Below are 71,752 nucleotides of genomic sequence, written 5' to 3'. Positions count from 1 at the left end.
GATTCCCATAAATGTGTGTGAGCGTCTTTAATGGCCACATGTTATTACATAACAGCGTTGTCCAACGCTTTACTCACCCACCCCCTTGCTGTTTATTGGGGCTGTTTCTGGTCTTTTCTGAGTTGAGGAACACTTACTACACATAGCTTCTTTCTCATTCAGATGATTACGTAATTCCCAGACATTGAATTGCTAGGTTGAAGGAATGAATATTCTAAAGATCCTTGATACATAAAAGCCTAGTGTTTTTAGAAATTATTTTTCTTGTGTGTTCTTTGCAGAAATGGGGTCGGCGCCACGACAAGTTGGGGTGTGAATTTGCCTCTACTGACGGCACCTGGCCTAGTGCTTTTGGTCTGGAAAACTCCACAAAGGTGAAGAGTTAACGTTAATGAAGTAAAAAGGCTAAAATCAAAGGTGGACTTCAAGTATAGGGCTGCATAAGATTAAAAGTCAACTAAAAACGCGCACTGGTTTTGACGTGTGTGAGTACATGTGTGGGGTCAGCGGTTTATCTGGGGTCAATCACAATAACCAGCAAATGTGATGAGTCCATTAACTGAGCACGAGGATAATTTAATTTTAGGCATTCAAATATAGTTACATTTTTATTACTCATTCAAACTAGTTTTTTTGTGATATGGGTGGGAAGCATCCTGAATTGTGAAATATTGTTAAACAAATGGTAGGCAATCAAGCAGCAATTGTTTGTGTTTAAATCAGCACTACTAAAATATTTTGAGCAGTTTGCATGTAATTTAAGCTTTCTTCCCAATTCTTGTTTGCACTATTAACTCAGCAAAAGATTTTTTTATTGCACAAAGGAAATCCTAGTCCTGCTCTCTGGATTTGCCGTAAATTCCGAGATAGTGTGATGTGGATGAATGATGTCTTTCCTGGGGCAGAAACTGACATTTGGAAAATTTTCATCCTAATTTCACTCTGAGTTGCCTTTCATTCTTTTATTGACTGGTGCAAAGTGGCAAACAATAACAAACAAAAACAAATAAACATAAATTAAACACCGGTGCATGTCATTAGAGCCCGGCCCTGGAGTTTCCCCATGAACGGCATGGGGCTCTTGCCCTGAAGGGGCTGTCTGTCAGTCTGGCAGTGCAGGAGACAGCTCAACATGGGGACAGAGGGGCCACAGGAGCGCGACACTGCCTGTGTCAGGTCTGCAGTGGCTTCTCATTTCTCAGGACAAAATCCAGATGCCTTACCTTGCCCTTCAAGGCCCTGGTTGGCCCATCTTTCTGGCCTCATCTCACTGCTTCCTGTGTTTCTGTGGCCAAACCAGCTTCTTTCTATTCCTCAAAACCCCAGACCCCTTGCGGCCTCAGGGGTAGGCACCGATTTGTGAGTCCGGGCAGATGCCGTTATGGACAGACATAACTCGGAGAGCCTCAGATGCTCACACACACGTTTGGAGCCATCCATGCATCACTCACCCGTGGTAGCCAGGTGGGTCCTAGGAGCCTGCACGTGCTACGCCCTGTGGCCTCTGTCCTCAAGAACTGGTGACTGTTCTACAGCCAAAGGGCACAAGCACAAAACACTGAACAACCCTCGAAGAGCCAGAGAACAAACCAGAGGTCACTGGGCTGAAACCAGTTAAGAGTCAACTAAACACTAGAAAAAAGAAGCTTTGGGAATAAGCCGTAGGGTGAAGATTGGGCCAGCTGGGTGATCAGGGGAGCAGGCCCTGCTGTTGGCTGTAACGGACTCTGAAGTGGCCCAGTGCTGGGCCCCTGCTGTGTTTAAGCAGGAGCCAGAGAAGGGACCACCTGGATTCAAAGCCCAGCACTGTCATTTAACCAGCTTTGTGTCGTTGACCAAATGACTCGGCCTCTCTGAGACTAGGTTTTTTCATCTGTAAATGGGGATAATAACATCTGCTTCACGGGATAGAGGTGAGATAACGGACATGTAGGTCCTGGCACATTTAGGAGATGATCAACATGAGTATGTACACCCCTCCCCTCCCCTCCCTCTCCTCCCCTCCTCTTTCTCACCATGTTCTGCTGCTGGAGAGAAGAATGCCTGGCAAGGAGGGAAGTGGGCCACCATCAGATCTATATTAGAGTCTGATGGGTTATAACTGAAGGAGAACTTAAAACATAACTAAAATAAGAAACCCAGGTGACTGGCACTGTGCACCTTGGGCCCAGTTCTGCTTTATAGATTAAAGGGGCTGTGTGGGTCAGGGGTCTTCAAATGTAGCACTGCTGGCTAAACACCGCTGACCCTGGCCTCAACCCAGACTAGCCACATCAGAGTGCCTGGCCCGGAATCCAAATATTTTTAAAACTCCCAGATGATTCCAGGGTGCAGCCAGGTTTCAGAACCCACACCCGATGGCCCCTGAAAAGCCTTTAGCCTGACAGTCTGTTTCTCTCTCCCCAACACATGCCCTGTGCCACTACGGGAGGTCTTACACGAGTGTGTCTGGTGCAGAGCTCACCTCCTACGTTCATCAGAGTTAGGTAGTTACTTTGCTGCTGACTCATGCGACGAAACCACAAGCCGGGACTAAGTCTAGAAGTAAATCTTGAATCTGTCTGGTGCCCTTCTCCGGAAGTCATCTGAGAGCAGGTGAGACGGCTGGTCTCAGAGACCTGGAACGCTTTCTCAACACGCATCAGCTGAATCTAAACTGAAACTCAACCTTTGAAGCTGTAGTTACATTATAGGATTAAAACTTAGACCTAGAAATCGCTTTCTTCTCTTGTAACAGCTTCCTGTTCAAGAAAGAAAATGAAATTCTGTGGGGTTCCTGCTGAGCTTAGATTTTTCTCTTGTAAGAACATAAAAATTATTTATCATTGCTGAGGTTCTTTCCTAATTGCCCCAAACAGCAATAAACTTCCCGTCCTTATCTTGGGAGCCTTTAGTTGGTGAAATACTGTTCACATAAAGAATTTCTATTGCTAATGCACCATTACCAGATTTCCCCATTAAGATGGGTAATTTCTTGAACTCCGAGTGCTTTTACAGAACAGGGGGGTTGAACAAGGAGATTTTACTTTATAGTTTCTAAATGGGTGATTTGAAAACTCTGTAAAAATGGTTTATGACCATTCGTACATAACAACAGATGTATCAGCAAAGGGGAATGCCATAAAATATATGGTGAGCATAGGGGATATCGGGGTGTGTAGGGAGTGGAGGTACAAAGAACACCTAGGAATTTTTTTTAATTAACAAAAAACCAGGGACACATTTAAAAGTAAGTAGAGGGCCCAGTTTTCCCCTTTTGGGCTTCGGAAGGGTGAGGCAAGAAAACAGTTTTTGGCATTCAATAGAGTAATGATGACAATGGCAGTGATACAGTAAGAAGAGCTACAGTTTATTTAGCATGGTGTATGGGGCAGGAGGTTGCCCTTATTACAGGGAGGAGACAGGCTCACAGAGCCCGGATTTGAGCCCAGGTCTCTGCACTGCACCGCCCTCGTCTTCACAATAGTGCACGGAATGAGATAGAATCACGTCCGTGCTAACGCCTGGCTTGGACACTCAGCAAGGAGAAAGCCTGGAGGATTTCTGCCAAACAGCTGGTTAGAAGTTGTTTTGAAAGAATTATTTCCTAAATAACCAATTTCCAACCATTACAGAAATGTGGGGATTGACCTTGTGTGAATAGAGAGGTGAGTGGATGAGAACCCCCTTTCAGATATATGAATGTAGGTGGTGCTGGGCCTAGGATTTTGGAAAGATGGCCGGAGGGGCCTTTGCCCCTCCCAGAGCATGAGGCTGCCCTGTGGCCCTGCTCACCCATCACAGCCACCAAGTAGCAAGTCGGGTGAGGCCAGTGGCCAGGCGGCAGGGCGGTGAGGGGGGTGACACACTCCTGAGCAGCTGGCTTTTCTCCTTGTCTTGAGACCTGGGTCGGAGAGTTTCTCTCATGGGTAGCGCAACCAGCAGAGTTTAGTACTTCCATGAGCACAGCTCTGCGGTAGCTGCTGTGTTGTCCGAATCTTTTAGTGTAGAAGTCTGGATGTAATCACCAGTACATTTCTTTCCTTGGTCCCCCCCACCTGAACATGGGGACCAAACGAGATGTGGTGCAGAGAACCGGGCCTGGTGCTCTTGGGGCTGGCGTCTCACTTCTGTTTAGGGTGCAGAGTTGTGAGCTGAAGCCTGGGTTTTCTGCGTGGCAGCCCTGCTCTGGATCCCACGTCTGCTGCTTACTTGCTGTGAGCTCTTAGGCAAACAGCTTAGTCACTGCACCTCCGTTTTCTTTTACTGTCAAATGGGTGATGCTAGAACTCCCCCTGAGGGCTGCGGGCTGGGCTGCGGGCCTGGCTGCGTGCAGGCCTGGGAAGTAAGGATCAGTGCTGGCGTATGGGAAGCCCTCCCATGACTGTTAGCTGCTCTCCTGATTAGAAAAATGGTTTGTATTATAGCCTCTTACTGTCTTTAATCTTTATCCACTGATTCCCTTGGACAGAGTCTGGGGAATTCTGGCTGCCAGCTGCAATACTCCCTCACCAATCTGATCCCTTTCTCAGATTAGAAAGAGGTCTTCCTGAAGCTGCCTTCTCACCCGTCAAGATCTGCGTTTTGTATTCGGCTTTGGAGCAGGGAGAGTGATTTTATTACCTCTTTGGTGGGAAGAGTTACTTATTGTTTGGGTCTATGCTAAAAACTGACCCCCACTGTGTGACAGTGGCACTTCTGCAGAGTTCCACAGGAGGTGGGGGTGGGGCTAACAGCTGGGATTGTCTGTTGTTTCTCAGATCCAGGAACCCTGTTTCTCAATGGCACATGAGAGGGTGGGGGCAGTGGTCAGGGTGGAGACCCAGGGGGCCTACCCCCTAAAATTAGATTCGAGGTTTTATTTTGTCCCAACCCCTCATTTGAACACAGCTGGATTCATCTCTGAAGAAAAATAATATTGAACACCCGTTTGGCATATACTGTGAGCCAGGCACTGTTACAGCCAGGCTGAGAAGTAGGTATTATCACTGTCCCCGTGTTTGCACATGAGAGCCCCGAGGCTCAGAGCGCTCAGTGACTGGCTCAGCTCAGAGCTAGAGAACAGCAGAGCCGGAGCGCAGGCAGTCTGCAGTCTGGCTTCAAATATCAGCACACACCTCCTATACCAACTGAGGAGAAAGGAGCATTTATTGGGAACCTACTGTGCTCCAAGCTTGATGTGGGAATATATAACTAAGATCCTTGATCAACTTCTTCCTTCCAAGGAAAATTGAAGAGGGAGATGGAGAAGGGAGGCCAGCAGGTGGCTTTGCCCTCCTCTGCTTGGCTAGAGCTGATGGGACAAGCAGCTGTCAGGGCCAGGCTGGCCTTGGCCATCACAGGGGGAGGGCAGAGGCTGCAGAGCCCCAGGAGGCCTCAGCTCTCGCAGCCCAGGCGCAGCTTCCCCTCTGGGCAGACAACCCGGAACACATCCGCTCATTAGCGGCCACCGGGCGGCTGGCTAAGAGCCCATCCTGCAGGGCCTCCCTGAGCTTGGAAGCCTGCCACCCTCGGCACCTCGGGCACAGCCTCAGAGCTTCCTTCCCAAGCTCCTCGTACAGGCAGGTGCAGCCCAGGTGTAGTACAGCTTCAGCTTTGGGGTGACGGCCTCCACAGCCAAACCCTTGTGGGACATCCAGGAGCTCCACCTCGGCAGTGTGGGGTATAGAATCCAAGACCCAATTAATGTGGGGCTTCAGGGGAAATCTGTCTGACCCATGGTTTGGCCAAATCTTCAATCACTTGTGAGACACAAGAGCCAGGTTGTGTGCTGTGTCTGCAGCTCAGTGCTGGCTGCTGCCAAGTAAGGTGGCCCCTGCAGGCTTTCTCTCTCTGAGTCCAGTCCTTCCCAAATGCAGTGAGGGTGCATCCAGGGTGAGGGGCCGTCCAGGCGGCTGCATCTCCTCCCTAAGTTCCCCCAGACTCACTTTTCTTGCACAGTGAGTAACAGTCCCCATTCAGCCCACGGGCAGTTCCAAGGGCCATATCACATGGTCAACGTGAGCGCTGAGGGGTCAACCAGGGCCAGAGCCAGGCCTGGAAGAGCCTTGGGCAGAGGCAGTGGTGAGCTTTCTGCCTGGCCTCTTTACAGACTCAGAGTCTGGGGCACAGAGCCCCGAGCTGACCTGGAACCGGGGAGGCGAGTGCAGGGCCACATCCCACCTCTGGTGAGTTGGAGGTACACCCCCCCCCCCCAAAATTGTAACCATCCCTCTGTCTATTGGGGCCGTTTCCTTCACGTGGGTTTGGCAGCCAGTGCAAGACAGGTGCCCTTTATCAGTCACTGGTCCTCGTTTCCCTGGTGACTTCTGTGTGGTTCTGCATACTCAGCAAGTCTTCTGCTCCCCACTGACTGGTGGGCTCTGGGGGCTTTTGCTGTAGCCCCCAGGGAGCCCAGCTTTGTGGGAGCCAGAGCTGTGTGCAGATCTCGAGTGGATCTCAGAGAAGGAGGCAAATGGGCACACACACACACACACACACACACACACACACTTTCCTAAGGAACACTGACAGTGGGACTGAGGGAGCGGAGCGAAGGCGTCCTCAGCATAGAGGGCTCCTGGGAGGAGGAGAGGGGAATCATAGAAGGGTGGTGACGGTGAGTTTTCTTCCCAGAGCCATTTCTGGAGGCTGAGATCTCAGGGTCTCTTACAGGCCCCTCCTCCTCCTGGGGTGGGCTTTCTACCTGGAGGCTGTCAGCAAAGATTTCCCCTTTCAAACACTGCCTATCCCTGCTCAGAAACTTCCCTGTTTCCATGGCAGGCCAGGGACTCTTCCCGTCATTCCGCTTTCTGCTCTGGATGGATTGTTGTAAAAATATCCCGGATTCTGTTAGAGTCTTACTTAGCTTTGGCACTCTCCTCTGGGGCTTCCTTACTCTGGGCTTTTGTTTCTCTCGTACCCCTGCCTTGAGTGCCCTCCTCCTTTCTCTCCCTCGTTTGTGTTTGCCAGAGACCTCTTCATTTTTCAAGCTCCACCTCTCAGGACGCATCTGGCCGCCTGTTTCACTGTACTGTGATGACTCTTTGCTCTGAAGTCCTTCCTCTCTTCCTCTGAGGCCTCTTTCTTAGCTGTCAAATAGGACAATACCATATTATGGATTTGTTGTGAACATTATTTGAGGACCTTTATGAAAGCACACCGTAGGTACTCAGTAAATGCTTCACTCCTTTTCCTGTTCTATACCAGGCATGGGGATACAGACATGAGATGCAGTCCCTGGTCCCTCAGGGGGAAGGAGGCTGGGAGGGGGTGCGTCTCGCCTCTCAGAGAGGGGCAGGGCCAGCAGGGAAGGCTTCTTGGAAACCCCACTACTGGACTGAGTGTAAAGGACAAGTGCAGACAGCCGAGAACACTAGGAGAGTAGGAGTGAGGGAAGGCAGGAGGCAGGGGGAGTGAAATGACCGGTGGAAGCCGGGGAGATCGCCAGGGAGGAGGCTGGCGGCCTTGGCCTTGCAGTGGCTGAGAACCTTGGACTCTATCCTGAGGCGGGGACATCACTGAAAGTGTTGAAGGGGAAACGCCCATCTTGATTACTGTGGAGTGGGTTGGGAGAGGCAGCCCCTAGAGGGTGGGGGGTGGAGGGAGGGTGCCAACCCCAGGGGTATCTGAGTGTAGGTGGCCCTGACTCAGGCTTAGTCAGAGACCCTGGTCCAGGCTTCCCTGCCCCCCGCAGAGTCACGTGGCCCTTCCTGGAATAAACAAACGGCGGGAATTTTGGCTTTGCTATTTGGAGTTGTCTTGAAGTTGGCCTGCATGAGGGAGATGGATGGGCCTTCCCTAGGACCCCTGGTTACACTTCCCTGTGCGTTCCCTCGTCCTTGCATTCATGGTTAGCAAATGTTACACTGAACACCTTGGTTGTCTTTGCTGGGTGGGTTGTCCTTCTCGGACTTGGCTCTTCTGTTTGGTTTCCCGCTGTTTCCACTGCTCCCTCAGCTGAGGCAGTTTCAAGTGAGCAGAGGGTCCAGAGCTTTGAAGACCAGCACAGAGAAGAGGGGAGAGGATGGGGAGGGGGGAGGGTAGGCAAAGACGGCCTCACCCTTCTCTGGGCTCCCATCCCTGCACCCCATGAGGGCCTGCTTTGCTCACTCTTGTGTCCTAATACCAAGCACAATGCCCGGTTTGTACTCAGTAATAATCGTTACGTGACTGCTTATGGAATGCCGGAATCTCTGCGTCTCCAAGTCCCAGGTATACAGTGAGTGCCCACTACTTGGCTCCCACCCCCAACCCCCGACAAGCAGTGAGGACATGGCCATCTCAGGTCGTCAGAGTTTATCTGGCCCGTGCCTCACTCCTTCTCGGTGCATTCCAGGTCACAGTGCTCATGGGAGTGTGGCCCAGGTGACTTGTGACAGTGTGTGTGTGTGGGGGGCACAGGAGAAGTGTGGCCTCTGTTCCACATCTGAAACGTGCTGATCTCTTTCTGGAAATTGCTCACTTTTCTTATCACTGAGATTGGCAACTGTTGGGGAATTTCTGGGTGGCTGGAGGGATCCTGGAAGGAAACCGCCATCAGACTGACGTTTCCCTAGACGCCCAAACACAAAGAAAGGATGGCATGGAGGTGGTGCTGTAGAGGAGGGTCCCCCCGCCCCCCCAGAGAACAAGCCAACTATCAGAAAAGGAAGGCTGTTATCCTTTAATCTCATGTTTTGTTCCTCCAACCAATGGTCTAAATTTGTGTGCGATTTCAGCAGCGGCAGGGTGGGGATAGGAGGAGAGTTTCTGTATTAAATAGTGGCAGTCGGGTGGGTGCAGTGAGTGGGACCCACATTGTCCTACAGAGCTGCATGGTGACCCTGGGATTCAGGTGTGATCATCCTCATGTGATAGAAGAAGCTCAGAGAGAGATGAAGGGGCTGCCCAAGGTCACACAGCATATACTGATGGAGTTGCCATTTGAACCCAGGTCTCTTGGCTCCAAAGCCATGCTAAAGCATCCCTCTCGATGGGAGAAACAGCAGATATGCACAGGCTGCCCTCCCCAGCCTTGTTCTGGACATTTCCAGGCCTTCTTTCCATCAGAACTTACCATTTCCTTGTCCTGGCCTCCTTGGTTGTGACTTCTATTGTGTGTGTGGCTGAGTCAGGGAGAGGTCAGCTTCCAGGCACAAGGCGACTATTGGGGACAGTGTCCTCACGGGGGGATTTCAGGCTGCCACCGTCTCTGCCTTTGGGTTGGGCAATGAGAGCCAGGCCCCAGGAGAAGAGGGAAGGCCTTTCAACTGGGCACAGAAATGGAGTCAGTGCTGGAAACTGGAAAGGAAGCAGCAGCCACAGGACCCCGACCCCTATCGGTCATAGGGCTGTTTGTCCTTGGCGCTGCTGGGGCCGACAGGGCGTGTCAGCTACGTGTACCGGCAGAGAAAACCACAAGGTGGTGAGAAGCCTGTGTCCTGTGCCTGCTCTCTAATAGGGTGGGCTGAGTTGGCCCAAGCTTTGAATAATCCCCAGGTCTGAGGTCCCCCACGGGGAGAGAAACCACCCGTTTACCTCCCCGGGAGCCTAAGGACCAGGGGAGAAAGCTCAAGATAGATTCCTGTTCACAGGTCAGACAGCCATGGATTGCCTGCTGAGAGCAGGGTCTAGAAATGGAGATGACCAGCTCATACCCTTAGGATGGCTAACACTGAAAAATAAGTGTGGATGAAGATGTGGAGAAATGGGAACACTTTGCACTGTTGGCGGGGATCAAAAATGGTACATCCACAGTGGAAAACAGTGTGGCGGTTCCTCAAAAAATGGAGCTGCCATTTGCCCCAGCAATCCCACTTGTGGGTATAGACCCAAAAGATTTGAAAGCAGCATCTCAGAGATACTTGTTCCCCCATGTCCGTAGCAGCATTACTCACAGTGGCCAAAAGGTAGAAGCAACCCAAGTGGCCGTCAATGACAGGATAAACAAAATGTGGTTTAGAAATGGTACATGATTCAGCCTTAGAAAGGAAGGAAATTCTGACACATGCTACAAGGATGAACCACGCTCAGTGAAGGAAACCAGTCATGAAAGGACAAGTGCTGTGTGGTTCCACTCCCGTGAGGCACCTCGAGTAATCACACTCTGAGATAGTAAGGAGAAGGGTGATTGTCCGGCTGGGGGTGGGGGAACCGGACAGGTAGTGTTTAATGGGGACAGAGTTTCAGTTGGGGAAGATGAAGAGTTCTGGGGATGGGTGGTGGTGATGGCTGCACACGGTGAATATATTTAGTGCCAGTGAACTGTCCACTGAAAAATTGTTGTGATACTGAATTTTATGTGTATTTTACCACAATTAAAATAATAGGAGAGCCATTCTAGTTGCTAAATAGATGCTGCCTGATTCATGAATCACTTAACAAAGCCAATTAGATCTTTAAAAAAGAATAATAACTAACTCAAAACAAAGGAAATGGATGTGGACCCAGAGCCTCCTACAGGCCAGAAGGGCACCAAGCCTATTGCACTGTATTGTTTAATCCCTCCATCAACCTCTGGGAACTAGCTCACTCCTTGCAGATGAGGAAACTGAGGCTCAGAGGCATGACCTGGCTCAGCTAGGATGTGGCAGCCAGGACTTAAATCACCTTTATGTTCTGGGTGACAGCTGGTTCCACTGTGACGAGCTGTGTGTAGTCCACTGGGGTCTTATTATTGCAGTGGGGCGTCCTCATACCCACAAGATGACAGAATACACGGAGCCATGTAATTGGTGGTGAAAATATACAGACGTATCAGAGGCCTGAGTCGAGAAGGCTTTGTAGAGGATGGGATTGGATAAGGCCGGAGACCATGGCTGACCCACCATGGGCACCCAGCCACTAAAAGGTGCTCAGTCATTATGCCCCGAGGGAATGAATGGGTCCAGGCTGGGTGGGATCCCTTAGAAGGGTCGCGGGGAGTGAGGGGGAAGGAGCAGGGCTGTGGGGTCATGAGCTGGGCCAGGAGGTGCACCTTCCTCCACCCTTTCCCCCGGGGGTAGTGTTTCCACACACCATCTTGCATGCCCTGGGGGAGAGTCCCTCTGTCGGGGAGCCAGTTCTCCGGCCTGCCACGCTGGCCTCCCTTCTGGGCACGCTGCAGCTGGCGCTGTGACAGTGTTGGTGGGTGCGGGCCACTGAGTTTGTCCACCTAGAGATCCCTGGACTTGGGTAGAATTGTCAGATGTTGCAAATAAAAATACACAGTGCCAGTTACATTTGAATTTCAAGACAGTGATTTGTAGTATAAGTATGTCCCCACTATTGCATCTATATTTGATGTGGCAAGCATACTAATCTTGGGGCTCTGTCCGCCGAGGGGCAGGTGGGTGGAAGCTCTGGGTGTCCCAGGTAGGGGTCTGCTGGCCTCAGGCAGAGCCAGGCCTGCCACATTGGTCATCACAGCCCGGGCCCAGCCTGTCACAACTCTGTTGAGACACACAAGGAGGCTGTGGGTCAAGCCACTCCCCAGGTGAGCTGAGCAGGTAGACAGCACAGGCCCTGATTCCAGGTGTACAGTGGGTGTGTGCCTGATACTGCCTCGGGAGACCAGCATTGTCTCCCAGATTTGGGGTGTGGTTCTCTGCACGCACCTTCCCCATCTCCTGCCCGTATTCCTGAGACCCCCAACACAGTCCTCTGGCTGCCAAGTACCCTGTCCTATGTCCACCACTTCACACCAACCTCATCAGGGCACCCGCCCCCCATTTGTGAATGGCACTCCATCTGTGAGCCTCCTAATCACACTTCCTCAAACATCCATGCGTCCATCCATCCATCCATCCATCCATCCATCCATGCATCCGTCCATCCATCCGTCCATCCGTCCATCCATCCATCCATCCATGCATCCGTCCATCCATGCATCCATCCATCCGTCCATCCATCCGTCCATCCATCCGTCCATCCATCCGTCCATGCATCCGTCCATCCATCCGTCCATCCATCCGTCCATGCATCCGTCCATGCATCCGTCCATGCATCCGTCCATCCGTCCATCCATCCATCCATCCATCCATCCATCCATCCATCCATCCATCCATCCATGCATCCGTCCGTCCATCCGTCCATCCGTCCATCCATCCATCCATCCATCCATCCATCCATCCATCCATCCATCCATGCATCCATGCATCCATCCCTCCCTCCCTCCCTATTGAGACTTACTATTGGCCAAACACTGTAGCAGGCAGGCACTTGGATGTATCACATCTCAGCAGTAGGAGGAATGACAGGAATTCATATTTAAATGTGAGCAGCTGACAAGAGCCATCAGATAAGACTTCCAGTTAACCAAAGGGCCCGATCTCCTGTGTTTCAGCATCAGGTGATCTGGGAGGAAATTTTCTAGCCTTGCCCTTTGGACACCAGCCACTCCTCCAAGGAAATTTCTGGAGATGGCTGCAGGCTGTGAAGAGATGGCATCAGGAACACTGGGGGCCAGGAGCCCTGAGGAACCTCGAGTCAGGGGGCTGAGCTGGCTCTGCCAAAGGTGTGGCCTCCGCCTTGGAGGGTTAGAGCACAGGACCTGGGAGGCACGCACTCTTCCCTGACAGCTGATGCTGGGCACAGCTCCTGCCCATAGCAGGTGCTCTGTGTCGATTTAAGACTATCACTGTACAGAGAAAATCGAGGTCCGGGGAGGGGACTAGTCCAAGGTCACACAGCCTTGCAGTTGTGGAAGTGAAGGCAGTAGAGACTGGGATGAAGTGGATTTTGTTTTCAGGCACACCTTGTTTGAGGCCTGATCTGCTTCTCAACCTGACTGACTTATCTATAAATAGGAAATCACACTTCTCTCTTAGGCTATGCGGCAATGAAGGAGGCCAAGCTGACATTGTAAAGTGCTTGGCATAGGACCTGGCATGGTGCCAGCCTGAACTGCTGAGGGCGGGGAGGACCCGGGTTTCAGTTGAGAGGTTCCCCATTGCCTGCCTCACCTGCCCCAAACACATCCCTGGGGACTTCTGAGCTCTGGGCCTCTCCTACATGTTAGGTGAGGGCAGGCACAGGGGCAGAGAGCAGGATCTGACCTCTGGCCAGTCGGCCCTTTCATTGTACCGCAGGGCTGACGAGGCCCTGCGTCTGGCTCTGCTCAACCACCTGAGGTCCTGCGTCTGGCTCTGCTCAACCACCTGAGGGCCTGCGTCTGGCTCTGCTCAACCACCTGAGGTCCTGCGTCTGGCTCTGCTCAACCACCTGAGGGCCTGCGTCTGGCTCTGCTCAACCACCTGAGGCCCTGCGTCTGGCTCTGCACAACCACCTGAGGCCCTGCGTCTGACTCTGCACAACCACCTGAGGCCCTGCGTCTGGCTCTGCACAACCACCTGAGGCCCTGCGTCTGACTCTGCACAACCACCTGAGGCCCTGCGTCTGGCTCTGCACAACCACCTGAGGCCCTGCGTCTGGCTCTGCACAACCACCTGAGGGCCTGCGTCTGGCTCTGCACAACCACCTGAGGCCCTGCGTCTGGCTCTGCACAACCACCTGAGGGCCTGCGTCTGGCTCTGCACAACCACCTGAGGCCCTGCGTCTGGCTCTGCACAACCACCTGAGGCCCTGCGTCTGGCTCTGCTCAACCACCTGAGGCCCTGCGTCTGGCTCTGCACAACCACCTGAGGCCCTGCGTCTGGCTCTGCTCAACCACCTGAGGGCCTGCGTCTGGCTCTGCTCAACCACCTGAGGGCCTGCGTCTGGCTCTGCACAACCACCTGAGGCCCTGCGTCTGGCTCTGCTCAACCACCTGAGGGCCTGCGTCTGGCTCTGCTCAACTACCTGGACAGGAAATTGCTTCCTGCGGTTTACGACCCTGGGTGTCACCTGCACAAGCTGTGGAAGGTGTCATGCGCACCCCCTCCCCCATGCAGGACTGTGACCCTAGCCATCCCATTCTTCTGGAACTTTCCCAGTGGGGGCCTGGCCTCCGTGGGGACCTGCAGAGAATGCAACTTTCCTATCCCTGGGGCTACACTAACCTCATTGCTGCTATTTTTGTTCCTGTTTGCCAAATTTCCTCTTGGCCATTGTAAAGAATTAAAACTCTACAGAAAAACATATTCCAGGAAGGGGAATTGTTCCTGACACCCACCCCAGAGAACTGCATCTTAAAATTTTGCTGGACTTGCTTCAGGAAGAGGAACTCCGGGCTGGGGTGTGACTGCAGATAGCAGTGTTGCCTTCTTTTCAAAGCAAGGGTGTCCCTGCTCAGGGGTTCCTTATTCCCCATGGGCCACCCCACATTCCTCAGACCCTCGACCCTTTGGCCTGGCCCTGCTCTTGGGAGTAGATGCAAGGGAAGAGATGAAGCTGTCCATTAAAAAAGAAAACATTTTTTAAAGTTTTGCTAAAAAAAAAAATCACTGGGGAAGGGTTCGACCTTTGTAGGTGGTGTGGACAGTGACAGAGGCTGCATGGGGGTTGGCTGGGGGCCAGCCTCAGGCCCAGGAGGGCACTGCCCCTCCCCAGCTGCTGGGGCAGCCATGGGGTAAGAGGGGCATGGGCTTGGGGAGGGGGAGAGAGGGGACAGAGAAGGGCTGAAATGCAGCCCCGACCCCACCCTGGAGAGCTGGAACCAGCCTTAAGCACTGGAGGTGGAGGTGAGTAAGGGGCTTGGAGAGCACTGGACCCCCACAGAGGTCACAGGAATGACCTAGCTGCACACGGTCAAGGTCCAGGGTGAGCCAGGCCTGAGTTTGACCTTGGGCTCTCCTTCTTAGTCCTCTGTGATCTGTGGGCCCCTGAGGCCCAGCGTCCTCAGCTGTCAAGTGAGGAATAGCAGCGAAAGGACTGAGTGAGGGGTCATGAGAGCAAATGGCAAATGTCTAACCGTGCCAGACATGGAGGGATTCAGCCAACAGTTTCCTCATCCCTCTTCCTAAGTTTTGTGTCCTCTTTGTCTGTCTGTCTGCCCAGAACTGGCCGACTCAGTGCGTCATACACATCTGCAGATCAGGGAACACCTAGATCTGGCGGGTGTCGTCAGAGTGCACTGGATGGGTGAGATGCAAACGCAGTGAGAATCACCCTTCCCTGGGTGGGTCCCCAGGGAGCCCAGGAGTCACCACGGAGGCCTAGGCAGCTCGCATGAAGACCTTAGGATGAGGCCGAGAAAACACAGTAGCTGGGACAGGGAGAGGCTCCCAGGGTCTTTTCATTCTGTCAGATGGGCCTGGCTTCCTGGGAGACTGGATAATATTTCACATTGGAGAGATCTCAGCACACAGAATCCAGATGCTCAAATCTTGTTTTATCTCACGATCAGTGCTTTGCAGCTGTCGCCCTGCGGGGGCTTTTATTTGGTTACCTGGAGGTCAGATCCTTGGCGGCTGTTGACGGTGCTCTTTGGAAGCAAGGCACACGTGTCTCAAGGCAGATGGAAGGAAGGGGCGAACATGTGCCCACAGGTAGCGGGGATTAGCGGTAATGATGAAGACTTTTTATTACTCAATGACAACACAGACTTGACTTCATTTCTGAGAGATAATTCTTTGTAAACTATGATGGCAGAAAGATAACTCCAGCAAATTCATAATTTAAAATAGAATCATTTTTTTCCTAATGTGTTTCCCAAGTAGATTAATTTCTTTTGGAAGATGAAAACTCATCCTCTAGCTAATTACTTGGGTCTCTGCCTCTCCAGCAGAGCAATTCCCAGGAACATCTGGTTAGTTCCTGCAGGCTGCCTGGGGCTGTAGAAACATAGAAAGATGGTAATGAGGGAATAGAAGAAGCTCTCAATACCTTTTCCGAAGGAGGGATAAAGCACTCCATCCCAGCAGTGCGAATGCAAGCTCTCAGTTCCTTCCTCTAAATACTTCCCTTGGTCTAGGACTTATGGTTTTGATCACCTGGATGATAAAAACAGCCAGGAAGGAGTGGGTACCCATTGAGCTGTCATTAGTCACTTATTCCTGTGTCTGAGCCTCACTACTGAGAATAGGAGAGATGGCAGGAAGTGGGGAGAGACCATTTGGATGCTGAGGGCTGGAGAAGCACAGAACAGACACAGGCATAGTACTGAAGATGAACTCCATCCAGTGTTGCTGTTTACAGTAGATCCTTTCCATACCGTCCAGGAGGCAAGAATGGCTTTCTTTTTCCCTCTACAGATTGGCAGCCCCCTTTGTTTTCTAACTGAGGTGGTCACCAAGTATTGAATGCCCGCAGGGGTGCTGGGGCTTGTCAGACTCTTTCTAACAATGCCACCTATTTATATAATACTGCCAGCTAATGGGAGCAAGTCTCTAATGCTTACTGCTGGCTGATGTTCTAGGAAATTGGTCAGCTGTCCTCTATGCACCCTTCCCCATTCCTGCCTGGCTTCTGAGTCCCTACGTCTCTGGGATCAAAGCTGGGGGGGGGGGGTGCAAATTCCAGCCTTGCCTCTGCTTCTTCTAGGCTTTGGCAGGAAACCCTGGTTTAGCCCTGAGGTCTCTTGCACCCCTCACTCTGCAACCTCTCTATGCCTGATTTCCCTTCTAGCCTCTGTGGACCCCACTTTGCTTGGACCCCTGGAATAGTCTCCTAATCTCCATTTCCACATCTATCCCTTATAGCCCATTCGCCACACCGGAGTGGTCTTTAAACAGCCAGAGTGGTCTTTTTAAAACCTAACTCAAAGCATGTCACTATCGTGGCTCAAATGCCCCTAGTCGCTTCACACTAGGAATAATGCCAGTCTCCTTATCATAACCTAGAAGTCCCCGCCCACATAATCTGGCTCTCACTTCTCTCCCCACCCTTGGGTGGCTTCACTTTCGTACTGACTGGGCACTTCATCCAGACCTCCTGTCTACTCTCAAGAGTACCTACCTTTCTTCTGTCTTAGGAGTTGGCACATGCTTGTTACTCCACTGGAAATATTCTCCTCTCCCTCCCCTCGCTGCCAGCTTTTTCCAGGATTATTTTCATCCTTCAAGTCCTAACTTAAATGTCACCTCCTAAGAGAGGCCTTTTTGGCCACCCAGTCTCAGGTAATTTGCAACGATACAATTTGTAATTTTTGAGTTGCTTGTCTGTATACTGGTTCCTTATCTGTGCTCACCTGAGCTGTTCACCACTGTGTCCCCAGCTTGGCACACTGCAGGGCCTCGTGTCAGTCAGAGAAGGCGAAGCTATGTGGCAGTAACAAACAACTTCCAAATCTTAGTACCTTCGAACCACAAAGGTTTCTCAATCATGCCAAATGTCCATCACAGGTTGGTGGGGGCAGGGAGGGGTTGCTTATTGTAGGGTCCCAGGCTGATGGAGCAGCCACACCCCCAAACATTCCCAGTGGCCATACCAGAGCTTTGGAGGGCCTTGCCATGGTAAATAAAGTCTCCAGTCCAAAACCGATTTATGTCACTTCCACTCACAAGTCACTGGTTAGAGCTAGTCACATAACCTCACAGGGAGCTAGGAAGTTCAATCCTACCCAGTGCCCGTGACCGTGATCCTGCTCCCTTAACTACTCATTTCCCTTGGGTGGGCTGCTGTAGGCAGCTCTCCTGTCTAAACTTGCATTTATAAAACGGTACCAGCAGAGCGGGTCCTTTCTGCCAGGCTGCACACAGCACTGGTTGCACTGATAGTGTCACACACTTGTAGATAAAATGGGCCTTGGAAAGAAATGCATCCTCTAGGTTGGATTACCACGCTTGAGCGTACATCTTGGTTTCTGGTGGCAATCACAATGTAAGCTAACATTTGTTGAGCACTCACAAAGTTCCTAGCACTGCACTGACAGCGTTACATGTAATCTCATGTAAATCTTCACACCTGGTGGTCAGTTGGCTCAGTGGTTAGAGCACATGCTCATAATACCAAGGTCACCAGTTCAGTTCCCACATGGGCCAGTGAGGCTCGCCCCCCCCCCCCCACGACTTGACATGGAGCTGATGGGTCCTGGAAAAACACTGTTCCCAATATTCCCCATTAAAAAAAAATCTTCACACCTACAGTGTGGAGGTGCCATATTGGGGGGAGGGAGTGACTGAGGTCCGCAGAGGTTAAGCAATTTCTTAATTAAGGTAATTGCTATTTATACGATAGAGCCCGCCTTTGAACCCATGCTTCCTGATTCCAAACCTGTGCACTTAATCCTTAGTCTTGGGTCTGAATTCTCTTCTAGGTTATAAATACCAGACAGCTTCCTTTTTGAGAAACCTCCTCCTACTTCTCTCCCTTATATTATTAGTAACTAGCAGAATTTCTGTCCTATAATTAGTGTGCAATAAAAGTCTTTAATGTATATGAAAAGGGTAAAAACAGAACACTTAAGATTGTAGACTAAGACTAGCATATCCTGGTTACATGGTTTTTTTGTTAAGCCTGTTAAGACTAACTTAAAGCTTCTGTGCTTTTTGATAGAGCTGTTGGTGGGAGCCCTGGATCTGTTAGTTGCTTATACATAGCAATGTAATCAAGGCACAAAGCCTCTCATACAATACACATGTAGCCTAATGTGTACTTATCAACAACGAAAGAATTAATTACACGGTGCTAGCTGCTGTGAATATCAAATTGAACAAGCACTAGTTTCCTTCCCCAGAGATTACAGAGGTGGATATTTAAACAAGGAATTGTAATACGGTGTGTCCTGCTGTGCGGTTTGCGGAGGAGTCAGATGGGCCAAAATCCTGGGGCGGCGGAAGGGGGGGGTAGGATTCAGCTCTAGGAAGGGGAGGTTAGTTAGGAAAATCAACCCGAGGTGAAACCCTGTTTGGACAGAAAATGAAAAGTTTCCGTGCCTCGGAGGCCGATGGCGGCGGGGGGCAGGTTGTGAGAGAAGAACCTGTCGGCCATGAGCTTGCCCACTGCACTTCCTGCCTCAAGGCTACCGTGGGGTTAGAATTCTTGACCTTGTAATCTGGGTCCAGTTATTGCTAGAATTGATCAAGTAACTCCACTGCTGCTAATGAGACGTCATTAGCCAAGCGAGTTGTGACGGCAGGCGGAGGTCGCGCCACAGGAGTCCCTGGCCGGCGTCCCACCGGCCACCTGAACCCTTGGACACCCGCGCGCCGCATCGTCATTTTCCTTGCTTTTCTGTCTCAGGTCAGTCCTTCTCTTTTACTTCCCACTACTTTGGTCTCGCCCTCATCTAAATTCACGACGGACGCGCCCTCCGCCGCCCACGCCCAGGGACCCCAGACCTGGCTCCTCCACTACAGCAGTGGTCACGTGCAACTCGTCCGGCCTTGGAAAGTAGGAAATGCAGGGGGGCGGTGTAGGCGTGCCGAGCCCGCCCCTCCCGCCTGAGGTGGTTTATCATTGGTTAAGCCTTCTCCCCAGCCTCCTGAGGCTTGGAAACTCTGCTTCGGATTGGGTAATAGGCCCTCAGTGGGCGAGGCCACCAAGGACTGGCGCGGAAGGGAGGGCGCGCGCTCGAGAGGTGGGGTTGCCTAGGCGACGCCGGGGGCGCGCTCGGGGGTGGGGAAGCTAGCCCAGACTACTCGATGACAAATCGCCTGGGGACTGCTGGGGTCCGGCCCCAGGAGGAGGCAGAGGAGAGGGCGGGGCGGCTTTAAGATCGGCGGGCCGGCTGCGGACGGCCGAGGCTGCGCCGGACGGATCCCAGGTAAGAATGTCCGCGCGCGGGCAGGACCCCTCGGAGCGGGGTGGGGCGCGGGCTGGGGAAGTGGGGTGCGTCGCCCTGAGCTTGGCGTCCGTCTGACCCCGCGCTCTCCGCTCTGGGCTGTGGCCGGCGGTCGAATACGTCGCGCCCCGAGGCCGGCGGAGGGCGACGCTGGAGCAGCGGCCCCAGGAGGTACCCTGGAGAAAGCCACCGGGCCTCCCAGACCGGTCTGGAGCTGAGGAAATGGGGGCGGCGCCCCAGCCTCTCCCTTTTCGCCGCTCCTTCCCTTTTCCCACAAATGGCCTCTGCTTCCACTTCCTGTTCACTTCCTCAGCCCCTTAGTTGCCGCTCGGGGCAGGGTAAGAGCTAAAGTGTTGCAAAAACTTATTAGTACCTTAAAAACTTGGACTGAACGGGGGACGTGTTCCAAAAGTTGCTGAGTTGCTGGGTCTGTTTTTGGTTCTGTCTTGCACATGAGCATAAAGTTGTTTCTTTGCGACCCCTCCCCCCAATTTCTTTATGATAGGTACTAGCACTGAACGTGGCTTCTAATAGGAATCACCATGGACTTGAACTGTTTGCCTGGACCAGGGTTCAGCACCTCTCTTCTTGCCCTTTTATAGGTATATAAGGTTATCCACCGTTGGTTCAGGACTGCTAGTGGCAGAGGTAGCAGCAGCGCCCAGACTGCTTGTTTAAAAGTGTCCCTCTCTTTGCTAATGTTTGGGTGAATACTGGAAACGTCACTTTGATGTTGTTATTATTGAGTCTTCTGAGAAGTTCTTGTGTTGTTGCTGATTTAGAATTGCCAATGGAAGAGGCTTGGCTGATTGTTCATTTGAGCCATCTGTGACTTGATTTGAACCTTTGTAGAACAGTGAACTTTCTGCTTTGCCCTAGTTTCCTAACCTCATTTCTTTTTGTTAAGTTTTGGAGATGGATAGTGGGCACTGATTATCAGAGAGGACAGCATACCTTTCAGGTGTGTAAATGACCCATGTTCTAAGCAGAGCAGTAAGGTTCTTGGATGTTAAAGCTCGAAACAAGGTCATGTTTCTTAGACCTGGAACCAATAGAATATCGAAGTTCCAGAAATGGGATGACTGTGAAAGGTAGCATTGAATATTGGGAAGAACAGGAGGACAGGGTGTGAAGACCTAGGTTTGAGGCTGGTTCTGAAACTTGATTATCTTGAGTATGGCTTTTCTCCTCTCTGTGTTGCACAATCCACAGCTGTAAAAAGGTGAGATTTATCCTACTTGTTAGGCTTGAAGGAGTCAGGAATGTTTAAGGCGTTCTTTGTGGTAGTGGGGGTGGGATGGAGGTGGGGGTGGGATGGAGGTGGGGGTGGGAATGAGGCCAGGGGTACACATCCCCTCTGTGGTTTCAGTTGAGTCAGCCAGTCTACTTTCCTCTGGGCACATTTGGGTCTTTCCTTCTGTGGGGACAAAGCCCTGGAGAGCAGTTTCCAGGCTCTCGGCCTCACATGGAGGGGTGCTGGCTCAGGTAGTAGATGGCCATTGGCTGTGGCTAGTTGACCGTCAGCTGTAGCTGGTTAGCCAGTTGGCCACTGATATAACTGCCATGGCTGAACTGGGGAGGGGGAGTTGGTCGGTTGGCAGAAAAGTGGACAGCAGGTCGCACTTCGTGTGAATCCAGCCTCCAGTGAGACCATAGTGGTATGACTCCCCTACCTATGGGTCCGTGGGTGTTCCTTTTTGGCCTAGCTACATCCTGCGTTCTTATGTGGGGAGCGGGAGCAGAGACCCCCGCAGGCCGCCCGGCACGACACCTTCCTTTTCTGTTCACACTATGTCTCATTGGAAAAGTAGGTACTCTTATCTGAGATCACAGCAAGATTTCCCTATGCCTGAGGAGTAGAACCTTTCCCAGGATTTTGTCTGGAAAAAGTGGGGGTATAGTTATTAGATAATCTTTTGGGAATGTGGGACCTAGACACTCAAAGACAGGAAAACAAGAATTAGAGCCTTAAATGGGATCTAAATTGATCTTGGTAGAAGGTGGAAGAAGTAGAAAAGTTCTAAATACTTGCCTTCATTCTTTAAGGTTCTTGCCTTGGCTGAAGATGGCTTGAGACTGGAAATTTTTAAATCAGAGAGTTGAGATAATCCTTTGTGCCACATCACTCAATCCCACAATACCTCCTTGAGTTCAGTTACTAAATTCTTATCCAGTCATAGAATTTGGAAACATTGTTGGAGACCTTTTTTGAAAGCTCAATTTGGAGATAATATAATAACCTAGCACTGCAGTGTTGGAAGAGATCTTGGTGAACTCTAAGGTTTCCAATGTAACTTCTCTCAAGGTGATGTGCAAGAAGTCTCACTTTTCATTGGCTCCAAGTACCTCTAAACAAACAGCCCTGCTCTTAGATATGCAAGACACTTGGATCTATTTTTTAAAGTGAGTTCATGTGGTTGAGAAGTCTGACTCAAAGAGAGTGAAGTACCAGAGAAAATGGAACTCACCTGGAGTGGGGGTGGGCTGGGTAAGGAGGAGGAGGGAAACTAATGTTACTGAGCATCAGCGATCTGCTTGGCACAGACCCGCAGATCTAACTAATACCAGATAAATATCTGGCCTTGGAGATAATATTTGACCTTTAGGTCCTCAGTTCTTTTGGTACCTAGGAATACAAGAATGGATATATCTATATCTATCATCTATATCTACCTATATCATCTATATCTATCTACATAATCTATCTATATCATCTGTATCTATATCTATATCATCTTCTTAGATATTCCAAAAGTAGAGGGACCAGTGGGCAAGATGTGAGAGTGGAAAGAAAGATGAAGAGCGTGTGGAAGCTGAGTGTCAGTACCACACATTATGGTATGTGGTTACCACGGCAATTCCAAAATGCTGAGAGAGAGAGAGAGAGAGGAAGAGGACAATCAAGGTGGAAACTGTGGTATCTTGGTATCTCATCTTGGAAGTGACATACCATCACTTTTACCAGCTCATAGACCAAACAACATGGAGGGGACTGATGACAAGAGGAGAACTTGAGGACCATTGGCATTCTTACAGGCCAGCTACCACAATTTCTTTTTTAAAGTTTAGACCAGACATTATTAAGAAAAATCTTTGTTTCATCAACTTACTAAAGTATGTACTGTAGGAGATCAAAATGCAACTGGAGTTTTTACTATCCTAGAAACTTTTAATATTATACTTGAAACTTCATGTTCTTTCTTCTGGTTCTTCATTGTCAGATGCTAGAATTAATTAGCCAAATATGCTGTAGCTTTGGAAATTAGAAATTTAAATCTTGCTGGTCCCTACACCAAATGGAACAGCTGAGTTGTTTTTTTTTTTTTAATCCTAAAACAAATTGGTAAAAATTATTGCCAAAATGATCTCCTTGATGAACAGCTTAAAATTAGTCATTAATCTGTGTATTTTAAAAAATAAAACTCACTGGCAAAGTAGCTGAAAAATCCTAGATCCTGCTTCCCACCCCCAGTTATGTTAGATCTTTGGACAATATTTATTTGCCTTGCTATTTTTTCATTTTCCTTTTGAAACGCTGACACATTTTAATTATCTGGGTAGAAGGGCTTTATTCTTTTAGCTTCTAGATGAAACCTTTCTGAAGTGTCTGTAGGTAGAGAGAAGAGTTCAGGAATCCTGAGCCTGAAGCCTGAATAAATGACCTCTAAGTTTCCTTCCATCTCTAAACATTCTATGACTAATATTTTCGTGTAACAAATATCCTTTGAATTGAGAATATTTATAACAGATTTCATAAATCATGTTAGACTGTAACTTCAGATAATGAAATTTTCTGAGAATCTATTTTGTTCATCCTGACCCAGTAGAGTCGCCATTAGGCAGACTGGAAAAGTCAGCACAATATGATTTCCTTTCCTCCTCTTTTTGGCCCCTTTCCCATTTGCTGCCCTAATTTATGAGCTAGTATCTTTCTTTTCTTTCATCCTACCTCTCCCATCATCGCCCTCCTTCCTCCCCGCCTCCATAAAAACAGGAAAGGATTGGTTCAGTCTATTGTGGATTAGCTGATCCTATTATTAGGAATGGATTTTAGCCAACGTGGTACCCCTACTCATATTTATATATTAAGCCTTTTTTAAAAATCTCAAATTGTATCTGTTCAGTAAGTTCTATCATTTAAAAAAATTTTTTTCTGAAAGGATTCTACACCCAATTCCAATGTGGTGTGTGTGGTGGGGGAAGTGTTTCCCCGACACCACCAAGCATTTCTCAGATACCAGTTGGGTGTCCTACGATTTAACTAAATTCTGGCACTATCTACCCCGAGGTAGCATCAGATTGCCCAGGTCACGGGCTCAGTCCCACAAGACTGCCCTGCACTTCAGATGCCAGTTGCAAGCCCAGGTTGTTATCTGTGCTCTGACCAGCTGGCTATAGATTGGAGATTCCCACAACTCTTTGGGTTTGTTTCATTTGCTAAAGCAGTTTACTGAACACAGGAAACCCATTTACTTACTGGATTACCGATTTATTACAAAGGATATTAAAGGATACAAATCAATAGCCAGATGAAGAGATACCTAGGGTGATGTACCAAACAAAGGAGCTTCTGTCCTCCTGGAGCTTGGGGTCCAGAAGGTGGTATGTAGAAGTGTTCTGGTTCCCCAACCTGGAAGCTCTCCAAAATCCTCCTTTTGAGTTTTTGTGGCGATTTCATTGTTGATTAAAGCATTGGCCATTGGTGACGGATTCAACCTCCAGCCCCTCTCTGTTCCCCAGAAACCAGTGGTTGGGACTGAAAGTTCCAATCCTCTGTTCAAGGCTGGTTCCTCTGGCAACCAGCCCCCATCCTTAGGTGCTTTCCAAAGTCATCTCATTAGCTTATGAGATGTGATCAGACAATATGGTGAATGTTTAAATTTAAAAAGTTTATTACAGTAAAAGACACATTACCATTAATCTCTCTCAAAATACTCCCCCTCGTTTCGAACACACTTATCCCCATTTCTGAAGCAGTTCTGGAAGTCCTCTTTGATGAGTATGTTTAGTTGTGCTGTTGTGGCTGCCTCGATGTCCTGAATCATTTTGACTTTGGGGAAGAGCCAGAAGTTGCACAGTGCCAGATCCGGTGAATGAGGTGGATGAGGACACACCGTAATGTTTTTATGTGACAGAAATTTTCATATACCAGAAGTGATGTGTGACATGGAGTGTTGTCATGATAGAGGATGATTTACAGCACACATTAAAACACACCTCTCTCAACCGTAGCTCACACCCAACTGACTGCACCGAGCAAGTTGAAACTTGTCACACACTGTTAACTAAGGTTCGACACACTGCTTCCCATATTGAAGATCCCTGCCTTTTTGTTGGATGGTACTCGGCAGCAGCATTCACTGTATTTTATGATCACAACGGAAAGGCTCCATGTCACACATCACTTCTGTTACAGCAATTTCTGTCAAATAAAAACATGGTGTGTCCTCATTCACTTTTTCACAGAATCTGGCACCATGTGACTTCGCACTCTTCCCCAAAGTCAAAATGATTCAGGACATCGAAGCAGCCACGACAGCGCAACTAAAGACACTCACAAAAGAGGACTTCCAGATCTGCTTCAGAAAGTGGCAAGAACAATGGGATAAGTATGTTTAAAGCGAGGGGGAGTATTTTGAGGGCGATTAATGCAATGTGTCCTTTACTGTAATAAACTTTTTAAAAAAATTTAAACATGTACTATATTGTTTGATCATACCATAAATCCAGCTGTGGTGGAAAGGGGCTTGTTATGAATAACAAAATACCCAGTTCACCCTTATGGCTCTGAAGCATTTTCCAGAACTGAGGAAGAGAGACCAAATACTGTAACAAGATACTCCCATTGCTCTTCTCACTCAGGGAATTCCAAGGGTTTGGGGAGCTCTGAACCAGAAACTGTGGACCAAGATCTAATATATATGTCTTATAAATCACAGTATTGCAACATGCTACATAGGTCTAAAATTGAGCCACTTTCCTCATGTCCCCTGTCATCCCCTCAGGCTACCATGTTCTCTGGCCTGGCCTGCTGCATCTCCCACATCTGCTCGTGGCCTCTCTGTGTTTCCACACTGTAGTTCAAATGATCTTTTCAACATGCAAGTCTAATTCTTGCACTTACTTGACTGAAACATTTCAGTGGCCTTGTGGTGCTCTCAGTAGAAAGTCTAAAATCCCTAAACTTCTTGGCTTACTGGGTCTTAAATGACTTGGCCCTTTCTTTCCTCTCTAGTTTCATCTCATATCAGACACCACCTTTTTCTTTCTGCTCCAGGCAACCACAAGGGTCTTTCTTTGGTTTCTTGACTGTACCTTGTTTCCTGTCTTCCTAAAAGCAATTCAAAAAGAGAGTAGAGCATGTAAAAGGGATCTAAGGTAGGAAAGCTCTTGGCGTATTCCAGGAACTGAGAGAAGACAAAGTTGGCTGGGGAAAGGTTGGCTAGGGTCATGGTGAACAGAGGGTTTGGATTTTATTCATGGTGACCCATTCAAGGTTTTTAAGCACACATTTATTGGCATTTTTAGAAATTTCACAGTAGGGGCGGTGTGGAGAACACATTGAAGAGAAGCTACAGTGGCGCTGAAAAGTCAGTTAGGAGGTGACTGTTCGGTGGTTGGTGGCCGGGACGAGGGTGGCAGAGGAGAGGGAAGCGGGTGGATCTGAAACGTATTTTAGAGATGGAATCAGTAGAATTGGGCATGAACTGAGTTGGGGAGAGGCAAGGAGATCAAAGGTGACTCCCAGGTGTGTGGCTTTTAGTAATGCCTTGATATGACTAGTTAGTAACTACTAGGCAGGGATTAGTGGAGAAGGAGCAGATTTTAAGCGGGGAAGAATCAAAAGTTCTATTTTGGGAATGTTACGTGTGAGATTCTTGCAAGACACCCACAGTGGGGAGGTGGAAGTAGGCAGAGGGGTATCAGTCTGGCGGTCAGGAGAGTGAGCTGGGCTGCGTTTGAAAAGTTGAGGGGCTGCATGTAAAGCCGCTGGAATGGATGAGATCACTGAGGAGAAAACACAGAGGGGAGAAGGCTGGAAGACTGAACTCTGAGCAGTGCTGACGTTTAGAAGCCACGTGAAGGACACCTGGCAAATGACGCTGAGAAAGAGCTGCTAGAGACAAGCATTGTGGGAGAAGCACTAAGAGGCCCAAGGACAGAACCTGAAGGGAATTGGACACCTAGGGTCCTTCCCTTTTCAGGCAGAGTTTTATCCCTCTTGTCTATGTGCACAGTTTTTACAAAGGGGAGGGGATGGGAAAGGAGAAAGAGAAACAGTTTTTATTGGAGTTTGCAACATAGAGTTTATGGGAGATCCTGTTTCCACGAAGTGATCAGTTTCCATGAAGTTACGCTGGGGGAGGAAGCAGCTTGATTAGAAGGGATTTCATAGCTGAAGTAGTGAGGGCAGGAGACACAGGGCTTTGCTACTAGAGTGGGGCCTGGGGGGCAGCAGCAGTGTCTGGGAGCAGGTGGGCAGGACAGAATCTTGGGCTCCCCGCCCATCTACTGAGTCAATATGCATTTTAACAAGATTCCCAGGTAATTTGTATTTGCATTAAAGTTTGAGAAGCACTGGTATAGATAAGCAGGGCTAGAGAGAAATTGTGTTGCTGGCTAGGGGGACATGTGGGGGTCAAACGGATGTGTGTGTTCAGGATGAAGATTTAATAGCACGAGTCTGTGTGCTGCTGGGGAATGATCCTGTGGAGAGATAAAGACTGACTGATGAAGCAGGAAAAGAGGACGATGGCGGGAATGACATTCCTGAGTGTGGGGGTGGTGGCCACCTGGAGTCCAATGCCTGAGTGGAGGGCTTGGCCTTGGCTGCGAGCAGGAGGCCGCTCTCCGTGGAGCCAGAGACAAGGAGGGCATGGGCGTGGATGCTGGTAGGTTTGGAGATTTAGTGGAGGAGCAATGAGGGAGTCTGTGCTTGAAGGCTTCTGTTTGGGCAAAATGAAGCAAGGTCATGTCAGGAGTGAGCGTAGGGAGGGCGTAGGGGAGAATCCCGGTAAGATTCCTAGGAAGTATACTGCAAATGCCCGTTCTTGCTTTGTGATCGTAAGTGCATTTACCGTGGGGTTTCAGAATGCTGCTTGCGTGATTTTCTTTCTTTCTCCAGCAACACTTGCTTGCCAGGCACAGGTGCTGAAAAGCATGTTGAAAGGAGCAAAGGAAGTGACTGTATTTGTAGGAGGTCGTGTATAATGTCGGGCTGTGGGATCGAGGCTGGCGAAGGAGGGAAGTGGAGCCCAGAGCGAGGTGGCACACAGACAGCAGAGAATTGCGATCGGCGGGCGTTTGAACAGGTAAACTAGAAGGATGGCGCCAGAGGCTGGAAGGTTAGAGGAGAAAATGGTGTCTGAGGATGATGAAGGCCAGGGCACGGCCGTAGCAGTTTTAGGCGGAATGAAGGAAGAAGCTTCTGGAGAAGAGTTCAAGGCCTTGAGAGAGGCCAGGCTCTTGGACAGGTCATCCATGTGAACATAGACGTCACTGAGGAAGATGCAAGGAGCTGGGATAGAAAGGAAGCCTGGGAACCAGAAGCAAATGCCGTCAATCAATGAGGGAAGCAACGACAAGGTCCACAGATGGTGGCAGCAAGGTGGGGGAAAGGTATGACACGTGCCTTAAAGATACAGGGCTTCTGCAAGATGAGGGAGATTATTAGACGGAGTGAAGCACTGAATTGGAAGTGACAGTGGGGAGATGGGAAGGACACTTATCACCTCCTGCCGAGAGGCCGCGGGTGGGGTGTGAGAGGAGAAACAGCATCCCTTGGTGTCCCCAGAGCACACCCAAGTCTGGGAAAAGCCAGAAGGCAGAGGAACATTCTTTGAAGAGATGGAGGGTCCTGAAGAGGGCTTGGGGGTGGGGGTGAGGTGAGAATCGTTATTTCAGGGGGTGGATGCAGTTTTGTTGGTGTGAGAATCTCAGTGATGAGGGAGGAGTGGGGGTACCTGCCCTTCTGGTGGTGACTTGGGTTGTTCAGTGGTGTGCTGCCCTCTGAGACAAGGGTGGACCCTGTTCTAGACTGTGGTCCCCACATCTTGGCTGGGTGGGTGGCGGTTCCTGGTGCTGGTTCCCCAAGGCTTCATACACTGACAGCAGGAAAAGGATGAAATGAAAGACTGTTTTTGTTAGAGAAATTTCAGGACCTGCTGAGGGAGACTTATGGCAGGTTGTGAAATGCCTGCCTGTCAGTAATGCCTCTGAAGGCAAGTGACATTGTCTTCTGGGGTGATAGAGAAGAGAAAAGGGTCTAAAGGACCTCTGTTGATGATGATAATGCCCCTACTCTTATCTCCATATTGAAAATGCTCTCTGTGGCTCTGAAAGCCTGTGCTACTGTTCAAAAGAAACAACAGACCCAAGATGGAGTCACTTTTGCTAAGTCCCACTAAGACTCAATACCTAACCTAATTGCAGTTTCAGCCTCTCCTAGGAATGGAATTTTAAACCAAACAATCTGGAATTCCTTGGTCTGGACTAGTGAGGTAATCTGCCTAAGACCCCCCGAATTCCCCTCAGGGAAGCTGACCTTGCCTGAAATAATTCACTCTTTTCATTTTATTGTCCCACCCTCTTTCTGCCTATAAAAACCTTCCATTTTGTACAACACCTTGGCACGCCCTTCTAGTTGATAGATGGGGTGCTGCCCGATTTGTAAATCGCTTAGTAATAAAGCCAATGAGATCTTTAGATTTACTCAGTTGAATTTTGTTCTTTAGCAGTACATGTTTTCCTATTTGTTCCTCCCCAGTTAACCTGTGAGATAGACAAGGCAAATATTGTCCCTATTTGTGGGCAGAGAATTGAGGCTCAGTGGGGTGAAGTACTTGCAAGGTCACATAATGAGTGAAGGGCTGAATGAGGTCCGGAAGGCAGGATCTGCCTTCTGAGTGCAGTGCTCTGGACAGGTGTCGCCTCAGCTGTCAGGGGACTGAGTTTGAGCAACAAAATCTCCCTTGCCGTATCTCTTTGTTCTGTAAGGACTGGCAGCTCATCCTGCCTTAGCATAGCTTTGGCTCCTACACCAGCTTCTTTCTCAAGACTTTCTAGAATATCAGTGGTATTCAAAAAAACAGTTAAGTGCGGGGCCGGCCTGGTGGCTCAGGTGGTTGGAGCTCCGTGCTCCTAATGCTGAAGGCTGCCGGTTCGATTCCCACATGGGCCACTGGGCTCTCAACCACAAGGTTGCTGGTTCAACTCCTCGACTCCCACAAGGGATGGTGGACTGCTCCCCTTGCAACTAAGATTGAACACGGCACCTCAAGAGATGGTGGGCTGTGCCCCCTGCAACTAGCAACGGCCACTGGACCTGGAGCTGAGCTGCGCCCTCCACAACTAAGATTGAAAGGACAACAACTTGACTTGGAAAAGTCCTGGAAGTACACACTGTTCCCCAATAAAGTCCTGTTAAAAAACAGAAAAAACAAAACAAAAAACAAAACAAAAAAAAAAAACAAAAAAAAAAAGAGTTAAGTGCTTATTCAGAGCCAGGTATTATGATAGGTGTTTTCTCATTTAATCTTCTTAATAAGCATGAGGATACAGGTATCATATGTCTTTTATTGATCAGACTGAGGCTGAGAAAAGCACCTTAACCACAGTCATTAACGTACTAATGGCAAACTCCAGACTTCAAGTTGAGTGGCTTTTCTCCTGTTCCACACTATAGTTGGTATATAACGAATTAAAAAAAATTGTAGTATTTTTGCATAACAAAATTCACCTTTTTAACCATTTTAAGTGTACAGTTCAGTGGCATTAAATACATTCATTGTTATGCAATCATCATCACTGTCAATCTCCAAAACATGTTTTTATTATCCCATTTTGAAACCGCCCATTAAACACTAACTCCCCATCCTTCCCTCCCCCCAGCCCCTGGCAACCACTCGTCTACTTTCCGTCTCTGTGAATTTGACTATTGCAGGTACCTCATATACGTGGTCATGCAATACTTGTCCTTTTGTGTCTGGCTTATTTCACTCAGCATAATGTCTTTAAGGTTCATCCATGTTGTAGCTTATATCAGAATTTCATTCCTTTTTTAAGACTGAATAATATTCTGTTGTATGGACCACATTTGGTTTGGCATTCATCCGTCAGTGGACACTTGGGTTGCATCCACCTTTTGACTGCTGTGAATAATGCTGCTATGGACACGGGTGTACAACTATCTATTCAAGTCCCTTCTTTCAATTCTTTTGATTATATAATAACTGCTTTTCGTTGTACATTTCCTCCCAGGTCTTTGTTTTAGAACTTGTGCTCTGATTGCTTATACATTTCTGTCTCTTTAATGAGCTTTCTGATCCATAATTCTGTCATTGATATAAATTCCAGTATTTCATACCAAGTTTGTAGGTCTTTCCCACAGTCCACTAATGGAGCAGCCCAGTGTCGTGGCTCAGAGGTGTGGACTCTGAAGCCAGACTGCTGGGGTTCCAATCCCAGCCCTGCCATCGATTCGGTAAAGGGACCTTACAAGTTACACACGTTCTGGTTGAGTGCATGCGACATACTGGTAGAAGTAGACATAGCAGTACGTCTCTAAACAGGATTTTGTGTGGATAAGTAATTCAGAGCAGGGACATGTATGCCAGCTCCAACTTTGACCTTCAGCTAGAGATGAGGTAGCTGTAATGTCCGTGAGGCCGCTTTTGCAGGTAGAAGGAACTGGGGTTTGTATAAATTGGTAGACCTCTTTAAGACCGGTGAGATCCCCAGATTCCATTGGCAGTGAGGGTGTGGTGGTGAGAGAGGCCTTCATTTCAGAAATAACTACATTTTTTAAAAAAATTAGAGCTTGCCAATGACTTCCCATTGCTTGTTCTTTGTAGTCCAGGAAAGTCATTGTGTAAATGAGTTCGCTTTGCAGAGTTTACCAGTTACCACGTGTCCTCTGGAGGCCTGTCAGCCCAGGTGGTGAAGCAGGTTTCTTACCCACCGTGTACTGAGCAACTGAGTACAAGGCACGCTGGGCACACAGGTGAGTGGGAGGCAGACCTCATCCAGGAGGAAGGCACCGGTTTACCTCAGTGCGACAGGAGGTGGTGTGGGCAGGCACGGGGCCCACTTAGATGGGGAGGGTCAGCTGTGCTGGGGGGCGGGGTGTTAGGAAGGAGGTGGAAGAAACCTTTCCGTCGAGTGTGAAATGACAGGTGGTCCATCCCGGCGGAAGGAAGAGCATGCCCGGAGAGGTGCAGCCCAGGAGCAGGGCGCTTCTGATGAGCAGCTTCAGAGCGTTCTGGTTTTTGTTTCAGTTCATTTCGTTTTTCCTTTTCTTTTGGTGGGAGAACAGATAGAGAGATTTTCACCAGGGAACAGAATTAACCTAAAACAAATTTCCCGAGGCACACAGTAGCACCAATTTAAGTTGTTTTGCAGGTCTAATTTCAGAAAAAACAGCAAAAGTTGGAAAGGAACCTAGATCGGTTCATGCAACTTCCTCATTTTTATAGACCTGGAAACTGAGTCATCCATGTATGAGAATACAAAACTATTCTGGTCCCTGCTGCTAATGACAATAGCAGCTGCACAAGAGGAGGGGAAAATTGAGTTTTCTTCTCTAAGTTAGTGTGTGTAGGAAAGGCTGAGTCTACAGAAGGAGAAACTCTGGGAACTGTGATGACTGAAGTTGTTTCTTGGCAGGAATCTCCCAGTGAAGGCAAAGCAATGAGAAAATACAAATTTACCAAGTAGAGAAGTCAAGGCCAAGTATCCTCATTTCCCCACCCCTTTCTTCTGCCTCCTCCCCCCCATCCCCCACTCCGGTTCAAGCCGTTGTTTCTCAGTCTAGTTATGTAGGACACAGCTCCCTGGCCCGTGCTGGTGTTATGAGCCTTGTGCTCCCCCCGGCTTAGGCAGTCGGTTGCCCATCATCGGTTGACCGCTCACAGGAGCTCACGGCAGCTCTCGCCGGCTGCCGGCCACTCATGGTGGCACACGGTAGCCCACGGCAGCACACAGCAGCCCACAGGAGCCCGCGCCAACCTCCTGCTGCACACGGCAGCCCAGCTCCAGGGAGAGCTCACTGGCTCATGTGGGACTCGAACTGGCGACCTCAGTGATAGGAGCATGGTGCTCCAACCCCCTGAGCCACTGGGCTGGCCCCCAAGTATCCTCATTTAATAGAAAGATTTAACCAGAGATCCAGCAGCAGCCCTACTGAGTTTGTGTCTGTTAAAGGTTGTTAGCTGACTGCTAGAGATTCTTCGCTGGGAGGCCAGCAGGACCGGTAGCTGAGGGCCTCCAGCCACTTTTGTGTTTTCCTATCGCTTAGCAATTGAAATTCGGCTCTCCACTGCAAGGGCCTGTACTCCTTTCTGAGAGAGCAGTCATATAAGAGATGGTCAGTCAGAAAAATTCCTGCCAATTGAATAACAATCAAATGATCAGAAATCCTTAGTTAAGTCAGTGGCCGAAATGATGAGATTCTTGTAAAAACTAGGTTGCGCTAATTTTTCATGAATATCTGGTGTAACTGTAGGCACTTGGCATATAGTATTGAAATAATAGTATTGAAATACCAAACCACTGAGGCTACAGTTTTTTGTTCACTCTGAGACTTGTTTCGTAAATAAACTTACTTTGCTTGATGATCCGGTCATCTAAGGGCCTGTGTCACAGCTAATGATGACAACCTCATAATAAGTTCAAATACATATTTGAATAATCTTAGATTCAAATTCTTTAATGACAATTTTCAAAGCTTAAAAAATACAAATTAAAGTTATCCATATGTTAAATGTTGCTTTTGAAATAAGAAAATAGTGGCTTCAACTTTGTATGCTTCGGGCCAGAGGTAATGGGAATAAGATATGCATGAATTCGGGTGTTAAATTTACACTGTACACTGGATTTTATGATGACCATAGTTTGGATGAAATTTATGTTATTTAGGTTGCAGCATGATTTATATGACAACATAGGGAAGTACTCCTGCAGTGTAAGGGTGTAAGAGGGAAAAGGCAGACCTGGAGGCCGCCCTCGCGGAGCTTTAATTGTAGGGGAAGAAACGGGAAAAGCAGAAAAAGAAAGGAATTGTACTCTGTCATCAGAGCAGTGAGTGAAGCCAAGGGGCTGAAATGGAGGATGGTAGAGAGGGGGCCCACTGAGGTATGGAGATCCAGGAAGGCCTCTCTGAAGAAGTGATGTTTAAGACGAAAGCTCCAGGAGAAGGAATTAAGTTGGTGAATGTTGACTGTGAAAAGGCGTGGCGTTGGGAGGAGGCAGTGGCGTGGGGAAGAGGAGCAGGCCAGGAGGTTTGGGAGGTGGAGACTGCAGGAGGGAGAGAAAGTGGCATTCTGGGGACGTCATTTGAGCCCCTGAAGTAAGTTTATTCCTGGACATGTGGATATGTGAGCCAATAAATTACTTTTTTGCTTAAGCTACTTTGAATTGGGGTTGTGGACAAGAGTCCTGGCCATCCAAGGGGGCAGAATATTTGAATTTAGCTGGAGTTGGCTATAGGTAGAGTTCGTGCTGTGTTCATTCAGAAGGACATATTTTTGTGTCATTATATTCCCCCCATCCCCCTCCGGCCCTGCCTGAGCCTGATTCTCTGGACTTGAGCTGTAGGTATATGATACTTTCAGAGCCTTAAGTACAGTCATTTGGGACTCCCTTGGTTGGAAGTGATAGAAACATGAAGTAAATGAGCTCACACCACAAAGGGGGATTCATTGGGAGGATACCAGTGTATGTCATCGACTCAGAGGAGAAATAAAAGACCAAGCCAAGGAAGGGGCCGGGGATGCGGCCGGGACTCAGGAGCAGCTGGAACAGCACCCCGAATGCTGCCAAGCCTGTCGCAGTGTTTCTCTCCACGCGCTGGCTCTGTCTTTCTTTTTGGCTGTAGATCAGCTTTTACCACTTGGCAAAAAACATAGCCACCAATTTGTTAAAATGAGTGGCCTGTAGACATGCTTTGTTTGCTCACAGTGCTTTTAAAAATTGATTTAGTATTAACATTTAAAAGGGAGATTTCACATAAAAATCCAAATTCCTGTTGTCTCTTAAAAAATCAGAAGTCTGACATTTCTAAATCCCCGCATTCAGCTGGTGCTGAGGAGCTGCCCTTCCTGTCGGAGGGGCATGCGCTGTAGGAAGGACCAGCAGTCCTGGCCCTCTCACTTCTGGGTGGGGGCCCCCTCTCCCAGCCGCAGCCCACATGGTGGGACCCAGCCCGCTCCTCTCATACCTACACCCTGGCTGAGTTCAGTGCCCTCCTTGGGACAAGTCAGTTTCTCCCATACTAACCTGGCACACCTTATCTTCCCCCATCCTCGGCTGTAATAACCATGAAGATGGTGGAAGGAAGCAGTTTCTTAAAAAGGGATGCCAGGCACAGTACCGTAAACTGCATATTTAGAGAAAACTGTGTGTTATTTAGTGAAATCTTTTTTTTTCAAAGTCATTCTTATCAGATGCACTTTTGCCAAAAGGGCCTGTTGTTGTTCTTAATGTGCTATTAATTTAAGTAATCCTCTGTTTTCTTAATTTTTATTTTTTATTTTGGAGGAGTGTTGGGAGGACTTAGAGAAGCTTTAGTGACTTATGGCAAAAAGTAAAACACTATATGAAATTATATACCCATTCTTTCATAGGGTCGATGGAAGTATGGTTTGACAACACTAAATCTGGAGATGGAGATATGGAATTTTGCCATACTTTCTCCTGCCACATAATTGGAAGATTTGGAGCGTTTAAGCAAATCTTTAAAGAAATTGGCCTGACTTGAGTTTCTAGGTTTTGTTAAGAGAAGATGGAGCGATCTGTACTGTTTTTCTCAGTGTAAAGACTGGCAGCTGGACTGTCCTTCAGAAACTAAAATAATAGGTCCTGTGAGTGTATTCATAAAAAATAAGCATTTCTGTTGGAACTTACAGTGTAACATGCCTTATTCATTTGCCTTTATGGATGATTTAAGCTAGGATTGCCAAAAGTTGCTACAAATGTTCCAACAATCTTCCAAACCTGAGTTAGTAAAAATTAAAATTTTAAGAATTGATAGAATTTCATAAAGTATTTTAAAAACTTGTTTCCTGGTTTCTAGAGTTTCTGTTCTGCTCTGAATTTTGAAAATCTAGGAATGCATTTTCAAATCAGAATCATTTTTTTCTTCGAATTTATTTCATTACTTGAAGTGAGCATATCATTTTTTTAAATTATTTTTTTTATTGGGGAATATTGGGGAACAGTGTGTCTCTCCAGGGCCTATCAGCTCCAAGTCGTTGTCCTTCAATCTAGTTGTGGAGGGTGCAGCCCACCATCCCATGTGGGAATTGAACCGGCAACCCTGTCACCAAGAGCTCGTGCTCCAACCACTGAGCCATCCGGCCACCCCTCTGGCAGCTCAGTGGCAGCTCCTTGTCTTCAGTCTAGTTGTGGAGAGCGCAGCTCACTGGCCCATGAGGGAATAGAACCAGCAACCCTGTTGTTCAGAGCTCGCGCTCTAACCAACTGAGCCATCTGGCTGCCCTGAGCGTATCATTTTAAATTTTCATTATTTTATCGTATCTTTAGTAAAGTTGTACTCTTTTCCAAAACAAACAATTTTTAAAAAAACTTCTTTCTAATTTACTTAGGGCTTCCCTATTTCTGAAGACTTTAAAACTGTAGAGTGAATATATGGAAATGATTGTACTTGAATTTGAAGAACAGAAGATAAATAGAAGGCTGTATGATGAATAATTTCTCTAGTTAGGAGGTAAATATGAAGAGGAAAGCATTCACTTGATGGGCTGAATGAAAAATAAGGAGACTATCTCTGGGATGACATCAGAAAGTTGAGTGATGATACTTCGTCGTCTCCATCTAGATACTGGAACACTCACAAATATAATTTTGAATCAAACTGAAAAGTGAATCAGTTGTTTTTTTTAGCATAGCAATGTATCATGGCCTTTGTAAAAACAAAGGTGGTAGCATAATGTTAACTGTTTGAGACTGTCAACCAGTAGTTAATAGAAAACGAGAATTCTGTTTGAAGTTAGATTCATGATTCCATTCTTCTACTTACAGAATTAAGCTCAGAAAATGGTATGTGCTCTGTGATAGGTAATGGGTGAAACAGCAGTTAACAAAATACAGAATCTGTTCTCAAAGACCTTAAAGTCTAGTGGAATGGTTTTCAATCTGGGTCTGAACTGGAATCATCTGGAAAGCCTAAGAACATAGGTTCCAAAATTGGAATCTCCAGGAGAGTGGGACCCTGGCACCTATATTTTTATCTTCATTATTTTTTTTATAACTCTTTAGTGTGGAAATTTTCAAACATCTACCAAGTACAGAGACTAGTATAGTAAACTACTTGTACTTATCAGTCAGCTTCAACAATTACCAATTTATAGCTAATCTTATTTCATCTATATCCCTACTCTCTTCTGCCTTGAGAACTTTGAGGCAGATCCTATATGTCATTTAACTTCATTTGTAATGAAGTTAAATGAAGTCACTTGAAATTTTCTTAAACAATCATTCCTTAATATTATCAAATCCAGTCAATGTTCAAATTTCTCTTGTTTTCTTAATGGGTTTTTTAAATGAGAATTCAAATAAGGTCCATATGTTTCAATCAGTTGATATGTCTCTTAGGTCTCATAATTTATAGGTTTCTTCTCCATCACTCTTTTTTCTTGCAATTTATTTGTTGAAGAAACTGAGTGGCTTATCCATAGAACTAACTGCAATTTATATATTGTTGATGGTGAGTCTTTGTGGTGATGTTCAACATAGTCTTCTGTCTCCTGCACTCGGGAGTTAGATTTAGAAGGTTCTTTTGGCAACACGACATCATTGATGGTCATGTGTCTTTTTCAAGATGCTCATACTATCAGGTTGTATGGGGGCTTTGTTTTTTTTTGTAATGTTAGCGGCCCTTGATGCTCAGTGTCTAGATTTCTTAATTCATGAGAAGTTGCAAAATTGTGATAGACCAAATTCCATCATTCCTTGATTTGTTAGAATATTTTATAAAGGGAAATTTTGCTTCATTTATTATTTGGTCCCCCCATGGTACACTTTGTATAGGAGAAGCAAGATACATTTTTAATTCTTTCCCTTTACTTACCTTTATTTTTTAAATAATGAGTTGTTTCACTGGTTCTCCAAAAGTGACCAATAAGGTGCTTTTTTAGTATCATTGTGAACAAATTTGATGTACGCATTTCAATCCATTGCAGTTATTATCTTTGTTGATCTTTAATTGTCCATCTTTGACCAATCTCTTCACATTGGCTCCCAAGCGTGTGTGTGTGTGTGTGTGTGTGTGTGTGTGTGTGTAAATTATTATTTTTGTAGCTAGCAGTGTTTATTGTCAAACCACAAAAAGAATCTCTGGGAAGGGTTTCTACTTTAATGGTTTACTTGCTAGAATCTGTGTTCGCAATGGAACATTCAGGAGACAATATTTCCTTAATTGAACATTGATGACATTTGTGGCATAGTATGTATTATGGAAAATTGTTTAAAATGTGTCCTCATTTTTATTTCTTAAAACTCTTCCCTCATCATTCATTCATTCTTTATTCATTCTCTGGGCATTTGTAGGTCTCTAATATGTGTAGACCCTGGAGATACATGAATAAGATACCACCTCTCTGTCCAGTGAGTGCATGTGAGATTGTTTACAGATAACTACAACTTTGTGTTGTCATTAAAATGACAGTGATGTAGGGATTCAATGCAGGAAGGGAAGTGCTGTCAACTCACATATTCTTACATACGCTGGCACACTCATTTATATAGTCCCTCAGTTTGCTTATTTTGTCACACCTATTTAATAGTTTGGTGGTAGATGCTAAGAGATAAGAATCCATATTGAATTTCAATACTAATAGAAATGATGTCTACTGAACAGACAGCGTCACTGCATTTTACTTTTTCATTATTCAGCATTCACAATCTCTCTGATCCATCACAGAGATTCCTGTGTTACTTCATATTTGAGAGTGCTGTTTTGGGGGGGAGGGTCCTTCATGACCCTATTTTAGATGGAATTATTACTAATTTGGATCATAACAGGAAATGGTATGAATAATGGGGATTTGCCTTGATGCTCAGAATAGTGTCAGTACACTCACCTACTTGTTAAAATGCAGATTCTGGTTCATAAGTAATCTATGGAGACACTTTAAGATCAGATATCCTGTTTTTCATCCAAATCTTCCCATTAGATTTAGCATCTATTAATGATTCTTGCCTGAACCAATCTTTACTGTGATAGTTGCAAAATGTTGATTTTTGCAACTCAGGTTCACCCCCGACATGTATCAGTCTGCCTTTGGTGTTCTATTGTAAGCAAGAGCCCTCCCTTCTCCCTTGTTAGTTAATATTTATCATCGTATGGATTCATGAATTCCTAAGTTTTCAATGGTCTGTTTTCATTACGGTCCTTAATTACTGTGGTGCTTCAATTGCCTCAGATTTAGGATTGTCTTCCTTTTTTATTGTTATTTAAAGGATTAAAAACATGGCTATTGTTTTGGGAGACTCCAATATTATGTTTATAAGCTATTAATAATATCCAGACTACCTTTGAGTTATGCTGTCTGGAGAAAAAGTGCTAAACAATTCTTAGCATGCGTATGGTGTTTGATAGTTTCCCATGTGCTTTTGTGTGCCATATTACCCAGGACACTTGAATTCTATGAGGGGAACTGGAGAAGTAAATTTTCCTCTCTATTTTCAAATTTTCATTTGATTGACAACCCTATGATACAGATTTGGACTCTACCTACCAACTCCTTTTCTCCTAGCTTAAGTTTAACAAAAGACTAAATGACTATATTAGCCTATGAGCCTAAGGTTCAATGGGAACCACCCCCTTTCTCCTAACATTCATTTGCATGGTTTATGTACTGTGATTTGCTTTCAGAATTTTACTTCTCAAGTGAATATATGTTCTGGTATTTGAATTAACACTAAGTGGTAGAGAGCCTTATCTAGTGTGAATGTGTCATAGAACATGACATAGAAAAAGCATTTCCCAACTCTCATGCCTCCCTGCCAAGCCATCTAAATGAAGCTTTCTTAGAGTGTCCTGTTTTTCTGTATGGGAGGGTATGTGTTATTCTTGTTGATCCAGTGCCTTACAGGCTAAGTTGGAGGACCCACCCAGCAATGGCTCCCCATTTTCTCTAGGATATGTTTCTTTTCTTTTTTCTTTTTTTTAAAGATCTTTTTTTATTGGGGAAGGGGAACAGGACTTTATTGGGGAACAGTGTGTACTTCCAGGACTTTTTCCAAGTCAAGTTGTTATCCTTTCAATCTTAGTTGTGGAGGGCGCAGCTCAGCTCCAGGTCCAGTTGCCGTTGTTAGTTTCAAGGGGCACAGCCCACCATCCCTTGCAGGAGTTGAGGAGTCGAACCGTCAACCTTGTGGTTGAGAGCCTGTGCTCCAACCAACTGAGCCATCTGGCCACCCGGGAGCTGAGCTGCAGCTCATTGACTTCAATCTAGTTGCGGAGGGTGCAGCTCGCTGGCCCATGTGGGAATCGAACCGGCAGCCCCGTTGCCCAGAGCTCGCGCTCTAACCAGTTGAGCCACCCGGTCCTCCCGGGATACGTTTCTTAAGATGGCGTTTTTAGGCCCATTTGTAGATGAGCATACCTTACCTTTTGAGACTCATCACCTAGTCACTTCCCCACCATACCTTATGCTTCAGTATTCTGTGATGCCTGGACCTCCTATGATGTTTCATGCCTTTGTTGCTTTGCACGTGCTCTCTGTTATGCATAGAAAGCTCCCCTCTCTCATCCCCATCTATTGAGTGAACTCTTACTCAATATTGAAGCCTTTCCTTATTCATTTTTCCCTGACTTCGTTATACTTTCCATTATACCTTCTTCCATCTTTATCATTGCATGTGAGAAATTATATTAAAATGCTTTATTTATATGTCTTTCTGAAGAAGATTGAGTTTTCTAAGGACAGAGACCCACAGTTGGCACAAAGTAGTGCTTAAATGTTCTTTGGACAAAAATGAATCAAACTATAGAGCTTTCATGTTAGGTAGAGACATATTAAAGGGTGTCTATTGCTATTTCTCTAGTCCCCTGAAAAGAATTCTGACTCTAAGGTGGGAGCCACGTCGGGATGTGGGCCTGAATTCCCCTTGTCGGAAGGTCTGTGTTGTGGGTTTCACGTATTAGTTGTGAACCCAAATAGTTCAGTAAGGACATTAGGAAGTTTGCAAGCCCCTTAGAGATAGTCTTGAAATTGAAATTGTTAGCGAAGGCAGTGGGGGGAATAGGATTGCTTTGGGAGATAATGGATGCCTGTGCTGACATCAGGGATGGAGTGTACTGATGTCTGCAACTTACACAGAAATGCATCAGAAACTAAGGCGGACTGATGGGTAGTTAGAGGGATGCCGGATGGCTGGGGGTGTGAGGGAGCAAATGGAGCAAACTGGGAACTGGAGAATCCAGTTGATGAGTATATGGATTTACTGTGTGTGTAGTTCCTTCAGCTTGGAAAGTTTGGGACTTTTCATAATAAAAGGTTGGGTAAAAAGGATAGTTGTATTATTTCTAAGAACACATTTATTGGCTAGGCCTATCTATTGTAAACATCAACAGGAACTTCCTGAGCCTTACTGATTTTTTCTTCCTGTATTTCTCCTCCTCTCTTTATCTAGGCAACTCCTTCAAATCTCAGCTCTTATGTTGCTCCCGAAAAATTTCCCGACCTTCTGGTCTGATTTAGACCTCTCCCCTCTGTGTCTGCAGAGTGCCACCCCCCACACACTTTTCTTTTACCCTGTATGATAGTCATTTACTGAATAATTTACATAATGTATCTCTCTGAACCTCTAGACTGAGTTATCTTGAGTGCAGAGACTGTTTTGGTAAAGGAATGATTTGGTACCAGTAAGAACAAAAACATCAACGATAAATAGACTAACCGTAGTTTAAACAAATAGTTTGTTATCTGCAATAACGAGTCTGGAGGACGGCATTTCCGATTTCCAGGATTGGTTCTGTGACGAGCACTTGGCTGGCACTTCTGCCTTCCTCCTGTTTCTGCCCTCAGGACGTCAGGTTGACTGAAACAGTTACGCGGGTTGGAAATAGCCACCATGGTTACTTCAGTGTATGAGCTTTCAGCACAGACATTTTGGCAAAATATCTGTGAATTTGTTGAATAGTCTTCAGTGTGTTTTTTTATGGTTTCTTCCAGAAAATTGACTCCGTTTTTTGAAAATAATACCTCAGAATTACGAGTTTAAAAGCGTTCTCCCCAACCTGAAAGATTATTTTTCCCTTTTCATACAATACAGTAATTCGTAGAAGCAAGGCGGCCTCAGAGAAATTGTGTGACAACTCGATGGTCTGGGGGTTCCAACCTCATGAACCAGCCTCAGCTCTGTGGGAAACAGCTGTGGACCAGGAATTAGGCCAAAAGCAGTTTCACCTTCCTACACTGAAGCCTTTGGGGGAGTCTGCTCCTTATCCCATTTATTCTATTTTAGTCACAATTCAAGTGTGCTTAATTATGCAGTTAATTGCTTAGGACACTTATTAAAAAGCACATAATTAGAAAAGGGGAGTGGGAAGAAGGCCTGGGACAGGCAAGTGACTGATGGTCCAGTGAAAGGGGAAGGACAGGCAGACACGATCGGCGCTCAGGGCCCAAGGCCCGTTCACATAACTGACTTTCGTGGTGATGATGAATGATCCTTACATCATGAGAAGGTTTAATTATGCTCAGTCTGCTCTGTTTAATGAGACGGACAGCTATAATACGTGAACAATGACACACAAAAACTTTATATATATGATCTCAAACAGATTTTAAATATAGGGCTATATGGGTAAAAATACTGGCAGGAAGTACACTGTTGATAGTGAATATCTGTGGGTGGCAGGATTGTAGGTGATTTTTTTCTTTTTAAAAAATAGTTTTGTGTATTTTGTAAATTTTCTACTGACCATTGAAGGGGTTCAGAATACGCCACCCCTAAATCTGCCACTTTGGCATAAAGATTATTTGGAGCTAAAGACAACTGAGAAAGTACTAGACAAAAACTCTGCCCTCCCCTCTCTACCAGGCAGGGGGCAGGATGATTGTTAATTGCGCGAGACAACTCTAGACTCGAATCTGTACAGAGCAGGTGCCAGAGGGAGCTACACAACAAACCTTACTAGCTCTTACCTTCCATTAGTTTCCCCCATATATTTACCCTCCCACAATTTGGCACCTCTAGAAGTGCACAGTCCCTTTCCTTGGTCTTGTCACTTCTCCACAAAATGTACTGTTCTTTTGTTAAGATGCTTTATAAGCCCAGCTTTTAACCGTCCCCTTTGGTTACTCATCACTGCGTTCTCCTGTGTGTATACAGGATACACAAGTTAATAAGCTTCTGTTTGTTTTTCTCTTTTCCCTTCTCTTTGTTTTCTCATTAATCTGTCTTAAGTCTAATTTTCAGAGCCTCTGCCAGTGAACTAAGATGGGTTTGTTTTTCCTCTCCTACTTTCTTTTTAGATTACTCTTCATTTTAAATACTTTAAAAGATATTTTACACATTCAGAGTACTTCTTGTTCAACTCCTGGTCTTTTGATAATTAATTTTTCTCACATTTTGATTTTGCCTTGGTTAAAAATGATCAGCTAATACTTTTGTAAGCGCTGTCTGAGAAGTCCTACTTGTGATGTGCTGACTCTCGTGTGGTGATTTTCTTAGCACTGTTAGGTTAGAAGCCTCCACTCCTGTTAGTGGGCTTTAGCTGTGACAATCCTGAGCTGCCGCGTTGTCCCCTAGAGAGGTTGTGTTTAGCGCTCTGCCTCTGCCTCCAGCACTACGGTCAGCCTGGGATTACTTTCCATGTTAATTTCTTGGCTTTGGACAAGTGCTGTGGTTACGGATTTTCAGAGCTCAGGCAGACAGGCTTTCTCATCTTCCCCTGTTGGTGGCAGATGTTTTTTTATTTTTTTTTATTTTTTTTTTTATTTTTTAGATGTTTTTCTGGTCCATTTTTTACCTGCAGGTGTGTCCTCCTTCCAGGGTCTTGGCTTCTAAGGTCTCACCTGAGAAGAGGCCTCAGTTCTAACTCCTGCCTGGTACAGGGCTCTTGTCCCAGCCTGTGTGTTTGTTAAATCCTAAGTCGCTGAGAGGAGCAGCCGTCCAGGACTACAGAAACGTCAGTGTTACTGCTCTGAGTTCTCTTCTCCCCGCTCGGGGATTTCGTACTTTCTTCTGAGCTTGGCTGTGCGTGTAAGAGAAGTTCTCCAGCTTGGAAGTCTACCGTAATCACCTGGGAAGCTTTCAGAGGTCCCGGTGCCTAGGCTGCATCCCATACCAGTTTCATCAGCATCTTTGGGGTGGGGCTCAGGCATCAGGATGTTTTTAGAGCTTCCCAGGTGATTCAATTGTGCAGCTGAGGATGGGACCCACTGATTTAAAAAGATGTTGTTTTATGTTACCCAGTGATGTGTGTTTGTGTGTGCTGTGTGTATTTATTTATTTTTCTAGTGGGGGTATTTTCAAGTGACTCTGTCAGAAGTAAAGGAAATAGGAGCTCATCATGTTGTAATTAGAAAAAAAAAATCCTCTTAAAATTAGATAGGAAGGAAACCAACTTTTATTAAGTTGCTACTGTGTGGTAGGCACTGTGCTTAGGTGTTTCACAGGTTATCTCGTATTAATACTCAGAAAAATCCTGTAAGGTTGGTGGTGGTTTACTAGTTTTTGCAGATAAGAAAAGTGGCTTAGAGAAACTGAAGAACTAGTTCAGGTCACGCAGCTCACGTGGCAGAACTGGACTCAGGCCCGTGTTCTTTTTCCTTCCTCTGTGGAATAAAGAGATTTTCCCATACAGATTATTTAAAATGAAACTTGGCATTTGGGTTAGAGTAAGTTCCAGGTAGTACCTGTTAAATTTACTTATTCAGAATACCTTATCTTTCAGGGGTGTTCTGTTCATTTTATCTCACTTCTGATGAGGTTAAACTGATATTGACTAATAAGATTGCTATTTCAGAAAAGTTGAACTCATTTCAGTTCATCACTTTAACTGTACTTGAAGTAAAGGATTTATTAATAGTTCTTTTTTTAAGTATATCGTGTGTCATGAAGGGGGGGGGGACTCGTTATGAAAAATGCACGTACTTATGCCTTTTCAGATCACCTCCTCGTCCCCATGGAGGGCTGTGTGAGTGGGTGTGTGTTCGGAGGGAGAGGTACAGGGGGTGTTGGAGTGAGAACACAGAGAGCGTGAGGTCCCCGAGTCTTGAGGTTGTCTGTGGCTCTAGGTGACTCCGGATTGGGGTAGGAAACTCGGGCTCGGAGCTCTTTGGTGGCTTCACCTCGGGGAAGCCATGTTGAGGATATATTGATCTTTGTGGCAGGCGGTCACCCACCCGCCCTCATGACACAGGTGTGGGATGCCTGTCCCCTCTGTCGGCTTGCCTTCGCTCTGGCTCTGCTGTGGTTGAATGACTTCCAGAGCCGCTGGTGGGCTTTATCGCTGCCTGAAGCCTAGAAGAACTATTCTCTGTTGGAATGTCTGGGTTGGGATTTTCTGGAGCGTATGGATTTCAGTTGGGTAGAAACCACAAACCACCCCTAAATTTCTGTCTTTGTCATTGGCAGCTCTTCAACTGGGTATTTCTGTCCGTGTGTCGCAACCTCAGGAAACCAGCAGGATGGCTGCAAACAAAAGTAAGAGCCAGAGCTCCTTGGCCCTTCACAAGGTGATCATGGTTGGCAGTGGAGGGGTTGGCAAGTCGGCCCTGACACTTCAGTTCATGTATGATGAGGTAAGACACGTCAGGCACAGGCTGCCTTTGTCCTCAAGTCTGCTACAGCAGTGTCCCTTCTCCAGTGGTGTCCGTGTGCCCGTTCTGCCATGTGCATAGAGGACCAGGGGGCAAACTTGTGCTGAGGTGGTTTCTGAATAGCTTTATAAGGGGTCTAACCAGCATAAGATCTGGGTTGCTGATTTTCGGTAAGTATTTCACCTCTGGCTGGGATGTGAGGGGCCCTTGCTTACATTATTTCCATTGTTATACTTTGAACTGTCTTTCTAACAAGAGCAAGAGAGGAGGGAGGGACCTTTGCACAAGTATTTATAAAGAACAGGTCTGATAAGCTAGCTTTGTGAGAGTCCATTTGGGGAGCTATTGAAAGGGAGAGCTACTGATGTTCACTGCAGCTTTGTTTACGGTGGCCAAGACATGGAAACAACCAGTGTCCTTCGATAGATGATTGGATAAAGAAGATGTGGTATATATACACAACAGAATACTACTCTGCCATAAGAAAAGATGAAATGGTGCCATTTGTGACAACAGGATGGCTCTTGAGATTATTATGCTAAGTGAAATAAGTCAGACAGAAAAAGTCGAGAACCATATGACTTCACTCATGTGGGATGTAAAACTGAAAACAACAAAGTAATAAGACAAACAAATAAACAAAAACTCATAGATGCAGATAATAGTTTAGTGGTTACCAGAGGGTAAGGGGGGAGGGGGTGGTAGATGAGGGTAAAAGGGATCAAATATATGGTGATGGAAGGAGAACTGACTCTGGGTGGTGAGCACACAATGTTATATATAGGTGATGTATTGCAAAATTGTACACTTGAAACCTGTATAATTTTGCTAACCATTGTCACCCCAATAAATTTTAATTAAAAAAAAAATAAAAAGGGAAAGCTAAGTTGTCATAAGACAACGTTTTCTCAAGAGATAGACCTCAGGTTCTCTCTAGTTCACTGCAGCAACAAGGTGAAGACTGCACCATCCTAGCCCAAAATTGCCATCACTCAATGTATATAAGGTAACTGGTGCTGAGTCCAGTATGACAATAGAGTCTTGATTCCTGTGGCAATGAATGTCTGTTCTTGATGGCCATCGCTGCTATTACAGGCAGAGTATTCGGATTAGAACTTAAACATCAGAGCCTCTCACTTGCATCATATTTCTACGTGGTCATGTGCTTTACAAAATTTGCGAAAGAACCACAGTTGGTTGAGATCATTATCTCTTTCCACTAGACTTTCTGTCTGTCCAACTTCCCTTTACGTTGGGAGATGTTGGAGTGGCCATGGGCATTTTTGGCATCTAGCTGAGGGAAGTTGAATTAAGGATACGTTGTGTTGGGGATTAATGGTATCTACTTCTGTGGTTTGGAGTCACTTTGGACCTGTGGTTGCTATTACTAACCAGCCCCATGTAGGAATGGCTTCCAGGAATATTCCTCCCATGCGCTGTGCTGACTCACCTGCCATTGTGATGTGAGGTGCAGCGTCAGGGGTGTATCTTGGTATGAACATTGCCAGTGCACCTGGCACTGGATGTGTGGGCTGTGGAGGAGAAACAAGGGTCGAAACAAATGGAGCTAGAAACTGGAAAGTCCTTCCAGATCTTACAGGGAAGCACAATAGAGATACCCTAAATTTGACGACAGTCCTAAAACTTGCCTTACTAGTAATGTCAAGTAGTTGTGAAGCTGAAAAAAACCTTTCTAAACTATCACTAAAAAGAAACTTGGATCAACTAGGCTAGAGGAAAAACTAAATGATTTTTTTTATTCTCTATAGGAAATATTTGAAAATCATTGGCATATGATAAGATAATCAAAGAATGTATAGCACACACAAAAAAATAGGAAGGTATTCTAGAGGTATGTTTATTAATATACCAGGCAGTTAATTAATAAAAATATGTTATTTTTGCTGGATTTTGTGATATTTGTGTTAATTTTCTATTGCTGTATAACAAATTGCCACAAGTTCAGCTGCTTAAAACAATGCATATTTGTTTTCTGCGGTGTCCGGGAGTCAGGAACCTGGCATGGCTTAGCTGGGTGCCCTGCTCAGGGTCTCACAAGGCTATAGTCAGGCGTCAGCTGTGGCTGTGAGCTCAGCTGAGGCTCAGGTCCTCTTCTAAGCTCTCCGGTTGCTGGCAGATGTAGGATGGAGGCCCAACCTCCTGGAGGCCACCACAGGTCCCACTACCAGACCCTCCCAGAAGTATTCATATCATGGCCGCTTGCTTCTTCAAGGCCAGCAGCAAAGTCTCTGCTTAGCCAAGACAGATTCTCACATAAGGAAATGTAGTCATGGGGTAATCTCATGTCCGTTGCCATATTCTGTTGGTTAGAAGCCAGTCACAGGATTGTCTGCATTCAAGGGAAGGGCATCGTCCAAGGGTATGACTCACTGAGGGTCACCTGAGGGTGTGTTCACCACAGTATTTGTCCATCTGAAAAATTGTGTAATGGATTTTGATTTCTCCTTCTAGAGATTCACTTTTCTATCCAATATTTGTAATTTTGTATTTTCTTAAAGATGGGCCCCAAGATGAATAAGCTTCAGACTGAAACCTTGATGTTCTGAGTCATACCCGGCTGTATTGTAGAATGAGAAACTTTTTGCTTTTTTTCTAAAGAAAGAAATGTTTTGTTTTTTGTTATTGTTGTTGTTTTAAATTTTATTGGGGAATATTGGGGAACAGTGTGTTTTTCCAGGGCTCTTCAGCTCCAAGTCATTGTCCTTCAATCTAGCTGTGGAGGGCACAGCTCAGCTCCAAGTCGAGTCGCTGTTTTCAGTCTTTAGTTGCAGGGGGCGCAGCCCACCATCCCATGTGGGAATTGAACCGGCGACCTTGTTGTTAAGAGCTCGGGCTCCAGCCAACCGAGCTATGCAGCTGCCCGAAAGTTTTAAAATTTAATGAAGTCCTATTTATGTATTTTTTTTGTTGTTGCTTTTGGTGGTGTATCTAAGAATGCATTGCTAAATCCAAGGTCATAAATATTTACACCTATGTTTTCTTCTAAGAGTGTATAGTTCTTGCACTTACATTGGGTCTTTGTTCCATTTTGAATTAATTTTTGTATGTGATGTGAAGTAGGGGTCAAAATTTGTTCTTATGCATGTGGAGATCCACTTACATATACCAGCACCGATTCAATTTTAACAGCACATTCACTGCTGTCATTAATTTAGTTTTTTCTGAATCATTAAGGTAATTATTTGTTTGGTGTATAATGTAATATAAAGAAAATAGCTTTGAAATATTAGTATCATTATTACTAAATAATACAAGCACTGAAGGAAGTTTACCATTTCTTGGAAATTTTTTTGTCCTTAGTCTCTTTTAGTGAGATGCATTCTATCAAAACCTTCTGTTTTGAAGTCTCTTGAAATAATTCTATGTGGCTACATTACCCATTTAACATGCATTTAGTTTCACTTTAGTTTTTTTGTTTAACAGCTTTTAAATTTGTTTTGTTTGTCCTTCCTTCCAGGGTGTTTTTTGGCACATATATAAATACATATATCCATATACATACATATATGGATATATATGTATGGATATATGGACATATATGTATGGATATATGGATTTATATATGTGCCAAAACATGCTCATTATATATATGTATGTATATGTGTATATATATACATATGTATGTATATATACGTAATATATATCTTATTTTTTATTCTTCCTGCTTTCCTTGTACAAACAGTAGGCTGTTATATTTTGGATATCTTTACATATCAGTACATAACGTTCTTCCTCATTTTTAATAGCTGCATGGTATTCCATTATGTGGGTTCCTATTGCTGGGCGCTTGGGTGGTTTTTAATCGTTTGCTGTTACACACAATGCTACAGTGAGTAACCTTGTATGTTCTCATGCAGGTGTTTCTGTAGATTAGGTTCCTAGTCGCAGGATGGCTGAGACAGAGGACAAGTGCATCTCTCGTTGTATTAGGTGTTGCCATAGTCATGTCAGAGGACTGCGCTGTTCCCCACGCCCTCTAGCGATGTACAAGGGTACCTTTCCCCCAGGGTCTGTGGTCAGACTTGGGGATTTTTGCTGTTCTGGTAGGTGAAATGCGGTATCGCAGTGCAGTTACAATTTTTGTTTTCTTTATTAGTGAGGATGAACACCTTTTCATGTATTTAACATCATATCATCATATGTACTTATTTTTCTGTGAATTGTGTATTGTTTCCCAGTGGATTGTTGATCATTTTTTCCACTTTCCCTGTTTCTAGAGACTGTTTGTATATCGCTCTTGGTAATATGGCTTCAATATTTTCATTGTTCATCATTTGTCTTTGTTTATGATGTGTTGTGCCAAACAGAAGTTTTTCTTTTTGTTTCTTTTTTTTATGAATTTTTTTCTTACATGGCTTCTGGATTTTGAGTCATAGTTAAAAAGGCCTTCCCTACTTCAAGGTAATAAAGGGATTTCACCCACATTTTCTCCTAGTACTTGAGGGTTTTATTTTTCACACTTAATCTTTGACCCATTTGGAGTTTATCATGTATAGTTATTTAAACCTCTTGTATCTCTTGCCAAGTAACTTTTCAGATGGCTTGTGTACTTCTGTTGATTATGAAAAAGAGCTCCTCTTTCGCACCCTTGCCAGTGTTTGTATTAGAATTTTTTACTGACAACAGTATTGCCCAGTTTTCTGCTCTGTGCTTGGCTCCCTCATCTGTAACATGGGAATATCTGCTCTTGTTTAAAAACAAAATAAAAAATGATAGAACAGAGAGCGGTAAACAGAAGTGTTCTATACGGAGTTGTTTTTATTTCATGGTGCCGCACACATAGCATGATAACTTCGGGCCCTCGTACCACTCAGCTGGCAAAGCAGGCAGAGTTCTCAAATGCTGATATTTGTTTTTGTGGCAGATTTTATTCCCCTTAAAACTTCATTAATTTCTGATAATGCTGTTTATTTCTGCAGTTCGTGGAAGACTATGAACCCACCAAAGCTGACAGTTACCGAAAGAAAGTAGTTCTCGATGGAGAAGAAGTCCAGATAGACATTCTGGACACCGCTGGACAAGAAGACTATGCAGCCATTCGAGACAACTACTTTCGGAGCGGGGAGGGTTTTCTCCTGGTGTTCTCAATTACAGAACACGAATCGTTTACAGCAACTGCCGAGTTCAGGTATTTCGGGAATAGCTTCCAGCCTCCAGCAGGCGTTTTGCCTTCCTTTCTTGTGACTTGGCTTCCAAGGAATTTGGGGCTGAGCATCGTGGTACGTAGAAAGTTGAGCTTGTGATTAGGAAGAATCTGTCTAAAGAATTTTCTGGAGCTTTTTGAATCTTGGCACATTGTAGTTCACCATTTGTTTTAATCTCTTTGGACTTCCCTTTTTTATAATAGTTCTGACTATAAATTACCTTAAGAATCTGTTGCCCCTAAACAGGACAAAGCCATTCTGTGTAGTCAAGAACCTGTTGTTCTGTTTTCATAAAAATCCTGAGAGACAGTGATTGGTGAGAGTTAACCATCTTTATCTTTTTTATAATTTTGCTGGAAAAGTAATGAGTTTGATCTATTTTGAGGTTTATGAAACATTGTCAGCAGAGTGAAAGATGTGAGTCAGAGGGACCATTTGCTGCAACCATAAGGTAGAAAGAACCAGGCAGATCTGGGTTTGAATCTCTGCCCTGCCTTTGACCAGTTTAGTGACTCTGGGAAGGTTTATTTAGCATCAGAGATGCTGTTTCTTTATCTGAAGATGCATTTGTTTGTTGGTGAAATGAAATGAAATGTTGCTTAAAATTATAAATTCCATAAGGGCAGGAACAGTAGTCACCCTTCATTGTGTCGTATCCCCAGGCCTTCTCACATGTTCACATGGTCCTTACACAGTGAGCGGAATATTCACTGCTATAACTCATTTGAAAATGTGCTACTTAGGGTGGCTGGTTGGCTCAGTGGTTAGAGCGCAGTGCTCATAACAACAAGGTCGCCGGTTCGATTCCCACATGGGCCAGTGAGCTGCGCCCTCCACAACTAGATTGAAAACAACGACTTGACTTGGAGCTGATGCGTCCTGGGGAAAAAACACACTGTTCCCCAATATTCCCCAATAAATATTAAAAGAAAAAAAAAATGTGCTAGTTAAGATACCTTAAGTTTATTTTGTTATAAGGAAATAGTGAGCCATTAGGCATACTTCTTATGGGAATTCTAATGGGAAGGATATCTTTCTCTTTACCCTATAACTTCTCATTTGTCTTACACCATTGCCTTTTTTAATCTATCCTCCTTATAAACATCTGTCCAGACGACTTTTTATTTTAAGAACCAGATCTAGAGTCTAACAGGGAACTAAAAAAAAAACCAAACAGTAATTTTTTTTTCATTCTTTAGCAAGTTTGTCAGAAATTAAGGTGATCAACCAAAGGTGAAAATGAGGAAGCTAAATATCCCCCTAAGATTTGGAGGGAGGCAGCAACAAACCAGAGAGGCCTCAAGGGGTGAACTCCTGTAAACCAGCAGAGACTTGAAAGTGGGGTATCAATTCTCTGGAACCACAGTGTGTGTGCTGTGATGATCTGTCAAATGACTAGGACCCCTTATGAGACGTCCTAGTAATTTTTACATGTCTCTGACACACCTAGAGACTTCTGTATGTGGGTACAGCCCATGGATTCATAATTGTGTTTGCAGCTACATAATCCTGTTCTTATGTCTCCTTGAGGTAAAACAGGGCAGGTGCAGACACTGCCTGACTTTCTGCCCTGTCCTGAGCTTCTTCATTTCCTGTTGCCGTTGGACTCACCAATAAACGAAATGTTGGGCCGTAGAAGAGTCATCTCCAGGAAATAGATGGTGCCACCCTGTCCTATCCTTCCAAATCACCACACACACACACGCACGCATGCACGCACACGCATGCATACATATGTGCGTGCGCACACTCACGGATAATATGCATTCCCATAGAGTTGGAACAGAGTCTCATCTCATCTTAGGAGAAGGGTTTTGGTTGTGATGAGAGAAGAGGGATCCTTAGAAGGAAAAGGAAGGGAAGTTACTTCTTCTGACTTGAACTCTGACATTTAGATACAGGTCTCAGCGCTGTCCAGCTTTCTCATGTCATTGGAATCAGAAGAATGGAGGTAGATTATCTGAGCCTTTGTGGTTAAACTCAGTCACTTTACTTTATGCCTGTTAGCAGTTTTAAAATAGAGCATTTCTGTATTTATCTTCCAAATGGAAAGATCCCAACATAAAACAAAATGTTAATACACTCTTAGCTTCACACTTTTCCTGGACATACTCCATAAACTAGAGAGAAGGGTTTGTTACAAGAGACCAGAACTTGGTCCTCCCACGTTTGGATCAATGTGTGTAGTAAAGAGGTGATTTGACACGCCTCTGGAAGACTAGTGAGCCAGAAAGCTACCAGTTTTTGTGTTTATAGTTTATGTTGATCACATAACTTCTGAATATAGCGTGCTCTTTGACCCTTGTTGAAATGTATGGGCTAGCAAAGCTACTTAGAGGCAGTTTTCAATTAGAGGCTTTTCTTCTTTTCATTTTTCTTAAAATATTTGATATCTGGTACTTCAGTTGACTATATGGAAAAATTTTTTAATATTTTTATTATTATGAAATGTTATCCTATATCACATAAAAATCAGTGCCGATCTCCACCAAATACATTTTTAAAGGGATCTCTTTTTGGAATGTATTTGAATGTAGAAGTAGAAATGTCCCCACTAGATCAAAATAGTGCAAGTGGAATAATTTTTTTTAAATATTTGGTTTTGATTAATAACTTTATAGAACTGATTATTTTTAGTAGAGGTTAAATTTAATGTCTTTTTCAGAGGGGATGCTTTTGAAGTACTTCTCCATAAGCCTTGCAGTGTTTCCTTTCATTTTTTTTGTTCACTTTGTAGTAGAAAAATAATGCATATTAAATATAATTACTGTCTAACACAACAGTTCCCCACCATTCTGTGGCCTGTAACATACTGTGTCTAAATGGAAACCCCAGTGTGGGGGTGGGTAGGGGGGACAGGTGTGTACACACTTAGATAAAATTGAAACAGAAGTATCACAAAACCATACTTATCTTTAGAAGTAGAGGTTCCCTCTGATGCTCCTTTTTTATGCTATTTCAGTGACAAAAAAAAGTTGCTGGTTGTGACACACTAAATTGATTTCAAAATATACTAATAGACTGCACACACCATCTTCCATATGAAAAACAGTGGATTTCATAGCTTTTATTCTCACAAAGAAATTATACCATTTTTTCAAGGGGACTATTAAGCATTTTATGTATGATGATACTGCTTTCAGCTTGTTTTGGTCTCAGAGGTCCCTGGGGCTTTTTTGTTTTTTTGCCTAAGCATAAACTGGGACCCTGTTGACATGCAGAACCTGGGCGCCCACCCAGACATTTCCTTACTCCCTTGGGCTACTGTGGGGCCCAGAAGTCTATATTTATGAGAAGCACGCCAGGTCATTCTCAGAATCAGACTTTGAAAACCCTTATCTCGTTTATGACAGGATCTGGGGAGTGCGTCCATGGGACGTGTCCCGAGGGCAGCGGGTTCTCCTTCTGCCTTTGGAAAGCCTTTCATTTTAGATGCTTTATTTTTGCTGTAACGCCTTAGGGAACAGATCCTCCGTGTTAAGGCTGAAGAAGATAAAATTCCATTGCTCGTGGTGGGAAACAAGTCGGACTTGGAGGAGCGGAGGCAGGTGCCGGTGGAGGAGGCGCGGAGTAAGGCGGAGGAGTGGGGCGTGCAGTACGTGGAGACCTCGGCCAAGACGCGGGCCAACGTGGACAAGGTGGGCGCGCGCCGCGTGCTTCTTGGAAACAGACTTGAGAACCAGCAGAACGCAGACGCCTGGGCTGTTTGGTTTTAAGGGAACCATTTATGGAAACTAGAGGAGGACTGATTTTTCCAGCTGTACGTCATTATAGTGAGAAGCACTGGGAGGGTTTGACCCCGGATTTAAAACAACCCAGACCCCTTTCAGTTTGTCACCAGCCTTGTTAGAGTATGCTTAATGTCACCACAGCCCTTGGAAGTATGGTGAGATGAGGTCCTTGGTTGGTAAAGACTGTGCTGGAAGGATGGACATAAATATAGCAGGTCCTCAAATAAGTTTCCTTCAGTGTCCTTTTGTTATAACGTTGCTGAGATGCCATCGGCACTTAACTCTTGTTTATATCAGTTAGCCTGTGGTAAAATTGGTTTGGTTCGCAGAACATACGAGTAGCCACAACGTTAAGCGAGGACTTAGCTGTAGCCTCCCGTGCTCTCTCATCTTCCATAGCTTGTGGTTCTTCAGGCGCAGGGCTGGGGGTGCCGGCTGCTGCTGGGGAGTCCCCCAAAGAAACACGGCTTGTCTTGATTTTTCTCTCATTGAGTTATTGGTTAGATTTGTTTTTTTTCACCTTATCATCCACAGGCAGAGCAACATGTTTTGTCTCTAGAATTGAGTCTCTACATCGTATTTACCCTCAGGAATCAACTCTCCAGGGATTTCTTTTCTCTCCCTTACCAATCCCCAGCGGACTTTCTCACTCAAATCTCAGAAGCTGATGAAAGGATGACGTTGATAATGCTGAGCGTTGACAGTTTGAAAATCCACCTATCAGTGATTGCGATTGTTCGATCTTTTTTGAAAAAATGTAGCCTCAAAGTAGTTGTCATACAGCTAAAACAGACAACCTGAAAATGAGGCTTTCCCTGTACCTTCACCTTGCTCATCAGCTCTTACTTCATAATTGATACTCTTGTAAAATCTAAACCCATTTCTCTTCGGCTGCCACGCAGTGGATATGTCTGCTCTGTGTCATGTAGCGTCAGCGTCTGAATCCTCCAATCAGCGTCTCATGTCTCTTTCTTATGGCGAAAAAATTCTCCTTTACCTCTTACCTAAAGAGGGAGAGGTTTATAAGCAGCTTTCCTTTAGCTTGAAAGGCTACAAAAGGAACATTGGTATATAGCATGTTGCATTAGAAGGGGTTCACTTTAGAAACACTTTGGCAGCACCTACAGCATAATCTGTTTAGCTGTAGTCTGCAGTGTAATGTGTAGTCACTCGTCAGCCACTTTTTCTTCGTGTTATTATCTCAGCTCTTATGTTGATTCTTATGCTATTCCAAATCTCTTTCTGTCAAGTTGTTTCCTAGCTGTAGAAAACACAGGAAATCTAGACATATATTTCATCTTCAAAAAATCAGGCAGGCCTTCTTGGCGTGGAACTGCATTTTTTTGATGGATGGTTCTGTTGCACAGTAGCTCGCCATCTCCCCTTCCTCCTCTCGACCAGCTTGACCTGCCAAACAGGAACCAGCAGAAACTTATGACTGGCAGCATTGTGTTCATTTGTAAACAATGTACACGAAAGGAGATTGTTGATAAGATCAGCCGATGAACAACTTTGTCGTCTTTTAAGTTGGACACACTCCATTACCCTCCTCCTGACTTTTGCTGTTAGAACAGAAAGAAAAACCTGTAACATATGAAGCGCTTCACTGTTACTGTTATGGGTGGAGTGCTTTCCTGAGAGGCTGGAGAAAAGGGGGTGCTTAGGTTTAGAGGGGGCCCTTTTCTGGGTTCTGAGCTGGTGGGAAATGCTCATGAAGTCCCACACAGAAAGCTTGATCTTGCTTTCTACTAAGAAGGTATGTCTTGAAAATAAAGGGAGCTTGTGGTTTTGTGTGGCCGTCCAAAGATAAAAACCTACACTCCGCTCTCCCACTTTCAGTCTCCGTCATTGTCTAGGAGAAATCTCAAATGTTTCTTTGTAGGAGGCATATTTTGTCTGCTTGAATATAGACAGTACTTTGGCATGATTCTGGCACCAGAGGGTAAAACCCAAACTATTGTGACAAATGATGATCGTATCTAAGTAACCCTGGCATCCAGAGGACAAGTCTCGGCAGTTCTTGATAAGGTTTCTTTCAGCTGACACAGCAGGGAATGGAAGAGAGGTTGTTCCTGAGAAGTAGGTAGGGGCATTCATGGGGAGGGGTGCCAGGACACCGCTCTCTCCCCGTTTCCCCGGCTTCTTAGTGCAGGAGCCTTCGTTTGTTTATGGTTCTTGCCCCCTTTCTTCCCTGCCACTGTGTTCCCAAGTCTGCTCTTGTGGAGTTACGCTGGGAATGCTGTCCTGTGTAATATTGCTACCTTGACAGGGTGATAAGGATTAAATAAGAGACAGGTACTTGTATTGTTCTTTCCTTTTCTGGTGGTTGGAAATACTAGGAAGTCTGCTTACTATTGTCACTCTCAATATTTGTAAATGTCATGAACTGTTGTAGATCCGTTCTGTGCTGTTTTATCCTTCACCAGACTATGAGAGGAAAAGATTTTGTCATTCTGAAATAAGCTGTGAGTGGTGGTAACAGTATGATGCTTCTGTCTGTAGGTGGACTGGTTGTATGATACGAGCAGAGATGTTTATACAGTAGAATTAGAATATGTTTTTCATGTTAATTGTTCTTATTTGCTCTAGACTTTTTGTTTTTGATGGCATGTGGCTTATAAAAATAACTTTGGCTTTATGCTCAGTCTAATTGCTTCATTATATCATTAAAGGCTTTTTCTTCCCTCTTCTCTTCACCCCTTCCTCCTCACACCAGGTGTTCTTTGATCTAATGAGAGAAATCAGAGCAAAGAAGATGTCGGAAAACAAAGACAAGAATGGCAAGAAAAGCAGCAAGAACAAGAAGAGTTTTAAAGAAAGATGTTGCTTACTGTGAATGCCAGGATGCGGGAGGAAACCCGTCGCAGCTGAGGACACAGGGTGGGCGGTTAGGAGAAGACTGTGGTCCGCTTCTTGGTGTGTTCCCTGCTCACCCCAACTTCATTCACGCACACTTCTTACACGGGGAAAAATACTTGTGAATCAGTGGCTGGCAGGAGAAATACTTCTTTGACCTTACAATGGACTGGCTACTTTGTCAGGAGTTTGGGGGTTCCCTTCTTTCTCCCTCCCAGAAGTTTAGCTGCGTATATAGTGCTAGAGGTAGGAAATAGTCCAACATTTATTAAATGAAAGAGGACTGTCGTAGCATCTCCCCTCACCCCCGCCCCCAGTTTCATAACATTAGCTTCTTTTGTTTTGAAATAAAAATGTCTTATTTTGTTAGGTTTTGGGAGAAGGGGTGGGGTAAGACTTCCCTAACCCTTGTCAGCTTAACCGTAGTACTCAGAAAAATCTGTTAAACTCTAATGATGCTGAAAAATTCAAAGATTTTTTTTTTTTTTGATACATTTTTTGGCAATACCCAATGGATCTGAATCATAGCTAAAAAAATAAATTTGAATTGGGCCAAAGAGGTCAATACCCAGCTCATAAATCTCCCATATGAAAAATGTAAGTTGTATTTTTTTTGTATTTAAATATTGGCCAATGATAGGCTGTGTTGGCTATTTTCCTCCTGTAGCATCCTGAGTTTTGTGTAGGAGCTTCTTTTTAATAGACTAAGTGAAGACTCAAGAGTAGAATACTTTATAAATGATACACTTTTCTGATCAGATTTTTAAACCATTCTTTTTGCTAAATCCTCTGCTAATTGCCAGTCCTATGGGTAGGCCGCTCCTTCTACAACCAGTAATAACACATTCTGTCCTCCTGATCAGCTTCTCTTTGCACGCTGAGGTGGGAAAACCTCTTCTTTTGTTTCTTTAAGTGGAACATGAGTTCTTCAAAAGAATGTGATGAGTTAAAATTGTATTCTAAAATCATGAAGCCAGAGCCTGTGCCAGACATTCTACCTCTCATAGAATTGCTGAGTAATTCTAAAGTTAAAATTAGAAGTGGGGAAGGATAAGTCATTGCCCCTGTATCTCTGAGAATTGGCTGCTATTTCTAATATTTGTTTCGGAGACAGCCATATAGTTAGGAAAAGATTTTTATTGATGAGATATTGTTAATCTTTCTTGAATCGATATTCCAATTCAGCAATCAGAAAATTTTCCATCAGGAAAAGAGTGCTGTGATAAAAACCCAGCATTCACATTTTTTCCCCATTTTTCAGAAGTGACATTTTACACACAGGTGCCAAAAATGAATTGGGGTGGAGAGAACAGGAACCTTTGAAATTTATGGTTACTATAGAAATTGTAGAAATTATGAGCTGACTGGAAAATAATCTTGTATCACCTCCCAAAGAACAATGGGCTTTTGAATTTATAAAAGCAGACAAATATACTTTTTCAGGATTTCAGCCTTTTTACTTTATCCTTTTGTCATACATGTGAAATGCAAGTATTAAAGAAATTGACAGTATGTTATTCATAATTGTTCTTGTTTGATGTTCGGCAATAGCAGACAAACTTGACTTCAGTTAATCCTTTAAATTGGGCTGTGGGAAATAAAGTGATAAGTATAAACCTCAATGTTAAGTTCATCTTTCCTTTGGGAGAGATGACTACCCTTCTTAAAATTGAAAGAGTCGGAGAGAATCACACTTTTGAATTTTTGACACAACCTAGTTCTTTTCATCCTAGTTTGCCACCAGTTTGAAATCAGTTCCAGTCAAGAGTCGGTGGATTTGGAATATGTACAAATAAATTAAAGATGGTATGAATTATTTCATGCTATGGAAATTATTCTTGGTATTAGTATATGCTATTAATATATGTCAAAAATTATATTTAACTGAATAGCAATCAGAAATGGATCTTGCTAACAAAGTTTATACATGTGAGAATCTTTTCCATAGAAAATTAAGGAAGAAATGTTATTTATAAACATGAAGCATAGTTACTTGCTAAATCATTAGCTATTGTGTCCATAGCCTAGCATTGTTTTCCTAAAGTATTCGTTCTGGAAATATGCAAGCATGTGGTTCATGTCAGGGACTATTCTACGTGGTGGGATGTGGTGTTGAACAAGGTGGACACGCTCTCTTCTCTCCTAGAGCGAATGCTTTAGTGAGGAGAGATACAAATAAATGAAAACATTAGGGCAAATACTTTGCTGAAAATAAAACTGGGTAACGTGATAGGAAATGTTTCTGGGCAGTAGAACTGCTTTCGTTTGTAAGCGTCTCCAAGGGGGTGACATTTAAGCTGAGGAAGGAGCGGGCCATGGGAGGAGCTGGTTGGTGGGTGTGGGAACCTTTCAGGCTAGAGAACAGCTGGTCCGGAGGTCCTGAGATGTTCAGGAAAAGACCCCGATGACCAGCGTATGGCTGGAATATAATGAGGGCGAGGCAGAGTAATAGAAGATGTAACAGTCTATGATTTCATGAAGTGATGTAGGGGAAAAAAATACCTAGATATATTTTCACAAGTATCCTGTTTCATCAAATCTAAGACACTATTGACTGTTATCATAATTTATATATTAGGTTGGTGCAAAACTAATTGCGGTTTTTGCAATTATTTTTAACCTTTTAAACAGCAATTACTTTTGCACCAACCTAATACAACTAAGAAAAAAAAGCCTGCCCATTAAGTGAGTCCATCCTGATTTCAATTACATGAAAATGTGGGAAAAATGTATGCTTTAGATTAAGTGAATTAGATATAAATGTAAATGACAACTGAAATACAAAATTCACCTCTGGTCTAGAAAGTGACACACTAAAATACCATGGAAGCTTAACAGTGGATAAGTGTTAACAGTGGACAGATACTAATATATACAGTTAATGTTATAGTAGTAAACTTGACTTTGATACTTTTATTTTAAAAATTTGTTAAATTGATCATAATTGTAACTGCATGTGCTTTAAAATTCTAATGGTCAGAAGTGCTTGTAATGGAAGCTATTTAGTCTTGCTCTTCCCTACCCCAGGCCTATTCCTCAAAAGTCATTATCTAACCATTTCTATTCTCAGATCATTCGTTAGGTACACCCGTATTTCTGAGTACTATTTTTATGCCATTGTTTCTTGATTTTCCATCTCAGACATTCCCGGTGACAACTTGCTGTAGCACATGAGGGTTTAGCTCACTTGGTTCCCTCACTCCCATCCCCATTTTTGACAGTGATAGTCAGTTTTTAATTCCTCTCTTGGTGACGGTTACACTTTTTAAAACTATATTTAAACTTCTGTTTATTATTCGGTCAACTCTTGACAGCATCTCCTGGCCCCCCACTCTGAAAGGGGAGACTATACCACTCCTGCCGTTGCCTCTGGATCTCACCTCCCAGCTTTTGTCACTTCTTCCTTCTCCGTTACAACTTTCAGATTATTGAGGGAGATGGCATGAATATCCCATTCTGTGACCATAACTCAAGCTTTGCTGCTCTATAGATTAATTCTAAATGTTGAATACCAGTTCAACAACAATTTGATTATTATGACACATAATTTTGACTCATTGCTGAGCCAAGGACCTCGTGGTTAGTGCGTCTCTTTCATGCCACGGTTCTGACGTCACCACACAAAAGAGAGCGTTCCTGGTGTCTGGTCAAGTGGGCTCTTCCTTCAGTTGCCTGAATCACCCCTTTTTAATTTGCTTCATCTTTAGACTATTTCCTCTGAAGTGACCCCCACTTTCGCACATTTTTCCTGAAGTTTGATTGCTCTTGCTGAGAGCATAATTATGTGCTCTCTTCCCTGATGCCACTTTTTGTTTTCTTTCGGTGCTTAGGATCTGCTTCCCTTCTTCTGAAGACATCCTACTGAGAGCTCAGTGATGGCCTGACCTGATTCAGGCTCATCGCTTTCTAGGTCTTCGGCACAGCTGCTGTACTGACATCTGCTTTCATTGGACACTTGGGTTAATTCCAGTTTCGAGTCTCACATCTTCCTTTCTTGGTTTTTACCCTCATTTTGCTGGAGTACATTTTCAGAAAGGGTGCACTAGTGGTACACTGAGTCTCTTAGATGTGTGGCAGCATTGTTAGTTTTCTCCTTGACTTAATTGCTCGTTTGGCTTGGAATAGAATTCTGGGTTCAGAATAATTTTCCTCTAGCTCTTGGGAGGCTTTGCTTCATTGTCTTCAAGCATCTATTGTTGCTGTTAGAGGTGGTGTTATTCCAATTGTCATCCCTTTAAATGGGTGCTCTGCGTCTCCCCCCCGCCACTCCGGAGTTGTTAGGATTTTCTCTTATCCATGGTGTCTGAAATAGTGATGGATCTAAATGTGAGTTCGTTATATTCATCCTGCCTGATACCCCAGTAGAGTCTTTAAAGGAAGACTCATATCTCTTCAGCTCTAGAAATATATTTCTGAATTTCTGTGATTAATTCTTGTTGGCTGTTCTTTCCAGAACTCCCGTCACCAGCTTTTGGACCTCCTAGAGTCATAGTGCCTCATCTTTCCCTGTATCTTCCACCTTTATTTTCTCTCAGATTCCTCCTCCCGCCCCCGTCCCTCTTTCCCTCTCCCTCCCTCCTCCCTTCTTCCCTCCTTCTCTCCTTCTCCTTCCCTCTCCTTCTCATCACCTGTGATTTGCCAAGACTACTGTAGGTTCTCAAGATGCAGCAATGACCAAAACAGATGAAATCCTTCACCCTCCTGAAGCGTACACTAGTGGAATGAACTTTATTTTCTAACTCATTGTGTGTGTGTGTGTGTGTGTGTGTGAGTATGTGTGTGTACAAAAGCTTTCTTTGTCTCTATTCCTTTCTCATAGCAACTGTTCTTGGCCTTATGGATTCAGTATCTGGACTTTCTGAGGACATTAGCTCTTTGTAAAGTTCGAGTCCCAGAGTTACCTTTGTTTAATTTTTACTGAATTTTTCTCTTGATTCTGTTCTTTATTTTTTAAGCCACAATTTCCCTCAAACATCCAGTGATGTCGTTGTCCAGCCATATACTTAGAGGGACTAGGAAGATCGGCCAGGGGTTCCCTGTACACAAGCGTGGCTTGTGAAACAGGCTTGACTTGGGGGTGAGTGTGGAGACCCCTAATGCCTAAACCAGGGAAGGTGTGCTCTGGGGACCAGCCGCCAGGCAGGCCTCCTGGGTTCTCCCCGGACACTCTGTTTCTTTAAAGAGAAGAGCCCTGGTGACAGACGCATTGTTTCCTGTGGAGTAAAGACTGTTTCCTAGACAGACCTCTCCGGAATCTCACCGTTTTCAGCCACACTGCGTACTCCTGCCACTCAGTCTGCTCATGTCGGGATCCCACAAGGCGAACCAGCCCCACCTCTCTGCAGCCTCTTCCTTATTCTTGTCATCTGGATTTCAGCTTTCATAAATTTGTCACACTCGTGCGCTGACTAGTGGCCCTCTGCCATTCACTGGCCCCTCTGCAGCTTTCCTTTACTAGGACTTGAGTCTTCAGGAAGCAGGAGAGACTAGCATTGCAGCACAGTCTTCCATTTTGACCTGGTTTCGTTTTCAGAAATACTTAATACTTCCTTTTTTTGCAGATCAATGTTTAGTAAAGGATAGAATGAAACCACTGATTTGACCTTACGCGTGCACTTGGGACACTTGAACTTGGGAGCGGGCCTGGGGGCCTCACCACTGGGGTCAGATCTGGGTCTGGCCAGGTCTTCTGCCATCAGATTTAAAGGAGGGTGTCATGGGTTTTCCCTGAGCCTGGTTTGACTCCATTAAATAAGTTTATCCTATCTTTTTTGAAATGTGGTTTACTTTGGATGTTCTCTTGTTTTATTATTGTCAAGAAATATGAATTAGCTTACCTGTGCTGTTAATGATTATATTGGGGTGTGTGTGTGTGTGTGTGTGATCAGACTTAGGAAAATCCTATTTTCCAGTTGTGGTCAGTCTGTTGCTTTGCTCCCTGGCAATGCTGTTTTTAAACTTCATGTTGCTAATATAGATGACCCGACTTCTTTTAATGAGTTAGTACACAAGTTTCACTTTTTGAGGATTTTGGAAAGGATGTAGTAAATTTAAACTAAGTTGGGCTTGGGCTTATGGCTAGTCTCTGTGAAGGAGATGCTTCCTCCAGTAATGCCCCCCACCCCCATCTTTGTCTAATTCAAGTGCGGGCGCATGTTCTGACATCGCAGCGCTAACTGCTAATTCCTGGTCATCCGGCTGTGTGCCACCGAGCTAGATGTCTCAGTTACACTGGAAGTATTGTCAGAAGTTGCTAGAATGATGGACTGCCCGCATGCGGCGCTTACGGGTAGAACGTGGCCTCTGGTTGTGTCTGAGAAGCTCAGTAACGTGGCAGAGCCGAGGCTTATCTCCCACGCAGGCTGTGAGCTGCACTGCCAGCCGCGTGCTGAGCCCTGAGCAGGATGAAGCCCCCGCTGCCCTGAGGACAGCGGTGCTTTTCTAGAGCGCATCCCTTTTCTCCTCTGGTCTGTCTGCTCGTGAGGCATTAACAAAGGCCAGGCGTCTCCTGATTTCCAAGTTCCAAAATCCTTAGGAAAGTTAGCTTCTATCAACTTGATGTTTTAAAAAAAGCTTCATTATTTGTAGTAATTAAACCAAATACATCTCAAGGCAAGTGTAGCACAGGAGTCAAAAGGATAAATTGGGCTGAGTCACCAACTAATCCTTATGTATTTCAGTGGTTACAACTGGAAAAGCTTTCCTAAAATCTCGTATCCAATGAAAACAAATGTATGGTATCCTTATTTCCCATCTATGGTAAAATTACGTAAACAGAGACTGTGAGTGACACTCGTTAGCCACACGTTGGCTTTAGTGACGGGATGTTGTCTTGGCCCACAGAGCACCTTCACTTCAGCACAACGGAAAAGGTCGCTCCTGGCTGCTGTTTGTCAGCTTGTTGGGAGGGGTCACGGCGCCCACAGGGTTGGGGCCAGTTAAGTGTGGGAAGTGCTGGGGGCTGTACCCTGGCTGTGGATTCTTACAGCGCGTGTCTTCCTTATGGGCTCTGAAACTAGCAGCGCTTCCCAATGGCAATTGGCCGTCTCATCAACCTGTATTGGCAAATTGGGTTCTGTATCAGGGATAGGTTGCTTTAGGTAAGTACAGAGTTCTTTTTCCTGCAGAGATGCTTGAATGTGTAGGTGTAGGGAATTATTATTCTTGTTGTCTTTAATGGTTAAAGCATCTTATTTACCTCAGGCCCAGGGGAGGAAGCCTTATGTCCCAGGAACACAAACAGTGCAGTCTGCCTCCATTTTTGCCAGGCTGGGGCAAAGTCACCAGTGACTTCTCATTGCAGCATCAGAGGGGTCTTTTTCAGTCTTTGTAGCATTTGCTAATGTTTCCCTGATTTAGATTTCCCCTGGTTCTCTCACCTCTCTTCTGGGTCTCATTCCTTGACTGCGTCACTCTCACCCACTCTTTATTTTTATTCAGGTTTATTGAAGGATAATAACACGAATAATAAAATGCCTTTGTAAAGCCCAGATCTGATCATCTCTTCACCCTAAATGTCCTGTAGCCACAGAATCCCGCCCAGACCTCGCGTACCAGCTGCCCTCAGCCTCCTGGGGTCTTACCCCGACTGTCCCTGCTCTCCACGTGCCCTGACTGCAAGCTAGTCCCACAACATGCCAAGGCTTTTACGGTCACATCCACTTCTTTGTGGCTTTCCTCAACGTCCCTTATCAGCCCCTCAAGTAGTTACTTGCTGCTTCCCTGTGTGCCCTTCGTCCTTCTTGTGTGAGCAGCTGTGAGCCCAGTGGGCACGGGGACCCTGCCCTTCAACTGCGTCTCTGGGCCTCGTATCTTTTTTGGCTTCTCGTAGGATCTTAAGTTTGCTACGTTGAATTTAATAGTTCAACTGTGAAATCAGATAGCCCTGATGAAGTGCTTAAGGTTTCTTTACAAAGTGGTGGCTCTCTTTTAAGGACCAGTAGTAACCAGAGGCAAAGTGGTGAAGAGAATATCTCAGAGCGCCTGGATTTTTGAGCACACAGTCCAGTAAACACCCAGAGGAGACAGACTTACATTGTCATGTGACCATGCTAGAGTGTTAAGGACTTCATTTCTGAGCTAAATCAGGGAGAAAGTAATTCTGGTAGAACTTGCCTTTAACAAAAGGAATCAAACTTTTTCTACTCGACCTGTTCATCCAAAAAACAAGTGCCATCGTCCTCCCTCAAAAAAAAAACCCCAACAAAAACAAACCAAAAACACCCCAACCCCCTCCCCCAAAAAAGTCAAAATGAGCGTAATAAGACTGATTTTATCTATTCTGAATTTCCAACATAACAAATTGCCATGGGGAAAATGGCATAATGTGGTAAGTTAAAGGTGTATATTTAGAGAAGGTATATGCTGGTGTGTACAATTTGGATGGTTTTTATGGAACTGGAACCCTGGTTTTTAGGATCTGCTTGTCCTCCAGCTTCCATGAGCCGCAGCTTCTAACAAGGTCTGTCTGTGCTCTCAGATTCACCAAAGACGAAGATGGGCACCTCACGCTGCTCCCCTAGCCCTGCTTTTAAGAGAGATTTCTTTCAAATTCCCTTATTGCAAAATAATAGTGATTCTTTGGGGGGAGGATGTTTTTAAAGAGAAGAGTCATTTTAAAATATGCCTTTTAAGAAATATACACTGTGATGTATCTGTCGTCTGTATTTACATCATCTGGAATGTTCGTCAGAGCCTCATAAAGCATTTTTTAAATTGAAAATTTCATAGACTTTAAAAATATTGATAAAATATATTTTATTTGCTGCTACACTAGATGGGTATTTTGCCAGTAATAAAGCGGTATATTTAATATTTCCTGTGCAGTTCTGTGGCCATTTTGTTCTGTTGTGGTTGCCAGAATCCGCATATATTATTAAGTGCTTTTTAGACAGTAGAGCCTTTGAATTTAGTGCATCTTTTACCACTGAAAGTGCTCTTTGTGGACCAACCAAACCAGCAAGGACCACTAGAGGTCATCCTTCTGCCCCAGTCGGTGCCTCCAAATGCTCCCAGGCAGGTTTGTATCCAGAGGCTTCTAAATGTCCACTAAGGTACCGCCCCACAGTAAAAGTGCAGGAGAGTGAGCGGGGCTTCCAGAGACGGCCGTGGACTCTCCTCCCTGGAAGGAGGACACGAGCCCAGCAAACTCCTGCGTAGGCTACGGAGAGAATTCTGCCACAACTATGTCTCCAGAGGCTATTCGTGGAAACTCCCGTGCCAGCTGCGTGCTAACGTGCGTGATGGTAGGGCGTCAATGACAGGTAAAGCGAGGCTTGCCTTTAATCCGCTTACAAACTCCTGGTGCTGGGGCGGTGGTCGTGCCACGGCCAGAGGCACCGCTTCCAGCAACGCCCTCCTGTGTCCCAAGCCCTGGGCTAAACATGGGATCCACAGTGGAATAGAGCATAGTGCTGACCTCCCGGAGCTTCTGGGTTGTTGGGGAGGACAGACCCGTACACGGACGAGCGGCATGTTATGCTACGCCGTGCCAGCACAGCTGCCCCTACCGCGCAACAATACACATGCCAGCAGTGTGCACTGTTCTCACGCACAATGGAGGGATAAACAACCCGGTTGAGAGGGAAGGAAGGCTTCCTGGAGGAGGTGATCATGAGATGAGTCTTGAAGGAAGAACCAGGCAAAGAAAAGAGGAAGTTTCTTCTAGACAAAGGGAGAATGTGAGCAAAATGAAGAGAGAGATGACGCAGCCAGCTCTGGATAGGGAACTACAAACGGTTCTGTCTTCCTGATGGGAACATGAGCAGGCCACTTCCAGCTGTGGCAAGTCACTGGAAGTCACGCCGGGGAGTGGGGACTCAGTTCAGTGTTGGAAGTGCCTTCGGGGCGGGACCTGTCAAATCTGGTTTGGAGTGGACCGCACTGGGGGCCATGCGATGCGCGGTGCTGTGCAAGGGTGTATGCGCGGTGCTGTGCAAGGGTGTCCTCACAGGAGGGACTTCCCATCACATTGGCCGCATTCTGTTGCTTAGAAGCAAGTCACAGCTCCTGTCCATACTCGAGGGGAGGGGCTACACAAAGGCAGGTGTGGACCGCAGGAGGTGGGGACCACAGGGGTCACCTGAGCTCTGTCACCACAGTGGGCTAGTCACCCTCCAGGGCAGGGGGGCTTCTTTTGGAGTGGTTTGGCCTCAGTTCTCAGCCAGACTGCTATGGCCACAAGTGGTCAAGTTCCTCCAGCTTAGAGCATGGGGGCCTCCAGCCGCTAAGTGTCTCTGGGCTCAAGGCATCCTGTCTGGTAACCTGAGACTCAGAAGGGCAGGAATTTGCTAGCGCTCCTGTGGAGGAAAAACCTGTATGCTACCAAGATCCACGTCCTCTAGTTAAGTAGGTACTTTGGATAATTTGTTTAATGACTTAAATTGACATTTTGTTTTTGGATGTTCTTTAAGCTTTTCTCATGTTCCATCTCCTCAAAATTGGAAACAGTGTACTTATTGACTTTTCCATACCAGTGTTAACAAAAATTCAACCGAGCACATGTGAAGATCTAATTGGCTCAACTGAACTATTCATGACTCAGGCAGCTTCCCATCTAATAAACAGAGAGGTTCTCTGAGGAGTTGTACAAAGTGGAAGGTTTTTATAGGCAGAAACTGGGAGTGACAAGAACGTTATTAGCAAAAGAAAAGGAAGGATTGTTTCAGGCAGGGTCACCTTTCTTTGTGGGAAGGGAGGCAGGGGTCTTACCTGAGAGATTATCTTACTGATGATTCCAGACTGATTGGTTTAAAACTCTACTCCTGGGAGAGGCTGGAACTGTAGTTAGGTTAGATGTTAAGTCCTGGCAGAGCCTAACAAAAGTGACTCCATTTTGGGTCTGTTCTTACCACCAGTTTTAACATTATATTAAATCTAATTTTCAGGTACTTACAGTAAATCTAATTTTCAGTTTGAAGCTATAATAAGTTTTGACATGAATATTAACAATAGTTTGACAAAAATAATGAACACATTACATATGAGAACTTTGTCTCACTTAAAAGGGAAAACTCCTTGTATTTTTCGTGCTTTAATTTTCTCATCTGGAAAATGAGGGAGGCGGTAAACCTGTTTCTAAGGCAGAGAACTTCTGGGCTGCCCGTCTCCCAGGCTTGTCGTGAGGATCAAAGAATTACATGGCTGCCCAGCCACGACCCAGGGCTGCAGTATCATCACACACAATTTCATCGCCATACTAGGTGCTTTTAAATAGTTTCTTCTCTAGTATTCCAGACTTATCTGTTTACAATGCTTCAGTTTATACACTGAAACCTATTCCATAAAGTGAGATTCAAACACAACTTGCTAAACCCTAGAACAGAGGTCTGGCTAGATCATTAAAATATATTTTCTAATGAATTTTGGGTCTTTGCATTCCTGACTGTACACTTGTGATTGAACATTTGCACACCTTTCCTTTTCTCCGTCATGTCTTTGACTTGTTGCTACTGTTTCAACCAAACTCTAATGAGTATTTTCACTCAAGTGACAGGAAATTGTTGGTACCAACCTGATTTCCAGTCAACACTGGCCTGAATGTTCCATTCAGTTGGGATAATATTCCTCCAAAAATATGGCACATTTATTTTCAGAAAAGTGAATTGGCTTTTCAGCAAAGAAGGGTTCTGTGAGCAAACATGTTCACGAAACACTGCACATTAGCTCCCACCATTTAGAGGTTCAAAGTGCTCATTAGTAAGCTTGATGTTTAATCCAGTATTTTCTGGACTTATTTGAACAGGAAGCACTAGTTTTTAATAAAAAAAATTAAAACAAAACACTTATTGACATCCTCTGGATCAGAACCATAGTTTTGCAAATGCTACATATGTGCCCAGAAATGCTTCCTTTTGAATGTTTACCTTAGTTCTGGAAGACACTGGAGTTGGATACCGCAGCCCAAATCCAGTGATCTGATGCCTTTAAAATTAGACTGCTTTGAAAAAAATACATACGCTTCTTTAAGAAACTTCTCATTGCTCATATTTTCATGGTTTGGTTAGGAACTGAACAACTAGCTTTCCGTTGTCAGTTCATGATTGCCATAAACTGAGCCCCAAATTCCTAAATTGGGAGCTGTTTTGAGGTCATCCAGCCTTTCTGCTTGACCCCCCGCAGACAGGACCCCAGGGCATCCTGCCTTGTCCTCCCCGACCCTCCTCAGACCCCACGGGCTCACAGCTCACCCGGTCCTGATCCCAGCGCGGGGTTTTCTAAGCACTGGCTGCCTTGTGGACTTGATTACCTCTTCCTTATGTGCCCTTGGCATAATTTATTTTTTAAAGTTAACTGAGAAATAAATTTGATCCAAGAGAGTGTAGGTTAAAAAGCATCAGCATAAGTTTGAAATACGACTTATCTTTCACAGCCAATGCTTTTGTTCCCTGCTTCAGTTTATCGGTCTGTTTTCTGATAATAAATAACAAAATAATACTATATGTTTGAAGAATGTTTTATCTTTTCAGAATACTTTCCCATTCATTGGCTTGTGGGATCCTCCTAGCAGCCCTGTGTGACAGGCAGGCCATTGTCAGCAGCATTTCTTGGCACATGGGTACATGGGCACAGTGACCCCCAAAGCCAGACAGTGACGTCAATGGTGGAGCTAGACCTGCACGCGCTTCCAGATTCCCAGGAATCACTCATGTAGGGAGAAGGCTAAAGGCAAACCAGGACCAGCGGGCAGGTGAGGGTCTGAAAGGGCTTCTCTACCTCCCCTGCCTCCTATCTCCTCAGATAAAGTGACAGATGCATTCCTTTCTGACCCTGTCTGGGAGCTTCTTCCAGTACAAACCTTTTGGTGGCTTCTCATAGTATAGTCCTCCCCTGCTCCCCTATATATTTATGTGCAGAGACTGACATTTACCTCCCGTGTTTCCCTGAAAATAAGACCTAGCCCGACAATCAGCTCTCATGTGTCTTTTGGAGCAAAAATTAATGTAAGACCCGGTATTATATTATATTATATTATATTATATTATATTATATTATATTATATTATATTATATTATATTATATTATATTATATTATATTATATTATATTATATTATATTATATTATATTATATTAATTATATTATTACATTACATTACATTACATTACATTACATTACATTACGTTACATTACATTACATTATGTAAGACCCGGTCTTATATTATAGTAAAAATAAGACCGGGTGTTATATTAATTTTTGCTCCAAAAGACGGATTAGAGCTGATGGTCCAGTTAGGTCTTATTTTCCCGGAAACAAACGGTAGTAAGTCCAGAGGGGCACCAAAGGCCACACTGCCCTTTTCTGTAAACAGTTAGTGCCACCTAGTGGCCACAGGAAAATCCACTTTACCAAGAAAACTGCGGGGCTGGTCTTTCCACACTTTTTGGTGGAGGGTAGCATCTGATAATTCGCTGTGAACTGATTCTGTGAGGAGAGCGCTTGCCTGAATCACGCTCTTGAAAAAGGTCCAAATGCAGTTGTTTAGTTTAATGAACTGCATTATTACAGGCTTTGGATTTTGAGAGAGTGCCAGAAAAAAAAAGGGGGGGGGGAACAATACACAAACTCTTAAAGGAAATGTTCCTTTACAGAGTGGGGCAGACAACATAAGCCCCACTGTTTTTAAGGGCCGGTGGTTTCAGTCACACTTTTAGGGCATTAATCAATTTGTATTGTAATTTATAGGAACACTCTTCCCATACTAAGTTTTGTTTACCGAGAGAGACTTGGGAAATAAAGGGGAGCCATAGCCCTTCCCCAGAATCTCAGCACACTCTTCCTCCACGTGATATGGAAGCAGGACTGTAATAAAGCCAGACAAGAGGGCATGCTTGCCTTGGCAAAGCGTCGGGCTCTATGGCCTTTCTCAAAGAGCGTCCAGACCTTGAGTTTAAGAAACATTCCTGCTGGTGTCAATTGCCCTGCTCAGTAGCTGCTGTGGCAGGCCATTTTGGCTACAATCAAATGCGACGGCCTTTACTTCAAGGACTGCTACTCTTAGACCAAACAAGCTGACCTCAGAGGTTTGAAGCCGCCAGGCGAGTGGACACGTTATTGCTGAACTCAGGCAGCCGAGAGAGTTCTGCCTGTGACCTATGAGCTAGAGCCCATGGTACTTTTGGTGCATTCCGCTTAAGTGGCAGGGAGGTCACGGGAAACCGTCTTGCATTATGTGCATTTTGTGCTTGTACAATGTTAGAGCCACATGGGTATGACAGCGCTAGGATATGGAAGGCCATCCCTGCAAATGGCAGGGGGGTTGCCCTGGTGGGCTTATGCTCCACACCCTGACATTCAGCCTTGCCTTTGGTAGTTCAGGACTTAGCAGGCAGAAGAAAGCTCCTTGCACATAATGAAGTCCTGACCATATGCTGCTTTACATTTCAAAGCAGACTTTTAATAGCAGTCTCTTGTTACCTAGCTAAAAGTAGCTGTGTGCTTCTTGCCATATCCTTTCACACCTCTTCTCCCCTGCTCCCGGACCACTCCTTCTGCCCACCCTGAGTTACAGATCTTCACGGGGTTTGAGCATCAAAAGACATCTTTTGGCTTATGCTGTTCATTAATGCAGGTGCTTATGTCAGCTGAACGTCTGCTCTGCCCCCCTTCCCTCCTCAGGCATCTTCTCCAGTCCTCCTCCTTCCCCACCTGTGAGCAATGGTTCCCTGGACTAGCTCCAGAACACTTTTT

General features: G+C 45.2%; 1 protein-coding gene across 1 annotated transcript; it reads left to right on the top strand.

Moving 5' to 3' along the window:
• Positions 1–19,317: 19,317 nt before the first annotated feature.
• Positions 19,318–65,881, top strand: RALB (RAS like proto-oncogene B). The gene is made up of 5 exons (XM_019749095.3): positions 19,318–19,501; positions 45,128–45,294; positions 50,253–50,461; positions 53,938–54,115; positions 56,925–65,881. The coding sequence occupies exons 2-5, from the start codon at positions 45,181–45,183 to the stop codon at positions 57,042–57,044; spliced, it is 621 nt and encodes a 206-aa protein (XP_019604654.1). The 5' UTR covers positions 19,318–19,501; positions 45,128–45,180; the 3' UTR covers positions 57,045–65,881.
• Positions 65,882–71,752: the final 5,871 nt, after the last annotated feature.

This window comes from Rhinolophus sinicus, chromosome 17, assembly GCF_057876585.1.
Source record: "Rhinolophus sinicus isolate RSI-liver-muscle chromosome 17, RSI-T2T, whole genome shotgun sequence".
In the NCBI taxonomy this organism is placed as follows: Eukaryota; Metazoa; Chordata; class Mammalia; order Chiroptera; family Rhinolophidae; genus Rhinolophus; species Rhinolophus sinicus.
Note: the sequence above shows the minus strand (reverse complement) of the source record. Positions and strands in the feature narration are given on the sequence as shown.

Excerpts from the sequence above, each read along its gene's own strand:
- RALB (XM_019749095.3), top strand. The coding sequence starts at position 45,181 with ATGGCTGCAAACAAAAGTAAGAGCCAGAGCTCCTTGGCCCTTCACAAG. Across the intron at positions 45,295-50,252 it reads TTCAGTTCATGTATGATGAG|TTCGTGGAAGACTATGAACC; the intron begins GTAAGACACGTC and ends TTATTTCTGCAG. Across the intron at positions 50,462-53,937 it reads ACAGCAACTGCCGAGTTCAG|GGAACAGATCCTCCGTGTTA; the intron begins GTATTTCGGGAA and ends GTAACGCCTTAG.